The sequence below is a fragment of the Urocitellus parryii genome, chromosome Y, assembly GCF_045843805.1.
Source record: "Urocitellus parryii isolate mUroPar1 chromosome Y, mUroPar1.hap1, whole genome shotgun sequence".
Taxonomy (NCBI): Eukaryota; Metazoa; Chordata; class Mammalia; order Rodentia; family Sciuridae; genus Urocitellus; species Urocitellus parryii.
The window spans coordinates 867207-938666 of NC_135548.1; the positions used below are offsets into that span (position 1 = coordinate 867207).

The 71460-nt window shown below is 45.2% G+C and overlaps 2 protein-coding genes across 3 annotated transcripts; both read left to right on the plus strand.

Annotated features, from left to right (window-relative positions):
- Positions 1-19901: 19901 nt before the first annotated feature.
- LOC113177295 (uncharacterized) lies at positions 19902-34080 on the plus strand. Of its 2 annotated transcripts, XM_077794208.1 has the most exons (4): positions 19902-19957; positions 30598-30735; positions 32105-33168; positions 33253-34080. In XM_077794208.1, exons 1-4 carry the CDS (start codon positions 19910-19912, stop codon positions 33464-33466), a joined length of 1464 nt encoding a protein of 487 aa, XP_077650334.1. In that variant the 5' UTR covers positions 19902-19909; the 3' UTR covers positions 33467-34080. The 2 variants fall into 2 exon arrangements, with proteins under 2 accessions (XP_077650334.1, XP_077650333.1); XM_077794207.1 differs by lacking the exons at positions 19902-19957; positions 30598-30735 and having other exon boundaries at positions 31769-33168.
- Positions 34081-45413: 11333 nt separating this feature from the next.
- On the plus strand, positions 45414-51327 carry LOC113177293 (uncharacterized). The gene is made up of 4 exons (XM_077794193.1): positions 45414-45423; positions 48668-48829; positions 49768-50052; positions 50137-51327. Exons 1-4 carry the CDS (start codon positions 45414-45416, stop codon positions 51093-51095), a joined length of 1416 nt encoding a protein of 471 aa, XP_077650319.1. The 3' UTR covers positions 51096-51327.
- Positions 51328-71460: the final 20133 nt, after the last annotated feature.

Consider the following 71460-nt stretch of genomic DNA (forward strand, 5'->3'; position numbering starts at 1 on the left):
TGTTGAGGGGCTGGGGTTGTGGCTCAGTGGTAGAGTACTCACCTAGCATGTGTGAGGCCCTGGGTTTGCTCCTCGGTACCACATAAAGATAAATAAATAAATGGATTCTATCCATCTACAACTAAAAAATGTGATGAAAAAAATGAATGTTAATACATTTTAACTATGAAATGGTATGAAACAAAGGTATGAAACAAATTGAATAACTCTTGTAATGGTGTATACCCAATAGTTAAAGTTTCAATATTTTTGTGACTTCCACTGTATAAAAACTATCAGAATAAATTTTAATTGGCTCATTTGCAAAATCACTTAGAGGACAAGTGAGAGCTTGAAATTCTGCTTGTTGTGCAAAAGTATATAATGTTTATATTACCTCTGTATGAGAAGCACTATACAAAATATTTTACCTGAGCTTGATCCAACTATTGCCCCAACTATTGGTTGAGCATGCACAATTTTTGGAAAAAATAAATATAGTTACTATAGCAAATTATTCAATTTCATCATGAACATAATGACATTCTATCTGACAAGGAAAATTAGCAAAAGTTACTTGCCAAGTATTAGAAGTTTGGAAAAGCCAATCACTCTGATGAGTAGAATATGGGATGATAATAGTATAAGGTTCTGATCCAACCAGATGTAAACCTCGCATTCTGCATTTAATAACCCACCAAGCAAGAAAATCAGGAAAAGAAATTGATGCCTTTTGCAGAGAATGAGCTAACTGAAGCCATTCAAAGACCCCAATGACTGCCATTTCTCTCCTGTAGGGACATAAACAGTGGGAAATATAAATAAATATATAGGCTCTTGTGGGTAAATTCTGGGAAGATAAGCATTGTTTTTAATTTTTTTTCTTTTTAGTTCTAGTTCTTGTGGACACAATATATTTTATTTATTTATTGTTTTTATGTGGTGCTGAAGATCGAACCTAGTGCCTCACACATTCCAAGCAAGCACTCAACCACTGAGCTACAACCCCAGCCCAAAGCTGAGCATTTTTAATAGCAAATTCAACCTTCTTTAAGTCCATTCTCACTTCTGCTCTGAGCTGAGGAGCAGAAGTCAGAGGGGGAATTACCTGTAGGATTTGAAACAAAAGACTCAAATCTGCAGTAGTTAGTTTTAAAGATGGTCTCAGTCAATTAAAATAACCTAATAATTATTAAGACTTGTTAAGACTGTACCATCCCTTGATGTTTATTTGTAAAATTTGAGGACGATTTGTGCATCCTTCCTTATACTACCTAATATCGAAAAATAAATGTTGTGGGTTTTTTTTTTTTTGCAGTTTTTCAGGTGCTCTGCATAACCCTATTGAAGTAAGTGAATTTTCTAATTGAGCAAAGACTTTTAAAAGTACATCTGGACTAGCATGAGCCAAAAATATGTCATCCATAAAATAACTAATATATGCATCAGGGAATTTCTCCCTCCCAGGGGTGATAGTCTGCGCCACAAAATTCTGACAAAGAGTTGAACTATAACACATATCCAGAGGTAACGCCTTCCAGCAATATCTCTTAACTGGTTCTTTAAAATTTACTGTTCATACACTAAAGGCAAATATTTTATAGTCATCTGGATGCAAATTTATAGTGAAAAAACAATCTTTTAGATCAGTCACCATTGGATGGTAATCTAAAGGAATAACTGTAGAAGGAAGCCCTGCGTGGAAAGCTCCCATGGGCTCAATAATATGATTAATTGCCCTGAGATCTGGCACCAATCTCCATTTAGCAGGCATTTTCTTAATTTCAAAAATTGGTGTATTCCAGAACTAAGAGTAGGTTCTATATGACCAGCTTGACATTTTTCCTTAAAAAAACATATTGGCTATATTAACTTTCTCAACAGTTCAGGTCCACTGAAAACCCAAATTGGCTCTCCTGTGAGCCAGTTCATCTTTGCTGCTGTTTTGGGGGGCCAGGAAGAAAGTCAATGCCCCTGCCAAAAATTTTGACTGGGTGGATTAACTAGTCTTTGCTGGGAAGACTGGGTTATAGGTAAATACCTTTCCCATGGATTCCCTTCTAATTTCCTATGAGAAATAAATTTTTGGTTAAGTCCCTGAGGTGATACAAAGGAGTTTGGAGTCATTAATAACAAACCCAGGCTGCTTGGAATATCTCGACCCCATAAATTTATTGGCAAATTATGTAGGACCTGAGGTTTAAGATACCAGAGTTATCATTTTTATCCTTTCATTGAAGATACTGAGCACTCTGCAGTTTGGGAAAGTCGGCCAATCCCTCCTAAGCTAGCAGGTGCAGTGTGGAAAGGCCACATCTTTGTCCAGTCCCTGCTAGAAATATCTGCCTTATCTGCTCCCAAGCCAAGCACAGCTCTGAAATCTTTATGTTGATTTTCGGGCCCAGTAGAGGGCGCTCCTGGCTAACCAACTGAGCCCCATGCGCCCCTTCTGGGACCTGGGAGTTGGGATTGCACCCTGGCAGTCCGTGGAGTGACAAGGCAAGAATATCGACTGTGCTACACATCTCCTGGGGACAGCTGAACAGCGCAATGTGTTTGAACTGTAATCTTCGTCTCTCCTTCAAATTTGGATCAACAGCCCCTGGCAGCACTTGAAGTGCTCTCTGAGTTCAATGGCTTGTCCCAACACTAGATCTATGGTATTTGGCAGCAGCTGGCTGCGCCATGAACCCCAGGAGGGACAAGCTGTGGCCCATTTCAGGAGTTCAAATTAGTCCCATGGCTGCTCGGAGTCCCAAGCTCCAGGACGCTGGGTCACCTCTCCAATGGCGGCGCGTGAACCAGGCGTGTCCTGGCTGGCTACGCAGCCGCCCGCAGTCCCTAGCCACGTGCCCAGTCTCACCACAGTCAAACCCTGCCTCTGTCCCTCCCTCCCGGTCGGCCACCTGCTTCCTTTCCAGCCCATGCAAGTTGCTCAGAATTTTCGAAGTGTGCTTAATCAAAATCCACCCTCCAAATGCACAGGGAGTGCCCCCCCCCAAAGAATATTATTTGGGTGCCAATCTGCTGCCTCCGCCCAGCGTGGGCAACTGAACTAAAGTCACTTGTGTGGATTTGGGGTGATGCAAAATACCTGCAGACACGGAATATCTTTTCATAAGCTTCAGGAGGGCTTTGCCAGACTGGGGGCCTCAGGCTCCCAGTAAAGGGGGGAAAAGAAAGTCACAAAGGCTGATAAGAGAGAGAGAGAGGGAGGGATCACAGGCTTTGAAGTGGCCTTTTATTGGGGGGATGCTGTTTCTTAGAACTTTCTATCCAAAAAAGGGCAAAGGAGGTAGGATTACAAAGGAACCAGTGAGGGCTGGGGATGTGGCTCAAGCGGTAGCGTGCTTGCCTGGCATGCGTGCGGCCCGGGTTCGATCCTCAGCACCACATACCAACAAAGATGTTGTGTCCGCCGAGAACTAGAAAATAAATGTTGGAAAATTCTCTCTCTCTCTTTAAAAAAAAAAAAAAAAAAAAAAAAAAAAAAGGAACCAGTGAGTGTAACTCAACCCCATGGGTGTCACCTACTCCTGGAGCCACGCCTTATTATCTGAGCAGAGGTAAGGCCCAAGTTACTGGGGAGCCCAATAATCATTCAGAACCTCCTGCTTCAGGACTTAAGTGTGTTCATTCAGGGTGGCTCCCCACACTGTGGTACATTCATTATTTATAGCTCACATGTACACATTAATCCTATTCATATTTAATTATTAAGTAATGTAATGTAAAACAAAAATCATGTTAATTGTTCAGAGTAAATAAATCAGAGCAACATGAAAATGAGGTTTTTTTTTTTTCCCTAGATAATATATTTCTTTTTTTTTTTTTTTTTATTGGTCGTTCATAACATTACATAGTTGATAATATATTTCTTTTTTTCCACTCCAGGCCTTCACTTGGGAATTTTCTCTTCGCATCTCTTACAGTCTCTTTTCTCTTTATGACAGCTCAGTTGGGCACTTGAATATTTTGCTTTCATGCATTCTCCAAAATACATATAAAATGTGATGGTGACATTTCTCCTGGGTCTGACTCCTTTCCATATCTAGTCTTGGCATGAGATTTTCTGCTTTATATGTTTGTATTTTTTTCATCTGAAAGGTAGTCCCTCTGAATTATTAAGTCAGAAAGAATAGCAATTAGAAGCTTGTTGCAAATTTTCACATTTAGTAACTTAAATTAGTGCCTCATATTTCATCGGTAAACATACTAAAATTGTGAAAGACAGCTTGTGATGAAAGGTGGGATTTCATTTTGAGAGCTGCTTTATGGCCCAGGACTGAGAGTGACAAGTGCCTGGTCAGGAACACACGGGAGCAGAGTCATTGCCCAGGAAGGAGCTGCAGGACCACAGGCCCCTCTGCTTCCAACAGCTTGTAGAAACAAAGCTCATGTCCCCACAGAAAAGGGAAAACACAAGCCTGCTGCGCCCCTCCCCTGACTCAGGCCATGGCAAGGCCCTACTTAGGTGGATGGCGCAAGGCGTCCATCCTCTGGAGGAACACAGTATGTTTCTGGGAATGGGCTGGTTTGTTTTCGTAGTCCTTTAATAAGTCTAGTTGCGATTTCTCATATGACCATTAAGTATGAAGGAAAAAACATGACTTTCCCAATTAATGCAACTACTTCTAAAGCATAGATCTGTTTGCTCTAAATGCAATGATTCAGCTGTGGAGTGTAAATTGTTAATGTCTAATGAAAAACTCCCTGTATTCCTGTCAAGGAAGTTTTTGAGAAATTAAATTAAAATCTAGAGAAGAAAAATTAATGTTAAGAAGACAGATTAGTGCTTAGTACTGGGCAACTAGTTCTTGTTCCTGTGCACAATGGTTTGTGCTCTTACTTGCTGAGGGCCATTACCAAGTAGGAATGACGCATCGTATCCTTGCCAGTGTACCCCATGTTAAATGGACTTGCCTTGGAAATTTGCTGCGACCTTGCTTGTGTGTTTGAGAAAGGTGACCCTGCTCAATCACCAGGGTGGATCCAGGATTAGGGTGTATTCCTGCAGGAAGTATCTCCGTCCTTGGGTTTAGTGCGTGACAATAGGAGTTTTAGGGAAGTTGAGGTTGAAGATTATTGATGCTGGGATTAGGGTGTTCCGGCTGCTTGTTCCCGTTGAGTTCTCGTGAGATTCAAATGGGATTTGAAAAAAGCCTCGTGGAGTAGGATTTGGGATCGGACATATTGAGATTGCCCCTGAACGTGTGTGGAGGCTGGTGTGAGATCGGGAATAAAGAATTGCTGTTTGAACCTACAAAGCTGTGTGGTGGCTCGTGATTCTGTGCCAAGCCGAGACATTGGCACTTGGCTTCTGGCACTTACTCTTGTTTGATTAAAATTAATAACAAGTCAACCTCTTGTCATAACCATGGCACCGGTTCCAGTCAGTAAGTCAAGAAAGAATAGTCAAGGTATAGGCCAATAGTTTGGGACATTTCTAACTAGTATTAAAAGTTAACTAAGCAGAAACAGCTCAAAGCAAAACACGAACTGAAAGTACAAATGCTTGCTTATGCATAAGCCAAGATGCATTCTTCTATTCTAATTGTAGCTAGGTAATATTTTGTTTCTTTGAATAATGATTCCTGTTTTGTAACCACAAAGTACTGTGAGCCTGCCAAAATGAAAAGTATATATGATCAACTTCACAAGTAAAGATTGGGATCAGCACCTTCACTTTGGAGTCTGTGTTGTTTCTCCACCCCGCTTTCGCGGACTCCTCACCATCCATTTGTCTCCTGAAACCCCCTGTTGGAGCTGGTCTCCGACACAAGCCCTGTCATCAGGGCCCGTTCACCCTGCAAATGTGCTCGCTATTCGTGTTTGATGGAGAGCAGCTTGGTATTCACATGCTTTAGGCATGAAAATATGCTCTTAAAACAACAAGTCGCTGTAGTTACTAATTAAGGAAGCTCAAATGTATGCTAGGAGGTTATGTAGGCCTTAGTAGCAGAAAGGAAAATAGAGCAGGGAGGAAGGACAGAGGGACCACTGGGCAGAAGCACTGTGGAGGCCACTCCAAGGAGGTGCTACCGCAGCCCTCAGGCTCTGGAACATTCTGCACAGACTGAGGAGCAGGGTCAGCCCTGGAGGGAGCCTGCCTGGGTCATCAGGGCAGCAGCAGAGACAAGAGGGATCCAGAAGCTCAGGACCCTGGCAAGTGTGTAGGAAGGAGTGAGGACTCAGACTCTGTCTGGACCAGGGGAGAGGCCAGTGGGTGTGGCATGAGGCCAGGTCCCCTTCTGGAGCTCCCGCAGTGGGCTCAGGACGAGCAGAGAGCTGAGAGGAGGAGCCCAGGGCGGAGAGTGGACAATGAGTGGGCAGTGGGCAATGAGGACAGCTGAGGCTACCGTGTCTTTAGCAAAATAAGCCAAGCACGCTAGGGACCTTTCACGACTGGGCACATCAGCACAGCTGGGTGCTGTTTAGGGACAAGATGGGACCTACCGAATCTTCTGTCTAACCTCTGGCTCAGGGGCTGCGGCATAGTAGGCTCTCAGCAGATCTGCTGAGTAACTGGACCAAGCACTAGCTTCTGAAGGAAATTAGTACTGTGGATGTTGGTGGCAGCAGGCACCACAACCCTAAGTGCTAGATCTCTCCTCTGTGCCAGCATCCTCCCTGCAAACAGCTCCCTAAACTCCTAAATCACTAGGAGAGGGATTTCTAGGAAAAGCAGAATGTTGTGGCACACAACTAAACTAGTCACAGTCACTCCAGGTGAACTGGGCCCACATGAAATAATCACACAGAGACAGAGAAATACCATTTTCTTTGGGTTCTGTGATGGCTTTTCTGAAGTAGCTCCCAAGAAGGAGGCAAGAGAGAGAGAGAGAGAGCAGGCCTGGAGGAGAAGCCATTCAAATGAGGCAGAGGAGTGTGATGGCCCTCATTATAGGAAGTACATGTATGAAGACTTGAATTGGGTGTCAACATCCCTCATACACAAACACAGATATGAAAACTTGTGGTATATATGCGTATTAAGAATTGTAATGCAAAAAAGGTACATGTATAACGGCATAAATTGATGTGAACTACTTTATATACAGAGATATAAAAAACTGTGCTCTACATGTGTAATAAGGATTGTAATGCATTCCACTGTTGTCGTGTATTTAAAAAAAAATAATAAAATCAATAAAATAAAATGAGGCAAGGGGTCAGATTTCAGGGGATTGAGTCTAGGTTTCTGGATGTCTCCCTGTCAGCAGATTGATTGACACCTTGGAAGGCCACGCCCATCTCATGTGCTGTGTGGGGACCCAGGGCAGAGCAAGGGAAAGGGACGCACAAGGGGAGGTTCCATGGAACATTCTATCCCCAAAGGGCACAGAGTAGGATTCCAAAGGAACAGGTGGGTGTAACTCGACCCCACTGGGTGACGCCTACTCCTGGAGCCACACCTCACTATCTGAATGGGGGTGGGGCCCAATGTGTTGTGTGGCGCAGCAGCTGTTCCATACTCCCCTCCACAGGACTTAACGTGACTCCCAACAGCAGAATCCATAGCTCAGGGTGGACTCGGGGCCAGCTGCCCAGAGTGTGGGGGTCAGGGCACCCCAGGAGGCTGTCTCCTGCGCAGTCAGCACAATGCAATGGCTTCTCTTGGTAAAGCTGTGGGACGAACGGGAGGCAGGCAGTGTCCGGGTCCAGCGGTGCTCACGGGTCCCATTGTCCCATGGTCTACAGAAGCAAAAATTGCTCCTTCCCCCCTGTCCAAAATCCGGGGTGGGCCTGTCACAGGTTTAAGTGGGTGTTATTTGAAGTTGTCCCCCTCAGACTCAGAGTCTGAGCCATGACCTAATGGAGCACAGCTCCACGACCATGGTTTACATCATGAGTGGGAAATTGTGACGTTTTGGCAAAAATAATGGTGAAGGTGTTGTCACAGAAATTGTCTCATGTCTGTGTTCTCTTTAGCTTGATTTCATGGGAGGGTTTTTGCATATTTCATCTGACAAGGGAGCAATCTGGATGCTGGGTGGAGAGGGTGAGGGGCTCCCCAGGGCTGAGGACCCAGGATGCTCCTCTGAGCACATCCCTGCATCCTCCAGGGGAAGTTTGATACACAGGGTGCCTTTTGTCTGGGGTGTTTCTGGGTCACTTCCTCTCCACTGTCAGGAGAGGGTCCCGGGGTCAGGACTGTTGGGGCTCCCAGGAGTCTGGGTTTCCTGTTGGGAGTCAGAAGCCTGAGCAGTAACCTCCACACAGGGGCCAGGGGCTTAGGATCCTGTCCCCATTGCTCAAGTGAGGAGAAGGACACGTTTCCCGCCACAGGGTGGCTGAGGTCATGGCACAGCGCCAGGGTCCCCGAGTTCCTCTCCTGCAGGGATGCTGCTGCTGCAGTTCTGCTTTGGTTTACATTCCTCTCCTTTGCAAGTGGCACCTTGTATGGTCTGTGTTTGTGGAAATATTGAAATTTTTAACTTTTTATATAAGATTTGGGTATATTTTATAATAGTAAATAATAAAATGTCACAACACAGGCATGGATGTCATGCATACATGAAATCCTATTTTTTGTTAAAGATTTGAATATTTAGTCACGTTTTGTCTTTGAGTTTATCAAATTCTTGCAAATATCCAAACATGTTTCATTTACTGAACCAGATTTCTGTATGAGTTGCCCTTGTACTTCAACCCCGTGATGTCAAGGATCAGCAGCACATGGAGTTTCCTAAATCCTATCAGGTGGTTGTTTGGGATGTTCTTTGTGCCTCTGGGGTTTTGACAGGAGCTCAGGAATTTCTGACCCTGGAAGAAGCAAAGATGGAGCTTGGAAGGTGTGTGCCTTTCCTCTCTGGAATGAGGGAGCCACAGGGCTGGATAAGGATGAAGATGTCAGCTATGTTCCCTGGGTGCAGACCAGCTCTGCCCCTCTACATGGGACATTGACTTAACACAAAAGTGTCTCAGTTTTTTTTTCCTATAAATTGGTGATAATAATAATCATCACAGCAGAGCCTGCACACCACTGTTTCCAGGTTAGGTGAGTGTATAAACAAGTCCTCACTGTGCTGCTTTAAGCCTGGCTAGGAGCCCACACTGCAGCAGCCCTTGCCTCTTCTGCTGTTGACACCTCTCCTCAGGTGCCATAGAGATGGATGGGACCAATGGCAGCTCCCAGGGCCTCTTTATCCTCCTGGGATTCTCCAATTTCCCCAATGTGAAGAGGGTCCTCTTTGTGGTCCTCCTGGTAGCCCACCTGCTGATCCTGCTGGGCCACACTCCATCCTCCTGGTGTCGCAGCTGGACCCCACCTCCACACACCCATGTACTTCTCACCCCCTTCATCCTTCCTGGACTCAGCTTCACCCCCAGCTCCATCCCCAGCTGCTGCACAACCTAAGTGGCCATGACAAGACCATCAGCTCTGCAGGGGCACAGTCCAGCTCTTCCTGTCCCTGGGCCTGGGTGGAGTGGAGGGACTGCTGCTGGCTGTCACGGCCTACAACAGGTTAGTGGCTATCTGGAAGCCCCTGCCCTACACACTGATCATGATTTCTGGGCTGTAGGATAGACAATTCCTTGTTCATGTGCCAGTGACCCTGTGATCACACTGCTGTGGGCACAGGAAGGAACACTTTCTATTTGAGGTGCCAGCCCTGATCTGTGTGGCCTGTGTCAGCATGGTGGCCCTTGAAGGCAGTGCCTGCCTGTGGGCATTATGCTGTTTCCCATGGTCTTCTTCTTGGTCTCTTATGGCCACATCATCCGGGCTGTGTTCAGAATGCAGTCATACTCAGGAAGACACAGAATCAGAATCATCAACACCTTGATAAACCCAGCCTAATTTCCTCTTAAGATTGGAAGCCACCTCATCACAAAGGTAGGAAAAGCTAATTTCAGCTTTACTATAAATTACTGTGATTTCTAAACCTGCTTGGAAATGTCTGCCCTTGCCTTGAACTCACCCATGCCTGGCTTTCCCTGGCCAGACAATGTCCCTCTCTGAAACTCTAGTGGCGCCTCATAAATTCTGATGTTGGGATCTAAATTTACTCCCTAAGTGCTGGACCATTAACCTACTACCTGCCTTTGTGTTATGCTTGTCAAATCCTGTTATCTGTAAGATCTCAAGACATGCCCCCCCCCTTGAAACATTCTGTACTATAAAGCTGCACTCCTAGAAACTGTGGGGCTGTCTTCTGTTCCTACACGTTTTGGGAGAGGCAGCCCTGGCTGGTGGGAATTACCAGCTTGCTTTAGTTTGATTTAAATCAGAGTCAGTCGTCTTTTCTTTGCATCATGATTTAACACACCTGTGGCCCCCTCACCGTGGGCTCCCTGTCCTAGGGGAACATCATCTTCAAGTACATGCAGCCAGGAGCCGCTCCTCCCGGGACCAGGGCAAGGTCCTCATGCTCTTCTACAACCCGTCAGCCCCTCCTCAACCCCTCATCTCCACCCTCAGATACAGGGAGGTGAGAAGGCTGATGCTGGGGAACAGAAAAGGGGACAAGGAGGGAGGGCCCAGGGAGTGACCAGCACCCAGCCTCAGGGTCAGCTCCATAAGGGCCACTGCTGTCCTCTGAGCCATGGGGCAGATGAGGTGTCCGCCTGCAGCTCTCAGCACCCTTGCAGGGCTGGCCTCTGGGTGCCTGATTAAGGCCAGCGCTGTGGGTTTTATAACAGCACAGGGCCTGTCCCCCACACCCGGATGTGCAGCCCTGACCCTGCAGGCTGGTACCAGGGCCACAGCAGCCCCCGGGTCCTGCTTCTGTAGTCTGCTGAGTTCACAGTGGTGCTCTCAGCGTTTTAGCTGGAACCTCCCAGCTCTCTCAGGGCTCTTGGTGTGAAGCACTGTGTCTTCCTGGATGGCGTCAAAGCTGAGTTCAGCATGGCTCCATGTTGTCTTTTTCTGCCCTCTGTTAGGAGACAGATAAATGATGATAGTGGGAAACTTGGTTAAGTGAATACTTATATAATAGTGGCCCACTGTGCTGATGCTACATGCTTCATTTGCCCAAAAGCAATTTCTCTTCAGCCCTGCCTGGAGGAAGTGGACAGGGTCTGTTATTCCCCAGCAAACCACCTGTTATCTGCATGGAAATGCAGATAGGGATTAGCATGGATGACAGGAACCCAAGAGAATTTAAAGAGACTAACTTTTTGAGCCTTGAGCAAGACCAGATTCTGAAACATATGGTAATTCCTAACCATAAAACCTGGAAGAATGCACAGTTAAGAATCCAATTAGCACTGGTCAGCAAGCATGTCAGTGGGGACTTGAAAATCTGATGTCACCTTTTTCTCAGTCAAAAGCAAAGAGGTGGGCTGGGGATGTGGCTCAAGTGGTAGCGCACTTGCCTGGCATGCGTGCGGCCCGGGTTCGATCCTCAGCACCACATACAAACAAAGATGTTGTGTCCACCGAGAACTAAAAGATAAATATTAAAAAATTCTCTCTCTTTCTCTCTCTCACTCTCTCTTTAAAAAAAAAAAAAAAGTCCCAGAGAGAACAGTGTTGCCAATTTTTGACCCAAAGCCTGGGTCCTCTTTTCGTGTCTGAATTGTAGAAGCAGCAACAGCGCAACAGAGGGCCACTGCGCCTTTAGAAAGAGCTCTGAGGCTTGTTTTGAAAGGGCACATGGTTTGCTTTTCCTCTTCTCCCTCTCCCTATCTTTGCAGCAGAAAACAGGTTGACCTTGAGTTATCTGTGTCTCACAAAAGGAAGAAGTCTGCCAGCAGACCTAGGAAGTGAATAGCTCCCAAATTAAGAAGTGAATCCCCACACAGCCACAGGGCGCCCAGGGACCCCAGTCAGGGCTCTCCTGGAATCAGCCTTTGAATAGCTCCTTTAAAACCTCCCTGTTGCTCCTCCTGATGAATCCCAGCCTCTGGGACGGGAGTTCCTTGTGTTTCTCCTTTGCTAGCAAAGCAAGAGAACTCTTCCCCCCTTTTCTGCTCTCTGGATGTCACACTCTCAGGTCTCATTGAGGTGAATGTGTCTGTGCGGGATCTAATTGGAGGCCACCTTCTCTCTGCTCTGGAGAGGACAGAACAGCTTATGCCCACCCACACACGGGCCACCGCCCCTGGTGCTGTTCACCTCCTGAGGACACCTGGCTGAGTCCTGCTGTTGTCCTCAGTCATCTCTCTGTGATCCTGGTCCCTCCACAGGAGCAACTCTGTGGGACAGGCACTTCCTGACCCTGCTCTTCCAGCCAGAGGGCACCTGAGCCTGCCAAGTGGGCGGGGTCTGCCATGCCTTGGGGACAAGTGGTCCAGCTTGACCCGCCTTTGCTCCTTGACCTTTGCAGAGACCCCTGGGAGACCCGTGTCCTTACAACCAACTCAGAGCCCTGGTTCCACGAGGTGGTGGGCAGAGTCCAGCAGGCCATGGAGGAGCATCAGCGGTCCCTGAGCCCTTTCCCCAGCAGCTGGGCATCCTGCACAACCTGTGGAGGCTGTGGCTGCAGCCCTGCTGTGGCCCCTTCCCCCTGTGCTGGTGAGACACAGATGAACAAGGGCAGTGACCTTCTGTGTGGGTGTTATGCCAGATTCCTGGGACCCCAATAGACCTCCAGGAGCCGAATCCGATGCAATCACACAGGAGTCTTTACTGCAAGCTCCAGCCTGGACTCACAACCGTTCTCTATGCAGCGGTCCCAGGGAGTGAGTCCCAGTCCTTTGTTCAGTGAGATTTTATAGGTTTTGGGGAGATACTCTATGTGTCACAACATCACACAGCAAATCATTCCATACCGTGGGAAAATCAAACAACAACTCTTAACAATGAGTAGCACATTCACTGGCAGGAACAAGTTGGGTAGGGGGGATTGGTTAGTGCAAGAGGGGGATTTGTTTGAATGGATTGGATTAGGCCATGAGGGGTGTATGTGCTAAACTTCATGGCTTCCCAACTTGTTATCAACCACCATAAACTACTTGGGGTCATCTGGCATCCCAGGTATTTTCCCTGTCTCATTGGATGTTGCTAGGGGGGTTGCTATGGGTCCTCACCTACCCTAACTGAGTCAGGGACCCCTGGCACCTCAGACCTCTCATTTACAGACAAACACTCAGTAGAGTGGTGCTGCAGTCTTGGCTGGGCACAAGATCACGAGCCACTCAGCTTTGTAGATTCAAACAGCAATTCTTTATTCCCAAACTCACACTGGCCTCTACACAAACACGTTCTGGGGAAATCCCAGTTCTGCTGAGCATTCACGTCCCAAAATACTTTCTCAATTCCAGGAGAACTCAACAGGAACTCAGGCAGCAGGAACGCCCTATACCAAGCAGCAATAATCTTAAACCTGGAACTTCCCTAAACCCAGATTGTCTTAAACCGGAACGCCTTAAACTTGTCTTAAACCGGGAACGCCCTAAACCCAAGGAGCGGGATACTTCCTCAAACCTGCAGGATATACCTTAAACCTGGATCCACCCTGGTCCTTGAGCAGGGTCACCTTTCTCAAAGACACATACAATGTCCCTGCAAATTTCCATTTAACATGGGGTATGCTGGCAAGGAAATTTCGATGTGTCATTCCTACTTGGCAATGGCCCTCAGCAGAGTGGCATGTGCTTAGGAGTGCTCTGTAGGTTTTTCCAAGGACAAGGGTCACGCCCCCTTCCTTGGACAGGATTTGCTCTGAGGTAGAGGCTGGTTTCTCAAAAATGGAGTCACATCAGTTTCTCATGGGAAGAGCCAGAGCCTGGTCCAAACAGCTCCAGCTGCTCACTCTGACTTCAGGCATCCATTCCGAGGTCACAATTCCCCACATCAACACATGAAGTCACAATGCACAATCCAACTGAATGAAATGCACCCTCAGGGGCCACTCTGGGCACCTAGCAAAGAGCCCAGGACCTCCTGCAATTAGAAGCTGAGACAGAGGACCCAATCTAGCCCAGAGATGCTTCCAAATTCCCCAGATTGGCAGGTGCAGAGGGGGGAAGCCATGGGACAAATAAGACATGTCATGTGACAAGGGATCGAGTCTCAGCTTATGGCTTTCAGTAGCAATGAAGGCTCCACCCTCAGGGCCCCCTCTCCTCCCCAAAGCCCTTACTTCCTAACACCATCACCTTGGGGGGGAAAGATTTCTATATAAGACTTTTGGAGACATCCACACTCAGGTCATTGCACTGGTCAGAGGGCTGGTGGTCACTGTATTAGTCTCCCTGGGCTTTTATTATAAAACATCCCAGCCCGGGGGGCTTACAGACCACAGACCCTGAGTATTCATTGATGACCTCAGGCCACCACCTGAAGCCAACTCCACCTCTGCCTGATGGCCAAAGCCATCTCCAGCCCAGGGGATCTTGGGATAAGGAAAGAGATGGCAGCTGGTCAACCCTAGGAGCCCTGCTTCCTCCCCATCTCCCATGCTATGTAGAACAGAAACCCAGCACAATGGAACAGCTGTGTCCCTTGTCCTCTGAGATCTTCGGCATCCTCAAGGCTGGGTCATCCCCTCCAGGTCCAACCACATCCTTGACTCTGTTGTCTTTGTAGCCCAGGTCCCCACAGAGACTCCAAGTTCTTAACCCATAAGTGTCAAGCTTTCAATTCTGCAAATGTATCAACAAAATTATATTTATTATTATTATTATTACTATTATTATTATTATTATTACTACTACTACTACTACCAGGGATTGAACCCGGGGTGCTTTAGCACTGAGCTGCATACCCAACCTTTTTTTGACATTTTATATCCAGGCAGACGCTAAGTTGTTTAGGGTCTTGCTAAGTTGCTGAGGCTGACCCCCAAGTTGCAATCCTCTTTCCTCAGCCTCCGTGATATACCTAGCCTAGTTATCTCATTAGATTAGAAGCCAGCTTGTCACAAGTTATGAAGGATTCATTTCTGTTTTCTGTAAAAATATCAGGATGTCTGTATGGCCTGGCCATTAGTTGATGTTGTAAAGCTGATTGGAATGCCTGCCCCGTGCCCTGAACTCACCCAGGTCCGGTTTTCCCTGACCAGATAACAACCCTTTCCTAAACCTTAGTGACGCCTCATAAATTCTGGCCTTCCCTGGCCAGACAACGACCCTCTCTGAGTCTCTAAGATCTCCATAAATTCTGATGCCGGGGCCAGCAAAAATGTAAACTTGTGTTATGCTCCTCAGAGTGTTGTTATCTGTAACCCCCCCCCCCTTTTGTGTAACTTTTTGGGCTATAAAACTGGGCCACAAAGAAGCCTCGGGGCTGTCCTTGACTCCCACGATTTTGAGGGGCAAGGCAGCCCGGCCTGTCGAAATAATAAGCTTGCTTTAATTTGATTTTAATTGGAGTCAGTGGTTGTGGGAAGCCATTCTCACACGTGATCGGGTGCCTCCCGTTGAGGGTCTGAGGCACTTTGGCAAATGTCGAAGTTTTTCCCGTCCCTCTCCTGATGAGAGAGCCCATCCGTGTGGGGGTGTGCCTGACCACTGACCCCGGGGACCCAATCGCTGACCCTGACTTTGGAGTGCAGCCCCCCCTCAACCTTCATTGGATGGAATTCTCCCCTGAATCTCTGGTTCCCTAATAAAAGGCTACTCCCCGGCGTGCTCGCTCTCTCTCTCCTGCTAGCCCTAAGTAATCCTTGCTGCCCTGCTGGGCGGCTAGAGGAGCGAACCAGAGAGGGGAGCCGTCTCGGACCTAGCAATAGAATTAAGGTAATTGAGTCTTGTGTTTTTATTTCGATCTCGTCTAACTAACTTTATGCCTAGAACCTCATTAATGAAACCACTGCGCAGGCCGCGTGGTAGAAGTGGTCTTTTCTTGCGTCGTGGTCTAACATCCGGAGTCACTAGAATTATCAATGTGCACCACTACACCTGACTTCAACATGATTTTTGACATTGCGCATTAAAATAGGCTGGAAATCATAATGTAGAGCTTATGTTTTATTACTTTATGATTTTATTATATATAAACTGTTATTATATAATAATAATCTCTGTTATGTGCTGTATTGAACTTTCTCACCTTCTCCTATCTGAGCAACCTCCCTCAAATACCTCTCCAGCTCCCTCTGGCCCTAGAGCATTTGTAACCCAAGATTATGCTCAGTAAGTTTGATATCTGCCTAACAGCACCCAACATACTTACTTTCTGTGGTTCTTAGAGATCGCTGCTCTCAGAACGCAAGGTCTCCTCAATGAACATAGTCTTTTCTGCCCTGGTGGTGCACACCTGTAATCCCAGCTGCTTGGGAGGCTGAGGCAGGAGGGTTGCAATTTGGAGGCCTGTCTCAGCAACTTAGTGAGGCCCTGAGCAACTCAGCAAGATCTTTGTCTCTCTGTGAAATATAAAAAAAGGGCTGGGGATGTGGCTCAGTGGTTAAGTACACTAGGTTCAATCTCCAGTACCAAAAAACAAAAATAAAAATTAAGAGGAAACAATCCATAAAACCTTTTGGGCTGCTAATCTAGGATGTTCACAGGTGAGATCTGGCAAATGCATTCCTCATGTACTGTATTTGGGGATTTCTGGATATAACCCCATCTGTAAGTCTGGGCGCACATGAAAATGCAAATATTTTAAATTTGCAAATTAAAAACAAAGATCTTGGGCTGGGGTTGTGGCTCAGTGGTAGAGCACTCTCCTCAGCACCACATAAACATAAAATAAAGATACTGTGTCCAACTACAACTAAAACGTAAATAAATATATTTTAAAAAAAAGACCTTTTCTCCACCTCCAGCACCCTCTGCGGATTTCATTTCTGAATAGAGGGGGGTGAGCCTCCTGCCTCTCTTTTCAACAAACACCCCACGCACCCCAAGGATTTGGGGCAGCCCAGATCTTTCAGAGGCTCTGATTTGGTTTGGTAAAAATACAGAACCGATTTGGAAAAGTGAAAAAAGATTATCTGTCGGAGCGGAAGAAGCAGGGTCCGGCCAAGAGCACCATCAAGGAGGTACCCAGTAAGAAGACCCCTTGGTCAAGGTCCTGAGGGCAACCATGGAGCAGGGAGTCAGCACCCTACAGAGCCCAAACGCCAAGCCTGGTGGAGCTGAACTCGCACGGATCTTTGAGGGGGGTGGGGCTGTCCCAAGACCCTTGCTGAGAATAAGAAATGGGGTCCCTGCGCATCCCTGGCTGCCTGGGGGCTCACGGTGCTCAGGCCCCAACCGGATTAAACAGCTCCAGAAACCCCAGTTTCCCCAGGCGGCGGGGACCCAGGAGAACCAATTTCCCGTCCCCACCCCCCAGGCCCAGAGTTCCGAAATTAACCTGATTAAGCCCGGGGCCCAGGCGCGCGCCCAGGAGCCCGGGGGTGGGGTGGGGGCGGAGACGCCAGCGCGGCCGGGTCTGCGTCACGGTCCTGCCCTGGCGCAGGCGGGATCCACCAGGCAGAGAGGCGCTCCCGGCCCCTAGGGACGTGCCTCCGCCACCGCCAGGTGTGGGACTCCGTGGTGCGGAGCCACTCAGGTCCGGGGAGGGGACGAGACCCTGGGCAGGAGGAGGCGGTGCCGGGAGACGGCGCAACCCAGCCCCGGGCGCAGAGAGCAGCGCTGGGGTGGGGCGCAGAGGGAGGTGGGGGGCCGAGAAGGAGGAGGGGGTGCAGGCCGAGCACGAGGGGGGCCAGGGTCGAGCCGCGGAAACTGCGCCCGCGTCGCCTGCGGGGGCCGCTCCCGGATCGAGTGGGGTGACACGCCCCACCCCAGGGCCTCCGAGACTCGCCTCCCCACGCTGAGACCCTCGGACCTCCGAACCCCTCCAAGACCCGCACCCTGCCCACTCACGGCCTGAGTCCCCCCTCACCAGGTCGACACAAATGCGCTGGAGTGTCCCCCCACTAAGACCCGCTCTGCCCCTGCCATTTCGAGCCGGGACCCTTCCCCATGGCCAAGTCCCACAATCTCTATAAGGAACGCCACCCTAACAAGGCCGTGACCCCCCACACGCACATTTTTTAACACAGGAGCCCGATGCTCCTGTCTGCCCTATGATATTGAACCCCTCAGTGTCTCCCCAACCATGGGCTTGAGTCCCCTCCCTAAACTATGGCCTGTCACACTCAGTAATGTCACACACAACCCTGCCCCTCCCCCAACATGGCCCTAACCCCCCCCGCCCCCCCCCCCCGCTGAGACTCCTGTCTTGTCCCCTCTGCAGACAGCCCTCATGCCCACTCACTACCTGAAAACCACCCTGTCCCCACCAGGGCCCTGCTTAAGCGCCCCAGGTATGCCCTGTGCCCCCTCTCTGACCTTGCTGGTGAGTCCCCAGGAACAGCCTAAGCCACTGCTGTCTGGCTGCAGGGCCCTCTCCCCCCACACACACACACACACTCTCTCTGTTCCTCCAACATTAGGGCCTCAGCGCCGCCCCTTAGAGACCTAAGTCAAGCCACAGTCCATTGATGGGCCCATCTATCTACCTGGGGCCAGCTCCGTGGTGCCCAATACTGTTACCTTCCTGTGGGTAATTTAGGTTTACCTTGCTCTTCTTTCTCTGTTTTTTTGAAGCAGCAGTTTCAATGATTGCTTTTAGCTCCTTTTCAGAAATGTGCATTGGATGACTTAGATACCAATACTGCACCACTTCTAGTGTTCTCTATGAATTTCCCATGATGCTTCCTAGGCAGGATGCAGATGGGCTTGTGGCTTTTCTTGAAAATGTTGGTGCATCTGAAACCTTGACATGGAAGGAATACACTGGAGGGAGACTTCCTCCTGAGAGACAAAATGAGGTCAGTCTGTGCAGTAGAGGGACATGTGTCAAGGGGGCAAGTAAGTGTGAGCTCACAGACATGAGACCCACAGATGCCTGAAGCCTAAGTCCTACAGATAATACTAAATCCTACATACACTTTTCCCTTTCTTTACATGCCTATGATTGTCCTTCTATAAAACCTCAAAGTCCTTGTCAGCACCTGAAGACAGCATAAGGGCAGGGTTTCCTAGTCTTCCTGGTGTAGCTGCACTGGTCAAAGTTCCTTTCCTGCTTTGCATCATGACCTTTTCTGTTTGATATTGGGGCAAACATCTGACCAGACCTGTGGGATCCCCAGAGTCAGGTCTCTGCACAACACTTCCTAACAGTCGAAGTAGAACATGCTCACTAAGCACAAGGCACCCATTTTATTTCCACCGCACATTGCTGCCCTAGAGGATTGCCTTCCTTCCTCCCCCACCCTCTGTGCTGGGGATGGAACCCTGAGCATCAGAGCCAACCCCAATTGCTTCCTTTCATAGCTCAGGCTGCCTCCTCAAAGCCACAGAGACCAGGAGGTGATGAGAATTACTAAATTAGTTTTCAAATTGTTCTCATTTTTAGATATTATGTATGGGTCATACATATGATATCTTTAAATAGTGTTTCAGAAATTTGGAGACTGTGTCTTTCTAAGTTGCTTGAGGTCCCATCAGCTGAAAAAAGAAAAAAATATATATGTTATATAGTTCTTTCTTTTTCTTTGAGGTACTGGGGAATAAACCCAGTGGGGCTTGACCTGGACCTCTGAGCTACCACCCCACCCTTTTCCTTTTATTTTAAGAGAAGGTCTCACTGACCTTGGGCTCCTCCAGCCTCAGCCTCCCTGAGAAGCTATGGTTTGTTTTTGTGTTGAGGGTAAACCCAGGGCCTCGCCATGCTCGGAAAGCACTCTGTGGCTGTTGCACACATATAGCAGAGCCACATGTCACCTCTGAACCAGAGGCTAAGCCAAGGCTTTCCATCTGGATTAGTTCCCTGCACAGCGGGGAAGCTCCGCCTGAAAAGGGCTGGGGCCAAGAATCTGTCACTAACCCAATTTCAGGCAGTGATTGGATGATGTTAGCTGTCAGTCACGATGCAGAGGCGGGCCTGGAGGCCATCCATCAGGGTCACTGGGGGGAACTGTCCAATCAGTGCGCAGAGGGCTTTTCTTCCTCAGCGACTGGGCTACTCCCTCTCTGGCGCCTGAGTTCTCTCGTCAGGGAAACCGGTGACTCTCGTTCCCTGTGAACCCCGCGATCTTGGGTGATGGGCGGTTCCTCAGAGGACCCCGGTTCACCACGGAAGCCAAAAATGGTGAGTTTGCGACCAGGGCTGAAGGCGCGGGGTCAGCACCTGCCTCGGGGCCTGGCCCGCGGGTGAGCTGCAGAGGGTGGAGGAGTCCGCGCTGGCGGGTGGCCCTGGGCCCTGTCCCCTGGTTCCCTGGGTTTGGAAGGGTGGCTCAGGGCCCTGGTGTCCCCTTTGCTCCCTACTGGTGGCCCGACCCACTCTTCCCAACGTGGAGGAAGCAGGGCCACAAATGCACCTTCCTCCTCCCAGGGGAGCTCCTCCGGAGGCTGCTGTAGGTCCCCCAAATTGCAGGCGCCTCCTGCCTTCTAAACCCACCTTCCCTCCACCTCACAGCTCGGCCAGACGTTGGTTCTTCCCACTCGGTCCAAATGGACACCGCCCGCTAATTGTCACTTTTCATCTAGTGAAATATTGGACACAATCTTCCTCCCTCCCTCCATCCTTTCCTCCCTCTTTCCCTCCCTTCTTTCCTCCTTTCCTCCCTACCTCCCTCCCTTTCTCCCTCCCTCCGCAGCCTCAACTTGTGATCCTCCTGCTTCAGCCTCCCACGTATCTGGAATGACAGGCCTGTGCCACTGTCCCTGGCAAGAAGGACACTTTTGAAAGCATTTGTTTTCTCTTTGTGAATGTTATACTTGAGGGGAAAGAATAATCACTTAACATTTCCTTGTGTTTGGTCAAAATAACTGCTTTAAAGGGAATTAAGAAGTTGTTATAGATCCCAGGGATATGGAATCCTGGGCTCCATCAATAGAGGATAACTGCTCCCTTTTCTGATAGTCCATGATGTAGAGTCCCCCCAGTCGTGTAGTCACCTAAGTGCACAGGGAAATGATGATGTAGGGGAAAGAAGGCAAGGCACTGAAGATAACCAGAAAGAGTTTTATCTGGCTGCAGCCAGTCTCAGAGGGCACAGCTTTTGCTGTAATCAATCAATCCATCCCCTGAACCCTGAGTTCAGGTGGTTTTAGGATTTTATACTCATCATGTAAGAGGAGGGGCTCAGAAGTTCACATTGTAATACTGAGACCCTCAAATAAATCTCAGACCACACAGTCTCATTCCAGTTAAGCCTTTACTCCTGGCTCTTGGCAGACACTCTGCTCTCAAAAGAATGAGATCGTCAGAGTGGTGCCCCTGCCTTCAGTTGGCTCCATATTTAAGCACAAAAAACACAAAAGGGACATTTGGGGTTCAGGCAATGCAAGCAAGGCTGAAAGTTGCACTCAGTCTCTGGTTGGCACATAGATCATTCTGTGTTCTTGGGGGATTTTCATGAATAAAAGAATACAAACTGCCCCTGTCATTACTTTTTTGTGTGTCATGGCTAAGTTCACAAAGTGGAGTCACCATAGTCAAGTTGTCACATCACACACATAAAAGCAGCTTTTTCTTTCTCTGTTCTGACCAAGATAACCCTTCAAGGACTGCACCTGAGAAGGGGAGAGCTTCTTCTCCCCTTTCTTTCCTCCCCCACCAGCTGTTTCCATGAAGCCTAGTTGGTAAGTTCTCTGTGAAGCCCAGAGGCCTTGTTTGCACATTTCTACAAACTACTATACTGGATACAAGTGTGTAAAAAACTAGGAAGGGGAGTTCGAGTCCAGCACTTGGAGTGCTAATTTCTCTCAGACTAGTGGCCCAGTAAAATAGGGCAACACGAAAGTAGGAAGTTTGTCATTTTCTGTGAAAAAAGGGGATGCCACTACAATAATGTTGATTCATTTACTGTCCTTCATCCCCAGCTCTTTTCAATATGATTTTCAGAAAGGATCTGGGTATTTTTCCCAGCCTGGCCTGAAAGTTGTGATCCTCCTGCCTCAGCTTCCAAAGCTGTTTGGATTAAAGGCATTGACAACCCCAGCTACAGAAAATAGTTCATTTTAACCCAAATATTAATGACTATACTAAGGAACATGGATTCAAGATACCCTGAATGATGTGTGTGTCCCTCCCTGGAAGAGATTACATGATTACATCAATTCTTTCTTTCTTTCTTTCGTCCTTTCTTTCTTTCTTTCTTTCTTCTTTCTTTTTTTTTCTTCTTCTTTTTTTCTTTTTTTGTAATATACCAGGGATTGAACACAGGGACACTTAGACACTGAGCTACATCCCCAGCCCTTTTTATATTGTATTTTCACATATGATCTCACTAAGTTCCTTATGGTCTCACTAAGTTGCTGAGGCTGCCTTTGAATTTAGCAATCCTCCTACCTTAGCCTCTCAAGCTGCTGAGATTACAGTTGTGCGCCACTGTGTCTGGCCTACATGAACTTTTATAAAAGAAACTGTGTATCACTGCATTAACCAATTGCATTGGTAGGAACATCAGATTGTTGTGGTACAGGAAAAAAAAAAGAAAATTTTTTCTGTATGTCTGTTATTGCATTCTGAGCTTTGGTAGATTTTGGAGACGTCTGGTAAGGTTAGTGGTATTTTCTGAGAAATTTTGAGATTGTGGTCTGATACAGAAATTAAGATGATTGGCTATTGAAGGGCTTAAGATAGCCCAAGATAATTTTTGTTCTCCATACAGAACCCGGCCTTTCTACCCTCATGGTGTTCTAGTTAGCTAAAATCAAGTACTCTGAAGGTTCTTTGATGTAGATGCAACTGTATAGAGAACTTGAGTTCACAGCTGTAAAAATCTTGTGCTTCTCCTTTATCTTCCTTAGGTGTAGACACCATGTCAGATTTCTTGGGCAGAGTTTCCCTTTTGACGCCTCACAGGGTCCCATGTCCTCAGCCACTGTCCTCTCCTGGAGCTGCCACAAGGTGCCCACAGCTGCCCTGGTCCCTTCAGGGTGAACAGAACTTCAGGCCCTGGGTCAGCTCCTCCTAGAGGACAGCCTGAGGTGTGGGGTGCAGCCTCTCAGGGAAGCTGCTGGGGGCTCTGGGCTGAGGAATCTCCTGGAACAGCCCTCATCTAGACAGCTACTTCAGTCCCTGGGACAGTGATCCTGGATGCTTTCAGGGAGCAAGACCAGGAGGGAGTATGTTCCTGCTGTCAGGGACCTTCCCTGCCCCTTGAGCCTGACACATGTGTGCTCCCTCAGCACCAAAGCTTTCTGTGTATCACTTTGAAATGATCTGCTCACTTATCTGAGGCCCAGGTTTATTTATTCAGATTCAAATGGGATGGGCTATTATTAAATAGGCAAGAGAGAAGTGGATTTAAAAAAGTCTAGTTACATTCCCATTGTTACAAATCTCAATTTACACCCAGGTGCAGTGGTGCTCACCTGTAATCGTTGTCACTCCAGAGGCTGAGACAGGAGTGTTGCAAATTTGAGGGCAGCCTTAGCAACTTATCCAGGCCTTATGCAGCCTGGTGAGACTGAGTCTCAAAATAAAATATAAAAATGACTGGTGATGTAGATCAGTAGTAAAATATCTTTGTGTTTAATATCGGGGTTACCAATTGCCCCCCCCCAAAAAAAATACCTACTTAACCTAATTTACCTTTTGCTATTCCTGAGTATGTATAAAATGTCTGTAAGGTTCAATCTTGTCTTTTCAGTGATTTCAAATTGAAATCCAATCCTAGATTCCAAAATGCCATGTAAGATACAGACAAACTCTGTCTTGCAATATTGCTACAGAATTTGAGTCCAATTCTATAAAAATAGTGGTGGATAAATTTATGAATGTGATTTCAGGAAAACTAATGTCTGTCCTTCAGAAGGTGATGAATTTGACAAAGGATGACAGTTTTATCACTGTTGTTGTCTGGACTTGGCAGGTTCATGTTAACTGTGTGGTATTTTTGGTTATCAGGAATGGAACCCAGAGTTGCTTAACCACCAGCCCCTTTTACATTCTTTGTTTGAGAGTCTTGCTACATCGCCTAGGGCCTCAAAATCCTGAACTGCTGGGGTTACAGATGTGCACCATCACATCTGTCTTCATTGTAAATTTTAAGGACAATTTTGGCAATACCTGAAATATCCAACTATGATCACTTAATCACTGAATATCAGTGAAATAGTAAATGACACTTGTTTTCTGGAAAGGAGAAATACATGTGTCTAAATAAGGGTGCTGATCCCCTCAAGAGCACTCCCACTATGTCACCTGATTCCTGTTCCCTCCTAATTGCATCCTCTTGGGCCACCTCTTTGGGAGCTGGCCTTTTACCTTATGAAATTTGGGAGCAACATAAATGCTCTCTCTACTCTCTCTGTCCTGTACAACATTTTGGCTTGTCTTAGATACAGTCTACTATTTTTGATTTTTTGAAAAATACATTTTTTTGTTGCTGTATGCTGAGGGCCATTGCCAAGTAGGAATGACACATCAAAATTTCCTTGCCAGCGTACCCCATGTTAAATGGAAATTTGCTGTGACATTGCATGTGTCTTTGAGAAAGGTGACCCTGCTCAAGGACCAGGATGGATCCAGGTTTAAGGTGTATCCTGCAGGTTTTAGGAAGTATCGCGGTTTAAGACAATCTGGGTTTAGGGAAGTTCCGGGTTTAAGATTATTGCTGCTGGATATAGGGCGTTCCTGCTGCCTGAGTTCCCGTTGAGTTCTCGTGGAATTGAGAAAGTTTTTGGGACGTGAATTGTGCGGCGGGCAGAACTTGAATTTCCCCAGAACGTGTTTGTGTAGAGGCCGGTGTGAGTTTGGGAATAAAGAATTGCTGTTTGAATCTACAAAGCTGTGAGTGGCTTGTGATCTTGTGCCCAGCCAAGACTGCGGCAGCTGTACTTGGAAAAAATACCTATTTATTTATTTTTATGCAGTGCTGAGGATCAAACCTAGGGTCTCTCATGTGCTAGGCAAGCACTCTACTGCTGAGCCACAATCCCAACCCTCCTATTTACATTTTTAGATGTAGTTTTTCTTAAGTTCACCCTCAAAATACAGTTAACCATGCCCTAAATTGCACAGAATTTACTGAAAAGCTCAGTGTTTTTTTAGAGAGTGTAGATTATGGAAACATTCAATCTCCCTTGTGAGAAAGTGTGTTGTCTTTGCATTGATTTTATTGTATTTTATGCCTCTAATTGTGTACCTTTTGTATTATAATCATTTTTATCTATCATTACATGTATTTTAGGTTTTTTTTTTTTTTTTGTGGCCTGCTGCAGATTGATACGAGGGCCACATACATGTTGGCAAGTTTTCTACTACCAAGCTACTCTCCAGCCCAAGAGAATTAGTGTTGTAGACTGTTTTTTATTTATTTGCTTACTTATTGAGTGCTGGGGATTGATGCCATGGACTTGCTCATGCTTAGTTATCCTCCAGAAATGAATTTCAATTTGTGAGCAGCGTTCTGGCGGTGGGCAGGTGTTTTACTGGGGGATAAACCTACAGTCACTTGACCACTGAGCACATCCTCAGCCTTGTATTTATTATTATTTTTTCTTTTTTTATATTTTGTAGAGTTATGCATAGACAGAATACCTTTTTTTAAAATTTTCTGTGGTGCTGAGGATCATACCCAGTGCCTCACCCATGCTAGCAAGTGCTCTGTCACTCAGCTACAATCCCAGTGTCCTCTTTTAATTTTTAATGAAGACCAGTCTCACTAAATTTCTGAGTGTCTTGCTAAGTTGCTTAGACTGGCCTCCAACTTTCCATTTCCCTGCCTTGACCTCCCTATTGGTTGAAGTTACAGGTGCACACCACCACACCAGCAGTTGGAATGACTTGTCAGACCCTGCTGACAATCTGTAGTTCCTGATCAGGCGGTAACAGCAGAGATGCTGAAAGACACACACACACACACACACACACACACACACACACATACACACACACACACACACACACACACACACACACACATAGTAGGAATGAGCACCTCTTTATTTTTTTCCCTTCTTCTTTTATATAGTAAAAAAGAAACACATCCTCTTGGCAGCTTAATCTTTTCCAGCATGGATAAACATTCTCAGAATAACTTTGTTACTGGTCACAGTGCTCTACACTCCTTATTATACTACTTGTAGTTAGTTGTAGTTAGTTATTTCCTGACAAGCATACAAATATATATATTTAAACTTGCAGAACATTCTTTTATCTTCTTAAGATGGCAACAAGCACACAGTTCAAAGAGTTCATAGTTTCTCACAGAACCCCTTTGTTTTTGCTAAGCACAGTGAAACTTAACACTTTGTGTGCGTGAGCACACAATGACTTCTGAGGACTTATCATCCAATTTTTTTTTGAGATGGAAACAGTATTGAAAATCATTTTCCTTGCTTTTGTCCATAGTTTTGAAATTTGTTACTCTGACTCTTCCTCTTTGCTTTATTTTTGCATTATTTTGAAAATGGTATTTAGCATATAAAATTGTTTCTCATGTATATGTTTGTAAAACTTCAGGGCTTGGTAGTTTATTCACTTCTTTATGACATAAACTTTATTTTTTTCAGAGCAATTTTTCACTTACATAGTTTATTAGTCAGTGTTCTCTAGAGGAATAGCATCAAGAGGAAGTATGATTATGAAAGGGGACTTTTAGATTGGCCTACTTGACCCAAAGCTGGATGTCCACAGTGGCCATCTGCAGCTGGAAAGTTTTTGGAGTAGTTGCTCAGAGTCCAAGAGGCTGAAGTGTCAGAACAAGAGGGATCAATGGTACTTCCCTAATCCAGACCTAAGGTTTTAGAAACTCCCTGGAGAATCACTGGCAGAGTCCACTTTGGGAGACTGAGGAGGCAGAGTCTGATATCCTCAGGCCACTGCAGCAGCCATCAAGAACCCATTGAGAAGAAAGGAGCTTGCTCTGCTGCTGCTTCCTTCTTGTTCCAACTTTTGTTCACCCAAGTCACCGTCCTATTAGATGGTGCTGCCTAGCTTGAGGAGGTTCTCCAGTCTGGTTCACTGTTCCACATGCCAATAATTTGTAGACACACTGTTCCACATGCCAATCATTTATAGACACACCCATAAGGTTATTAATCATTGGCATCATTAATCCAATCAAGGTGACAATGAAATGTGACATTACTCATAGTATGGAATACCCCTTCTCTCCAGCTGATAGTCTCCACTGTTTTCAACGTATTGCATTGGTGTAGAGTGTTTGTTGGTTACTAAACCATTGTTGAACATTTGATAAGGAGAATGGATGAAGCAACATGTTATGATAAGCCAAAGTTCATTCTTTACCTTAGTGTTCCTCCTCTGTGTGATGTGGTTGTGTGTGTTACGTAGTTTACAAGATAATGTCATACAGAAGAGTTTCACTGCTCTGGGAATCCTGGGTTCCACGTGTTCATCACTCCTCCTCATTGCTCCCTCCCTCTCTGCTCCCTGAGTCCCTGGTACCTATCAGTTCTGCTAGTGCATCTATAATGTTGTCTTTTCCAGAATGTTTTTGACTTGGAATCTTACTGCACTCTGCCATTTCAAACTGGCTTCTCTCTCTTACCAGTCTGCCTTTAAGGGTGCTGTATCATTCCAGGCTGCAGAGCTCATTTTCTGGGTGATGTTCTTTGGTGTGGGTAAACTGCAGCTTGTCCATCCAGTATTGCAAGGTGCATCTTCCTTGTGTCTAGCTTTGGGCACTTCTGGATATGGCTGCTGTAGTCACTGCAGTGAGGGTTCCTGTGTCCATAATTTCCCCATCATTTGCATAGATCCCTGGAGTGTGATGACTTCATTGTTCAGTTTTTTACATTTATGATTATGAGCATCATTCATAGTTTTGTTTTCTATTTAACACTTTTCTTTATCTATTTAATTTGGATAATATGGTAACCTATAACTCAGAAAGAATTAGGAGGTGTTAACTCAGCTTCTATGTTCTGGAAAAAAAGGAGAAAATTGGTGGCAGTTCTTAAGTGTCTCATGGAAGCCTGTTTGAGATGAAAGAGCCTTGTCTTGCTTTTGGGTAGTAATTAGTTATTGAGTCTGTTTTTGTCAGTAGCCATGGGCTCATCTGTTTTGTGTATTTCCCCTTGTGTGTAAGTTATAGGAAATTGTCTCTCTCAAATAAATGGTCCAGTTTTTGCAAGTTGTCGAATTTGTACCAAGCATGTTTATGATAATCTTGAAGTCCCAATGCATTGTTGATGATGATACTTTTAAATGTGTTACTAGGTTTTCAGTCTTCTTTGCTTTTTTCTTTCGTGTTATTGTATATTTTACACTTTTTTCTTTTTATGTGTCAGTGAGGATTGAACCCAGTTTCTCCTAAGCAGTAGACAAGCACTCTTCCACTGAACCATAACCCCAGTCCCTGTTTTTTGTATTCTTAGCCTTATGTCAGTGTATCAGTGATGCTGATTGATGTTCATGAAGAACTTGATATTGTAGACTGCGGATTTCCAGGTTGTGGTTTCATCAACACCTTCTGTTACCTTCCTGTGGTTAATTTAGGTTTACCTTGCCCTTCTTTCTCTGTTTTTCTGAAGTGACAGTTTCAATGATTGTTTTTAGCTCTTGTTTTCTGAAATGTGCGTTGGATGACTTAGATACCAATACAGCACCACCTCTGGTGTTCTCTAAGAATTTCCTATGATGGACTTTTACATTTTTTTTTCTTCAAAATGGTCACCTTTTCTCTTGAGTCCCCTCTTTGTCCTGTGTCTGTTTAGAGTCTTGTGTTTCACGTCCCCTTCTCTGGAGGCTTTTCAGCTGCTTCTGATCTGATTTCTGCTCTAGCTCTCATGTTCTTTGAGCACACATGGGATTTCACTGGTGCTGCACTTGTAGGGGTGTGGTTTATGTCCTGTGGAGTGTTGCTGTGACCCTGAGACCTCAGTGTGCTTCCCATTTGCTTGAAGACCCATGAAGCCCTCCTGCCTGCATCATTGTCCTGACAGAGTTGAGCTGATGTCTCTGAGTGTAATTGTGGATTCTTCATTGTTTTGGGGTGCTTCTGTATGTTTTCAGTCCCTGAGTATGGTTCTGTGTCACTTGCAGGGACATTTTCTTTTTGCCTGTTCCATCACGGTGCAGACATCATAACATGCTTACAGATGTGAAAGGTGAACTTTTTCACACCCAGATTGTGTGGGGTAGTTCAGGATTCTGGGCTACAAACTTGTTACTTTACCACACTCTGCAAGAGCTGTTGCTTTATGTTTGTTTGCACCACCTTTGCTACAGGCACCATGAATCTCTTTCACAACAGACAACCATTGCATATGTGGCCCAACGTTGATGAAAATGTCCTTGAGCGGAGCATTGGTATGTGTCTCATGACTGTACATTATGGTAGTGAACTGGCTGCTGTTAAGAACACTTTGACAATCATTGGACATTTATTTTCACTATGAGACTTAGAAATGTAGTGCCTGCTGTTTATTAAGAAGATATTTTGAGAGAGATAAAACTTTGTAAGACTGTTTGGACAAGGTGACATTTTTGGGTCATTGAGTTGTTTCTTTTTTTTTTTTTATTGGTCGTTCATAACATTACATAGTTCTTAATACATCATATTACACGGTTTGATTCAAGTGGATTATGAACTCCCGCTTTTACCCCGTATACAGATTGCTGTATCACATCAGTTACCCTTCCATTGATTGACATATTGCCTTTCTAGTGTCTGATGTATTCTGCTGTCTTTCCTATTCTCTACTATCCCCCCTCCCCTCCCCTCCCCTCCCCTCCCCTTTTCACTCTCTACCCCTTCTACTGTAAATCATTTCTTCCATTTGTAGTATCTTGTCTTACCCCTCCTTTCCTCTTATATGTCATTATGTATAACCCTGAGGATCGCCTTCCATTTCCATGCAATTTCCCTTCTCACTCCCTTTCCCTCCCACCTCTCATCCCTGTTTAATGTAAATCTTCTTCTCAAGCTCTATTGAGTTGTTTCTAAGACACGTGCCATCTTTGCACCTACCTCATTCTGCTTTGACAGTAACCACAGGAAATTATCAAATTGTTGTGTTCATTAATAAATAAGTTAATCAAATAGAGAACTTATGTTTGTTTTTGTCACTTAATATTAAGCTAGTTGACAAAATTTGTTCTGGAGTAAAGCACCTGCAAACTTCTAACTGTTCTATGTATAATCACAGAGGATGAACTTAATCTCCAGTTACCACATTGTGACAACCTGTATGAAAGGTTGTCTAAATGTTGTCTATGAAAGAATCTCCTTATTGACCCCATTCCCAGAGGGTGTGGGTGTGGGGCTAGTTCTAGGCATTTCTTTAAGTATGGAACGATAGACTTTCAGAGGAAACAAGACATCAGTAAGTACCATGTTGTTTATATTAACCTTGTAGGTACAGGGAGCCAGTGTAGTTTGCAGAATCTCTCTCAAATGCTTAGTTTCATGATTCCTGCAATTTCCTACTCATCACCTTTCTTTTCTAAAGATAAGTACTATCCAAATTGCTTATATTAGCTCTGTACCACAAGGGACATTTCTGGGACATGTAATAGAGATGCAAACAATAAAGAAGTTAGGAGTGATCTGGGAGCCCGTCTCACTTCCTGTGAAATCACCAAAGGAAGGGTATAAAACACTAAAAAAGGATGTTAGCCTTCTGAGTAGCCAATTTCTAATATTGGCATGTCTGTAAGAAATTGAGTACAGTAAAGATTTGATGGATCAAATCATGGAATTCATCAAGAAACCAGGGAATCATGTGAACATCATGCATGTTGAGTATAGATTTCTCATGCTGTCAATCTCTCCTGGCCTCCACTATACATTTGGTGGGATATTTTAGATCTCAGTGACCTTGGAGGATGTGGCTGTGAACTTCACCCAGGAGGAGTGGGCTTTGCTGGATCTTTCCCAGAAGAACCTTTACAGAGATGTGATGCTGGAGGTCCTCAAAAACCTGGATTCAATAGGTAATAATGATGTTTCTAAAATTAATCAAATAGAGAACTCATGTTTATTTTGGTAATTTATGTAGACGGTGAAAAGGGAATCAGTTGGTGAATTATTGCAGCAAAAATGGAACCTCTGATTTGGCAAAGCATTTCTAGCTCCCAAATATTCATAAAGATTGTTTTGTTCTCTCATTTTAGAAAACAGGTGGGAAGACAAGACCACTGAATATCAGATTGAAAACTCTGGAAGCAATGTAAGGTAACTATACTCACAAGAGGAATTTGTGAGGGAATTTGAGAACTGTTATATAATTTTTAAAGCAAACCAACTGAAAAAGTATGCATAATAAGAAAAGTATTTATTCTTACAATATTTTTTACCAGAAATATATACCTAGGTGTAACAGATATTCAGTCTTTTCAAAGTATTTGACATGCAAAAAGTACTATAAAATTGCATATGTGAATATCACTATATGGATAATAGCCACAGAGAAGCTGTGTTGCAAAGGATTGTTTCCTTTCAATCTCTTTATTTTCAGGCAAGTTGAATAAGTCAGAAAACCTAGCCTTTACCTGATGTTGGCAGTAATGTAAGGATGTATAAATATGTAGAAAATTGTGAATGAATTAAGCATTGATTATGTGCTGGTCACTTCTTCAAAGAAGTCATGGTAAACTTCAAAGGCACAGAATAGTGTGGGGAAAACTTCAAATCAATTCCAATTCTTTATTGAACAAAGAAATATTTTAATATAGTAAATCCATGTGACTTCATTATGTGTGCAAAAGACTTCATATGACCTTCATTCCTTCAGGCAGATCACATCTCACTCTGGACACCAACACTACAAGCATGAGGAATGTGAAGAGAAGCTATGTGAATTGAAACAATATAGGAAATCTCTGGTTTCTCTCAAAAGCGTTCACACACAAATGTTAATACAAAGGGTAGATGGATCTTATGAAAGTACAGTATGTGGAAAAGTCATCAATTGTTTCAATGAAATTAAAAGACATGAAGAAACTCATAATGGGGGGCAACCCAATGAATGGCAACCATGTGGTGAAGCCTCTTCTTATCCCACCAGTGTTCAAAGACACATGATAACACACAGTGGAGGTAAACATTTTCAATGGGACACATGTCGGAAAGCCATTCATTTCTCCTCTTTATTTAGAAGACATGAAAGAACTCATTCTGGAGAGAAACTCTATGAATGTCAACAAGGTGTTCGGACCTGTATATCACACACAAGTCTTCAAAGGCACAGGATCACACACACAGGGGATGCACATTTCAAATGTAAGATATGTGGGAAAAACTTTGATTATCCCAGTTTACTTCAAATACATCAGAGAATGCATACTAGGGAGAAGCCCTATGCATGTAAGCAGTGTGGCAAAGCCTTTTCTAGATCCAGTCACCTTCACACACATGAAAAAACTCATACTGGACAGAAGCCTTATGATTGTAAGCAGTGTGGGAAAGCCTTTGCTACATCTGGTTACCTTCAGATTCATGAAAGAATGCACACTGGAGAGAAGCCCTATGAATGTAAGCAGTGTGGAAAAGCCTTCACTCAGTCCTCTAACCTTCACTCACATGAAAAAATTCATACTGGAGAGAAGCCCTATGAATGTAAGCAGTGTGGCAAAGCCTTTGCTTGTTCCAGTTACCTTCACAGACATGGAATAATACATACTGGGGAGAAGCCCTATGAATGTAAGCAGTGTGGCAAAGCCTTTTCTAGATCCAGGAACCTTCACTCACATGAAAAAACTCATACTGGAGAGAAGCCCTATGATTGTAAGCAGTGTGGCAAAGCCTTTGCTATGTCCAGTAACCTTCAGATTCATGCAAGAGTACATACTGGAAAGAAGACCTTTGAATGTAAGCAGTGTGGCAAAGCCTTTGCTAGATCTCGTGACCTTGAAACACATGGAAGAACACATACTGGAGAGAAACCCTATGAATGTAAGCAGTGTGGCAAAGCCTTTTCTACATCCAGTTACCTTCCGATTCATGAAAGAGTGCATACTGGAGAGAAGCCCTATGAATGTAAGCAGTGTGGAAAAGCCTTTTCTACATCCAGTTCCTTTCAGATTCATGGAAGAACACATACTGGAGAGAAGCCTTATGAATGTAAGCAGTGTGGCAAAGCCTTTACTACATCCAGTCATCTTCACTCACATGAACAAACTCATACTGGGGAGAAGCCCTATGTGTGTAAGCAGTGTGGGAAAGCCTTCACTCATTTCTCTGGCCTTCACACACATAAAAAAATTCATACTGGGGTGAAGCCTTATGCATGTAAGCAGTGTCGCAGAGCCTTTGCTCGTTCCTCTGACCTTCACTTACATGAAAGAATTCATACTGGAGAGAGGCCTTATGCATGTAAGCAGTGTGGCAAAGCCTTTGCTACATCCAGTAAGCTTCACAGACATAGAAGAACACATACATGGGGAGAAGCCCTATGAATGTAAGCAGTGTGGCAATTTCTTTGCTAGTTCCAGTTACCTTCCCAAACTTTAAAAACTCTTACTGGAGAAAAGCCCTATGAGTGTGAGCAATGTGGCAAAGCCTTTGCTAGTTCCAGTGACCTTCAAAGACATGGGAGAACACATATTGGAGAGAAGCTCTATGGTTGTAAACAATGTGGAAAAGCCTTTGTTACATCTGCTCAGCTTCACTTACATGAAGGAACCCATAGTGCAAAGAAATCGTACTCAGGAAAACAATTTGCAGTCTTCCTTTAATAATGTTTCACTCTTTAACATGTAGTAAGTTTTCTGTAGAAAAATTCTTTGAATGTGAAATGTGGTAAATCAATATTTCTTGTCAAATTCAAAGAGAAGAAAGTGCTCACATGTCCAAATCTATCTATCTATCTATCTATCTATCTATCTATCTATCATCTACCTACCTACCTACCTACCTACCTACTTACCTACCTACTGACCTACCTATAAATAGTACTGGGGATTTAGTCTGGGGGTCATCTATCACTGAGCCACAACTTTTTTCCTTTTTATTTTGAGACAGGGACTTTCAGAGTTCCTTAGGGCCTTGCTTAGGTGCTGAGTTTGGCTTCACATTTGTGATCCTTCTGCCTCAGACCCCGAGTCTCTGAGATTAAAGGCAAACACTACTAGATCCAACTGAATAAAGCTTTAAATGTGAAGAATTTGGAAAATCATTCCATTTTTCCTGTTTCCTTCAAAGTCATTTTAGTCACACTGAAAAACAAACCTCAGAATGAGGAAGATTGGGTACATTCTGTCAGCTTCCCATCCCAGCCCTGCTTTCCTTCTCATATATGACAATACAGAGAGAAGCCCTGAGAATGTGATTAATGTGGGAAGTCTTCTAATTTTCCGAGTTTTTTATAAGGTCTGGGAAGACTCTTCTTGAAAGATTCATGCCAAAATGAATAAATCATGTGCAAGTAAGTGTTCAAGTGTTTCAGTTTTGTTCCCTTGTATGAAAGGACTCATACTGTGGAAAATCCTGTGGAAAAGCCATGTGGGGCAGTACTCAGCTTTCATGGTTTCCTTCAAAGACATTAAGGGATTCACATCAGGGAAAACCCTTCTGTTCTTTAAACAATGTGACGACACTTTCACTTTTCCATGTTGTTTTTGAACATCATGGAAGCACTCACTCTGGAGAAAAGCCTTGTATATAAAAATGTGGTGAAACCTTCAGTCGTTTCAGATCCATTTAGACTTACATAGACTTGAGAATTTTTTATTTTAATTTCTTTTACTTTTTTTGGTACCAGGGATTCAACCCAGAGACACTTGATCACTGACCCACATCCTAATTCTTTTTAATTTTTTTTTCAAATATTTAGACATTGTCTCACTGAATGGCTTAGGTCCTCACTATGTTGCTGAGGTTGACCTTGAACTTGTAATCTCCTGCCTCAGCCTCCTTTTCCCGTGGAATTACAGTCATGACAAAATAAAAATTGTGAGAGCTTTCAAATATAATTACCAGGGTCATAGAATTGAGGGCAAGAGAAAATAAACATTATTATTGTAATTATCATCATCATCACCACCACCACCACCATCATCATCATATCTGAAGTGTATAAGCCCTGATCCCATCCCTACTCATTTTTATTGTTTTTTTTTTAATTTTGATTGAAGTGCTTTTTAAAATTTTCCCAAGGGCCTCATTATGTTGGTGAGCCTGGGTTTGAACTTGGGATCCTCATTCTATAGCCACTGCGATTACAGATGTGTTATCATGCCAGGCCTTTGGATGTTTCTTGAAACTTTGATGTAAATCAATATGTGCCTTCCTTCTGTAGAGTTCCAAGTCTTAATTGATTCAGAGGCAAGAATTAGTTTTTACTGTGTTTATGTATACTAATGCCCTTCAAGCTCTAAGATTCTAGCATGATTCTGAGCATCACAGGGACATTAATTCACACCTTATACTACAAATTTTTATATTTCCAGTTGGTCTAAACTGTTCACCAGAGCACCCAGTGAAACTACAAAAGCAAACACCTTGTGGGGTGAGTTGTGCCATCCACACATGCACACTCACACCCACGTGCACACACATGTACAGGATCAAGTAACCCTTTTTTCTACATACCCTCCCTAGTGCAGTTCTTTCATCCTCACTGTGTCATGCAACTATTGATTCCTTTGATTTTTCTCACAACATTGCTGCCCACTACTTTTTCTCAAAAAATAATTATTACTTTATGACTTCTCAATTTATGCTTTTGTGTTTTTCTAAAGTTTGATTACACATTGTGTATGTGAGTTGAGGCCTGCACACTCCAGCATTCTGTGCAGATTGGCTAAATGTCTCTTTGTTCCTCCTTTGCTCCTTTCTTTCCTTCAGATTTCACCCAGGAGTGCTCCACCACTGAACTTCCCCGTAGCCATTTTATTGTTATTTTTTGAGATGGGGTGACACTGTCCTCAAACTTATGGTCACCCGGCCTCAGCCTCCTAGAAGCTGGGACCATAGAGATGTGCCCATTTATGTCCTGCAGCTGGCCTCTTTCTTTTCCTTGCTGCCATCTTGCCCTGTTGATGACTGTGGGACCACCACTCTGTCATTTGTGTTTCTTCTAAGTCTCATGTGTTGTGTTGTGAGTAGGCACATTTAAGGACATTATAAAAGTTGTAATTTGTATGTATTGTTTGGAGAGGCATCTCCTCAAAATATACTTTGCCCTGTACTTAATTGAGTTGCTTTCTATTTCTTCTCTTTCCCTGGTGCCAGGGACCCAATCTTGCCTTGTGCCTGCTAGACAGGTGCCCTAGCACTGAGCCCTCCCCTTGCTCAGGTGGTGAGTTTGCTGCTGCTGTGTGTGTGGACCCACTGATGACCACGTCAGTAGATGCAGCGCTGCAGGTTTTCCTCCATGTTTTCATCTGGTCCCTTTCTTAAACATCTTTAGCAGGGAATTTTAACCACTGACATCCAATTCAGCTTTTCTCACCATGATTAATACTTAGGTGGAATATGCCGGAAAACCCAGGCTGGACTTCCCTCTGTGTTCAGGGAACCTCAGTAGCCCTGGGAACATCGTGTGATGATTTTCTTCATACACAGCCTGTGATCAAAACTAGGTAAGGAGGGCCCCAGTTGAATGTCCAGCCGCAGTCTTGGGATCCATGGAGTAGAGGGGTGCACGCCGACCCCAGTACATGGCCCTACTCAGGCCCGGGAGGGGACCAGCAATGGCGGGGGGGGAGGGGTGAAGCACAGGTGTTGGATGACCCAGAGTCACCAAAACCCAGCCCTGGGTGCCTTCCCTGTGTGGCCCTAAGAGCAGCTCTGGGGTGGGTTGCAGATGGAGGTGGGGGGCCTAGCAGGAGAAGGAGAACCTGAGCCTGCAGAGCTGGAGTTGCCGCTCCCTGGTCTAAAAGGGTGACAGGCGTCACCCCAGGGCCTCAGAGACTTGCCTCCTCATGCTGAGACGCTGGGTCAGCTTCTGGGGGTATGTTCTTTCTAGGGCTTGTGGGTTTCCTTGAAAATGTTGGTGCATCTGAAACCTTGACATGGAAACAATACACTGGAGGGGGACTTCCTCCTGAGAGACAAAATGAGGTCAGTCTGTGCAGTAGAGGGACATGTGTCAAGGGGGCAAGTGAGTGTGAGCTCACAGACATGAGACCCTCAGATGCCTGAAGCCTAAGTCCTACAGGTAATACTGAATCCTACATACACTTTTCCCTTTCTTTACATGCCTATGATTGTCCTTCTATAAAACCTCAAAGTCCTTGTCAGCACCTGAAGACAGCATAAGGGCAGGGTTTCCTTGTCTTCCTGGTGTAGCTGCACTGGTCAAAGTTCCTTTCCTGCTTTGCATCATGACCTTTTCTGTTTGATATTGGGGCATACACCTGACCAGACCTGTGGGATCCCCAGAGTCAGGTCTCTGCATAAGACTTCCTAACAGTCGAAGTAGAACATGCTCACTAAGCACAAGGCACCCATTTTATTTCCACCGCACATTGCTGCCCTAGAGGATTGCCTTCCTTCCTCCCCCACCCTCTGTGCTGGGGATGGAACCCTGAGCATCAGAGCCAACCCCAATTGCTTCCTTTCATAGCTCAGGCTGCCTCCTCAAAGCCACAAAGGCCGGAAGGTGATGAGAATTACTAAAATAGTTTTCAAATTGTTCTCATTTTTAGATATTATGTATGGGTCATACATATGATATCTTTAAATAGTGTTTCAAAAATGTGGAGACTGTGTCTTTCTAAGTTGCTTGAGGTCGCATCAGCTGAAAAAAACAATATATATGTTATATAGTTCTTTCTTTTTCTTTGAGTTACTGGGGAATAAACCCAGTGGGGCTTGACCTGGACCTCTGAGCTACATCCCACCCTTTTCCTTTTATTTTAAGAGAAGGTCTCACTGACCTTGGGCTCCTCCAGCCTCAGCCTCCCTGAGAAGCAAGGGTTTGTTTTTGTGTTGAGGTTAAACGTAGGGCCTCGCCATGCTCGGAAAGCACTCTATGGCTGTTGCACACATATAGCAGAGCCACATGGCGCCTCCATACTAGAGGCTAAGCCAAGGCTTCCCACCTGGATTAGTTCCCTGCACAGCGGGGAAGCTCCGCCTGAAAAGGGCTGGGGCCAAGAACCTGTCACTAACCCAATTTCAGCCAGTGATTGGATGATGGTAGCTGTCAGTCACGATGCAGAGGCGGGCCTGGAGGCCATCCATCAGGGTCGCTGGGGGGAACTGTCCAATCAGTGCGCAGAAAATGGGGAAGGGCGGGCTTCCGCAATCTCGCGGGCTTTTCTTCCTCTCCAACTGGGCTACTCCTTCCCCAAGACTCGAGTTCTCTGCTCCAGGGACTCAGGTGACTCTGCGCTGCCTGTGACCCCCCCACACCCCCATCTCGGGTGCCCGGAGGTTCCTCGAGAGGACGCTGGGTCACCACAGAAAACAAAAATGGTGAGTTTGCGACCAGGGCTGAAGGTGCGCGGTCAGCACCTGCCTTGGGGCCCTGCGCGCGGGTGAGCTGCAGAGCGCAGTGGAGTCCCCGCTGGCGGGTGGCCTTGGGCCCTGTCCACTGGGCTCGCGGGGTGAGCTGGGTTTTGGGTTTTTGAGGGGAGCTGCGGAGCGCCGCGGAGTCTCCGCTGTCAGGTGGCCCTGGGTCCTGTTCCCTGGGTTTGGAAGGGTGGCTCAGGTCCCTGGTGTCCCCTTTGCTCCCTACTGGTGGCCCGACCCACTCTTCCCAACGTGGAGGAAGCAGGGCCACAAATGCACCTTCCTCCTCCCAGGGGAGCTCCTCCGGAGGCTGCTGTAGGTCCCCCAAATTGCAGGCGCCTCCTGCCTTCTAAACCCACCTTCCCTCCACCTCACAGCTCGGCCAGACGTTGGTTCTTCCCACTCGGTCCAAATGGACACCGCCCGCTAATTGTCACTTTTCATCTAGTGAAATATTGGACAGAATAGTTCTTTTTAATCGGGGAGCTTTCTCAGCCACATCCCCAGCCTCCCCTTTTATTTAATTTTGAGCTGTCCTCCCAGTTGTTGTGGAAGCTGGCGTCCACCTTGTGATCCTCCTTCTTGAACTTCCCAAGACCCCTAACCACTGTCCCTGGCAAGAATACCACTTTTGAAAGAAGTGGATTAAAAAAGTCTAGTTACATTTCCGTTGTTAAAAATCCTAATTTACAGCCAGGTGCAGTGGTGCTCACCTGTGATCCTTGCCGCTCCAGAGGATGAGACAGGAAGATTGCAAATTTCAGGACAGCATTAGCAACTTAGCTGGGCCTTATGCAACTTGAGGAGACTGTGTCTCAAAATGCAATATAAAAATGGCTGGAAAATGGCTCAGTGATAAAATGACTCTGGGTTTATTCCCTGGTACCATAACAACAACAACAGCAACAACAACGACAAACTAATTTACCTTTTGCTACCCCTGTAGTTTTTCTTAACTTTACCCTGAGTATGTATAGAAAGTTTGTGAGATTCAATTTTGTCTGAAATCCAGGTCCTAGATTCCAAATGCCACTTAAGATAGAAACTTTCTTTTGCATTGTTGCTGCAGAATATGAACCGATTTCTTCAAAAATAGTGATGTATAAATTTATGAATGTTATTTCTTGAAAACATCAGTTTCTGTCTTTTACAAGGTGGAGAATTTGACAGGGGATGACTGTTTGTTGCTGTTGTTGTCTGGACTTGACAAGTTCCTGTTAACTGCGTGGTTTTTTTGGTATCAGGAATGCAATCCAGAGGTGCTTAACCACGGAGCCACATTCCCAGCCCCTTTCAGATTATTTGTTTGAAGCCAGGGTCTTACCACATTGCCTAGGGCCTCTGACCCCTGCACATCTGGGGTTACAGGTGTACACCATTGCACCCATCTTCATTGTAAATTTTAAGGACGATTTTGGCAATACCTAAAATACCCAACTGTGATCATTTAACCACTGAATAATTTATCAGTGAAATAGTAAATGACACCCATTTTCTGGGTAGGAGAGATACATGTGCCTAAATAAGGGTGCTGATCCCCTTCATGAGCACTCTCACCATGTCACCTGATTCTTGTTCACTGCCAACTGCCTCCTCCTAGGGCCACCCCTTTGGAAATTGGCCTTTTAGCTTAAGAAACTGGAAGTAAGATAAATGCGCTCTCTACTCACTCTGTTCTGTACCACATTTTGGCTGTTCTTAGATACAGTCTACTATTCCCATTTTTAGATGTAGTTTTTCTTAAGTTCACCCCAAAAACACAGGAAACCATGCCCTAAAGTTCACAGAATTTACTGAAATGTTCAGTGTTTTTTTCAGAGAGTGTAGATCATGGGAACATTCAGTCTCCTTTGTGAGAAAGTGTGTTGTCTTTCTATTGATTTTGTTGTATTTTATGCCTCTCATTGTATACCATTTTTATTGTAATCATTTTTTTTTTAAAGAAAGAAAGAGAGAGAGAGAGAGAGAGAGAGAGAGAGAGAGAGAAGAGAATTATTTAATATTTATTTTTCAGTTTTTTTTTTTGGCGGACACAACATGGTTGTATGTTGTATGTGGTGCTGAGGATCGAACCCGGGCCGCACGCATGCCAGGCGAGCGCGCTACCACTTGAGCCACATCCCCAGCCCTGTAATCATTTTTTTATCACTCATTACATGTATTTTAATTAGTTAGTTAGTTTGTTTTGTTTTGTTTTGTGTGTGAACTGCTGGGGATTGAACTGAGGGCCACATGCATGCTTGGCAAATTCTCTACTACCAAGCTACTCTCCAGACCAAGAAAATTAATATTATGGACTGTTGTTTATTTATTTGCTTACTTACTGATTACTGTGGATTGAAGCCATGAACTTGCTCATGCTTAGTTATCCTCCAAAAAAAAATTTCAACTTTGTGAACAGTATTTTGGAGGTGGGCAGGTGTTTTACTGGGGACTAAATCACTGAGAATATCCTCAGCCCTTCTTCTTATTTATTTATTTTTATTTTTTTATTTTATTTTTTATAGTTGTAGATGGACAGAATATCTTTATTTTGTTTATTTTTCTATGGTGCTGAGGATCATACCCAGTGCCTCACACATGCTAGAAAATGCTCTGCCACTCGGCTACAGTCCCAGTCCCTTCTTTTTATTTTTGACAAAGACCACAGTCTCACTAAATTTCTGAGTGTGTTTCTAAGTTGTTGAGACTGGCCTCAAACTTGCCATTTTTATGCCTTAACCTCCCTAGTGGCTGAAATTGCAGGTGCACATTGTTGCGGGGCGGGTCCCTCAGAAAACATATCAAGTCCCAGTTCTGTCTGAATTGAAGAGTCTTTATTTAGCTGGCCAGCAGGTGATGACTCCCCGCAGGACCCATAATTTTGTCTGCAAGGAACAGCTCCAAGCCTGAGCGTTTTAAGATATTTAAAGGTAAAAACTCCATCTGGGTTGACGCAACTATAAGTAAGCAGGTGCAGAAGCTGAATTGGGCATTTAGTGAGACAATGCAATGGGTACATTGGTATTTCCCACAGGACTTTCCAGGTTGGCGGAGCAGCAAGCCAGCAGAAGGGAAGTGGGTCAAAATGACCCTAGTTCACTACAAGTTAGACAGTGGTTATTAACATCTAGACAATCAATCTCTGACAAGGTATGTTGGAATAACTTTCCGTTTGCAGCTAGCAGCTAGCAGCTCTGAGCAGCTCTGAGTGCTTGAAGAATCTCCACTCGTTCAGGCCTGATAGGAAGGGCTGCAGGATGGGATGCTCTGCTCTAGTGAGCCGTTAGTGAAACCACATCCTTAGCTTTGTGGTTAGCATTGCCAAGCTGCCAGGCCAGGAAACTGATAACCAGGAGCTTGGACATGGAACTTCTTAGAAACCCCCTTCCCTAGGGACAAAGACCCTTCCTGATGATAGCCATATTTAGAGCACCCTCCTAGTGTGGTTACATTAGGCATAAGATGATTGGCTTATGGATACTATCTTGCTTGTGTACGATTGATGGGCACGCCCCACTCTATCCCCCCCACCCCACGACTAAGGTAGCTGAGAAACTAATTGACCACATCAGTAACCAGAATGACAGCAAAGGTACATTGCCCAAGAAAAATGGAAACCAAAGAGAACAATTTCACATTATATAAGAATTGCTACTTTGTGTTGCCAAGTATGTTATGCTAGGTAACTATTAGGGGGTACAGAGGAGGGGCTTTCCCACGGGAGAAGCATTTCTTACATGATATGGAGTCTCAGGGTAAAATGGAGTCTGTTTGGTCATTGTCCATACAGCCTCGCCCATAACAACACCACCACACCAGCACTTGGAATGCCTTTTAGACTTATTATCCCATTTCTCTCCAGATGGACACAGTATTGAAAATCAGTTTCCTTGCTTTTGTCTCAAGTTTTGAAATTTGAAACTATGACTCTTCCTTTTTCCTTTATTTTTACATTATTATGAAAAAGGTTTTCAGTATGTAATATTGTTTCTTGGGTATATATTTGTGAGACTCAATGGTAAGATATTTATCCACTTTTTTTTATTAAATAATCTTTGTTTTCCAGAGCAATTTCAGGCTTATTTAATTTATTAGTCAGTGTTCGCTAGAGGAACAGTATCAAGAGGAAGTGTGGTTATAAAAGGGGACGTATTAGATTGGCCTACTTGACCCGAAGCTGGATGTCCACAGTGGCCTTCTGCAGCTGGAGAGCTTGAGAAGTAGTAGCTGCAGAGTCCAAGAGGCTGAAGCCTCAGAACGAGAGGGATCAATGGTGCTGCCCTAGTCCAGACCAAAGGTTTTGGAACCTCCCTGGAGAATCACTGGCAGAGTCCACTTTGGGAGAGTGAAGAATGCAGAGTCTGATATCCTCAGGCCACTGCAGCAGCCATTGGAGAAGAAAGGGGCTTGCTCTGCTGCTGCTTCCTCCTTCTTCCAACTTTTGTTCCACCCAAGACACTGTCCTATTGGATGGGGCTGCCTAGCTGAAGGAGGTTTCCCCACCTCAGTTGGCTATCTCACATGCCAATCATTCCTAGACACACCCTCACAGACACACCCAGAAGCCCCTTCCTATCAGCATCTCTTAATCCAATCAAGTTGACAATTCAAATGAGCCATTCGTTACACATAGTATCAAACATCCCTATCTCCAATTTATACTCTCCCCTGTTTTCAACATCTTGCGTTGGCGTAGGATATCAGTTACTGAACCAGTGTTGGACATTTGATGAAGAGAGTGGATGGAGGAACACACTATGATAAGCCAAAGTTCATCCTTTACCTTACGGTTCCTCCTCTGTGTGATGTGATTTTGTGTGTCACGTAGTTTACAAGATAATGTCATACAGAAGAATTTCACTCCTCTGGGAATCCTGGGTTCCACCCGTTCATCACTCCTCCTCATTCCTCCCTCCCTCTCTGCTCCCTGAGTCCCTGGCACCCATCAGTTCTGCTAGTGCATCTAAAATGTTGTCTTTTCCAGAATGTTCTTGACTTGGAATCTTACTGCACTTGGCCATTGCAAACTGGCTTCTCCCACTTACCAGTCTGCCTTTAAGGGTGCTGTGTCTTTCCAGGCTGCAGAGCTCATTTACTGCATGACATTCTTTGGTGTGATTAAACCACAGTTTGTCCATTCAGTATTGAAAGTGACATCTTCCTTGTTTCTAGCTTTAGGCAGTTCTGGATATGGCTGCTATAGTCACAGCTGTGAGGTTTTCTGTGCACATCATTTTCATCTCATTTGGGTAGACACTTGGGAGTGTGGTGACTTAATTCTGGAGTGCACCATGTTTATTTGGTAAGAGATTGACTGTCTTCCAGAGAGGCTGTTATTCTTTCTGTTCATATGAGCAAGGGAAGAGTTCTTGCCGATCCATGTTTTCTCTGTCTTTCAGTGCTTTCAATGTTTGGCATTTGGCCACTCCAGTGGGTATCTGGTGGCACCTTATTGTTTAATTTAAAGTTTCCTAATTAAGTGCTGGTGAATATCTTCTCACACCTGTGTTAACAGTCTCTATTTCTTGGATAAGTGTCTTTCCAGGTTTTTTTGCCCACTTCCAACTTAGTTGCTTGCTTTCTTACTGAGTGTTCTTCCTGCATGTTGAATACCAACCCAGTGTCACTATGTGTCGTGACAACATTTTGTCCAGTTCTCCAGCATGTCTTCTCATTCTCTCAAAGGCATCTTTTGGAAAACACAAACTTCATTTTGATCAAGTTCGATTTACAAGTTTTTCACTCACAGATCATGTGTCTGATGTTGCATATGAAGCTGTCATGCCAGCCCAGATTTCTCTGTAAGTACTTCTGTGTCATTTTAGTGAAGTTCTGAAGTTTGCATTTTGTACTATGATGCATAGGCAATTTTTTTTTTGGTGCTGACAAGTGATCCCAGGGCCTGCTAAGTGCCAGGCCGGTGCTGTGCTAGAGCTGCAGCCCCAGCTCTGTGTCCTACCTTGAGTCTGAGCCTCCACTGGGAGCTGATTCTGTGACATTTGTGAAGTGAATGTGTTTTCTTTTTTTGCATATTAATGTCCAGCTGCCTTGGCAACTTTTTCCAGGAGAGTATATTTTCCATTGATTTTTCTTTGCTCCTTTTTTTAAAAAATCAGTGGAATATATTTATACTGTGCCAAATACCACAGTCTTGATGATTGTAGGTTTTTAGTAGTTCCTAACCTCGGGTGGTGTCCATCTTGAGAATTTAGTGTTCATGACTGTGTTGGTTGTTCTTGATCTTTTACTGAAAACATAACTTAAAGTAATTTTTATTGGGATCATATTGAATCCATAACTGAAATTGGTAAGAATTAATAATGACCCTGAGGCTTCTCATCTGTGAACATGAAATATCTGCATGTATTTGCCTTGTCTTTTACACTCTCATTAGAAGTTTGCAGTTTTTTTTTTTATAGATTCTTATCAGATTTACATATGAGTATTTCTCTTTTATTGGTGCTGTATAAGAGGTGTTTGTTTTTGGTGCTGGTTGTTGAACTCAGGGCTGCTCTACCATTGAGCTACATTCCCAATTCTATTATTATTATTATTATTATTATTATTATTATTATTATTATTATTATTTTAAACACAGACTTGCTAAATTGCACAGTCCGGACTCAAAGTGGTGACCATCCTGGTCAGCCCCCTGAGTGTTAGTGCTCAGGCCCCCGAGTGTTAGAGACCATGTGCATTGCCTCCATGCCCAGCTGGCTGATGTCAATCATATAATAATTGTCCTCTTATTTAGCATGACAACACTAATATCTTCTCGTTGCTTTTCATGATTCTTCATGATTCCACATAGAGAAAAGGATCATGCTGTCTCTCTATAAAGACATTGATGTTTTTCTGAGCTTGAGTGTGTTTTTCCATTATTCTTAACTTTTTTCTTTAACTATTGATGTAGTCATGATATTTATTATTTAGCTTTGTGTTGTGATGGGTAATGTTAACTGATTTTTCAGTTTTGAATCAGCCTCGCAGAGTTGTAATAATTCCCTCTTGGCTGCGGTATATAATTTTATTTTGGGTCTCAATTCAGTAATGTTTGATGAGGAATTTTGCATTGATGATCATGAGAGTCATTCATAATATCCTTTTTTATTTAATACTTTTCTTTATCTATTTGATTTGGATAATATGTTAACTTAAGTCTCAAAAGAATTAGGAAATTCAACTTGCCTTGTGTGTTGTAGGAAAAAAAGTAGAAAGTTGGTGGCAGTTCTTATGTGTCTCATGGAAGCCTGTTTGAGATGTCAGAGCCTTGCTTTGTCTTTTGGGGTAGTAATTAGTTATTGAGTCTGTTTTTTCGGTAACCATGGGCTCATCTCTTTTGTGTATTTACCCTGTGTGTAAGTTGTAGGAGATTGTCTCTCTCCGAGAAATGGTCCAATATCTCTAAGTTGTCTAATTTGTGTCAAGCACATATTCATGAAAATCTTTAATCTCAATGCATTTGTCATGATGATACTTTTAATTCTCTTAGTTTATCAGTTCTGTTGCTCTTTGCTTTAAAGTTATTGTATATTTTATTCCTTTATTTTATTTATTTTGTTTGCATGGTGGTGATGATTGAGCCCAGTTCCTCCCATATGCTAGGGAAGCACTCTTGCACTGAGCCACAAGCCCAATCCCTGTCCTCTGTATTCTTAGCCTTAAGTCAGTTTATCAGTGATGCTGATGTTCATGAAGGGCTTGATTTTGCAGACTGCGGATTTCCTGATTGTGGTTTCATCAACACCCACTCTGTTACCTTCCTGTGCTTGATTTAGGTTTACCTGCTCTTCTTTCTCTGGTCTCCTGAAGTGGACGTTTCAATGATTGCTTTAGCTCTTCTTTTTCTGAAACGTGCTTTCGATGACTTAGGTACCAATGAAGCATCCCCTGTGCTGTTTTCTACAGATTTCCTATGGTGGACTTTTACATGTTATTTCCTTTAGAATGGTCACCTTTGCTCTCGAGTCACCTCTTTCTCTTGATCTGTTTAGAGCCCTGTGCATCACCTCCATTTGTCTAAAGGCTTTCTGGATGCTTCTTATCTGATTTCTGCTTTACCCTCCATGTTCTTTGAGCATACATGGGATTTCTTTGGGGTTGCATGCTTGTAGAGGTGTGGTTTATGGCTCAGGATGTGCTTTGTCCTGGGGGTGTTGCTGTGACCCTGAGAACTCTGTGTGCTTCCCCTTTGGCTGAAGTCCAGTGGAGCCCTCCTGTCTGCCTTTCTGATCCAGCAGAGTCAGGCTGATGTCTCCAGTGTAAGTGTGCATTCTTCATTGTCCTAGACAGTTCTCTATGGCTCTACCCGGTGTATTTTTCACTTTGTTTCGGTTGCATGGATATTAATATTTAAGAGCGTTATTTTACAGTTTAGACCAGAAACAGAACAGGCATGTAATCCCATGTTATGGGCAGAAGGATTCCAAGTACAAAGACAGCCTCAGTATATGTTAGAGACGCCCTGAACAAATTAGATCCTATCTCAAAACAAAAGTAAATAAATAAAATTTAAAAGGGTGGGGATGTGGCTTAGTGGTTAAGCACCTCTGTGTTCCATTCCTGGTATAAAAAAACAAAACAAACAAACAAAAAAAAGAAATGAAAAGAAAAAACGGAAAGAAGAAAGAAACGAAGGAAGAAAATTTAACCTAGGGATTCTGAAGTCTGATCTTGCTCAGGGTTGGTCAATCTCAAGTCATGTATTTTCCTTTGCTGAGCCATGGCTTCCTGTTTTTCAGTATTCTTTGTACATTTTGTTGTTGAAAAGTGGATGGAAATGTGTTCTCCCCTTTCTCCTAGGGTGCTCTTCCTGTTTCTTGAAGGCTTCATGCATTTGCTTAGAAACTGCTTGGTCTGCGGTGTGTGTGGTGAACTGGCTTGTGTTCAGTCCATTTCTAGACTCCCCTGAGTGCCAGTGGGGTGGGACAGAAGGGAAGCAACAGACAAGACTCTGTCTTAAAACATCAAATGTGAGGGCTGGGGATATAGCTCAGTTGTTAGGGTGCTTGCCCTGCATGCACAAGGCCCTGGGTTCGATCCCCAGCACCAAAAAAAAAAAAAAAAAATGTGAGAGGGATGTGGCTGCATGATTTTTATCCCCTGGACTGGATTTGATTTCTGCTATGTTTTTAATCTGCCCCACCATAAATAAATAATTAAAACCATGTTTCCTTTAACTTTCTGAAAAGTGTTTTAGTCTTTCACATTTCAACGTGTAATACATGGACTTTTGTCTGCAGAATAGAGGGATGGAGTACCTTTTGCCACGTAGATTCCAGTTTGCCTGCACCATCACTGTGCTCAGACCACCATTGCACATGTGGCCCATTCTTGATCAAAGTGTCCTTGAGACACCACATTGGTGTGTGTCTCATAGTTGTCCATCATCTGAGTGAGACATCTGCTGTTCACAGGAATTTGACAATCATTGGACATTCATTGTTGACATGAGGTTTGGAAGAGCACTTTCTGCTGTCTGTTAAGAAGGCTGTTTTTCAGACTTATATAGCTTTGTAAGGCCGTTGTTTTTGACCAGGTGACATCTTGGGCACATTGAGTTGTTTCTGAGACACATGCCATCTTTCCACACACTCCGTTCTGCTTTGACATTAACCACCAGATATTGTCAAATTGTCATGTTAATCATGGTGCTTGGGGCTGGGGTTGTGGCTCACTGGTAGATTGCTTGCCTAGCATTTGTGAGGCACTGAGTTTGGTTCACAGCATTATATTAAAATAAAATGAATAAAGGTGTTAATCATTGTGTTTGATTACTAGTTGGCTTAGTTTTCTTCTGGAGTAAATCAATCACCTGCAAACTTCTATTTGTTCTTGTTATAATCACCCAAATTGAGCTCAGTCCCCAGTGAACACATTGTGACCAACTGTGTGAAATGTTGTCTAAATATTGCCTATGAGGGAAGATCCTTAGTGACCCATGCCCAGAGGTTGTGGGTGGTGCCTAATTCTAGGCCTTTATTTAAGGAGGGAACAATAAACTTTCAGAAGGAAACGGGAGATCAGTAATTTCCATGTTGTTGACATTAACTGTGGAGGCCCAGTGAGCCACTGTGGTTGGCAGAATCTGTCAGAAATGCTGTTTTGTGATTCCAGCAATTTTCTACTCAGCTTTCTTTTCTAAGTAATATTGGGAGTGTTAATATAAGCTCTCTACTGCACAGGATAATGTTAGGACCTGTAATAGTTAAAGCCAACAGAGAATTTAGGAGTGACCTGGAAGGCTTTCTTACTTCCTATGAACACACCAAAGGAAGGGTGTCTAACATTCTACTGTTTGCCTTTTGAGTGGCCCAATTCTACTGCTGGAATGGCCATGAACAATCAAGTTCAGTAAGGATTTCATGGACCAAATTGTGGAATTCATCGAGAGGTCAGGGAATCATGTGAATATCATGCATGTTGAGTGTAGATTTCTCATGCTGTCAATCTCTCCTGGTCATCACTATACATTTGTGGGATATTTTAGATCTCAGTGACCTTTGAGGATGTGGCTGTGAACTTCAACCAGGAGGAATGGGCTTTGCTGGATCCTTCCCAGAAGAACCTTTACAGAGATGTGATGCTGGAAGTCCTCAAAAACCTGGCTTCTATAGGTAATAATGATGTTTTTAAAATTAATCAAATGAAGAACTCATGTTTATTTTGGTCACTTATGTAGAAGGTGAAAAGAGAATCAGTTGTTGAATTATTGCAGCATAAATGGCACCTAGGATTTGGAAAAGCATTTCTAGCTCCTAAAAATTTATAAAGATTATTCTGGTTTTGCATTTTAGGAAACAAATGGGAAGACAAGACCATTGAAGATCAGATTGAACATTCTGGGAGCATTCTAAGGTAATTGTACTCACAAGAGGAATCCTGGAGGGAATCTGAGAATGTCATATAATATCTAAAACAAACCAACCAGAGAAATATGCACAATTTGAAATGTATTTATTCTTACAAGATTTTTTTTTGCAGAAAATATATACTTCACTGTAACAGATATTCAGTGTTTTCAAAGTTCTTGACATTCAAAAAGTACTATGAAATTGCATATGTGAATATCACTATTTGCATGATAGCCATAGGGAAGCTGTGTTGTAAACGATTGTTTCCTTTCAATCTGTTGATTTTCAGGCAATTTGAACAAGTCAGAAAACCTAGCCTTTACCTGTTATTCATAGTAACATAAGCTTATGACCTTTAAATAAATAGAACAATGTGAATGAATCCAGCATTGATAATGTGCTGGTCATTCTTCAAAGAAGCCATGTGGTAAACTTCAGAGGCCAAGAAGATAGTGTGGGGAAACTTTCAGTGAGATTCCAGTTCTTAACTGGACAAAGACAAATTTTAATACAGTAAATACATGTAAGTGTGTTATGTGTGCAAAAGACTACATGTCCTTCATTTTGTCGTAGGCACGTCACATGTCACTCTGGACATGAACCCTACAAGCATGAGGAATGTGCAGAGAAGCCATGTGAATTGAAACATTACAGGAAATCTGTGGTTACTCCCCAAAGTGTTCACACACAAATGTTAACACAAACTGGAGATGGACCCTATGAAAATAGAGTATGTGGGAAAGTCTCCATTTGTTCCAGTGACATTCAAAGTCATGAAGATACTCATACTGGGTGGCAACCCTATGAATATCAACAATGTGCTGAAGCCTCATCTTCTCCCACAGGTGTTCAAAGACACACGAGAACACACAGTGGAGGTAAACCTTTTCAATGTGAGGTATGTGGGAAAGCCTTTCATTTCTCCTCTTTATTTAGAAGACATGAAAGAACTCATTCTGGAGAGAAACTCTGTGAATGTAAAGAAGGTGGTCGGACCTGTACTTCACTCACAAGTCTTCAAAGGCACAGGATCACACACACTGAAAATGCACCTTTTAAATGTGAGGTATGTGGGAAAGACTGTGCTTACCCCAGTTTATTTAGAATACATCAGAGAACACATGCTGGGGAGAAGCCCTATGAATGTAAGCAGTGTGGGAAAGCTTTCGCTAAGCCCTCTGCCCTTGTGTCACATGAACGAACTCATACTGGAGAGAAACCTTATGAATGTCAACAATGTGAAAAGGCCTTTTCTACATCCTCTTATGTTCAGATACATAAACGAATTCATACTGGAGAAAAACCCTATGAATGTAAACAGTGTGGAAAAGCCTTTGTTACATCCTCTCAGCTCCATGTACACAAAAGAACACACACTGGAGAGAAGCCGTATGAATGTCAACAATGTGGAAAGGCCTTTGCTAGGTCCTGTCACCTTCAGATCCATGAAAGAACACACACTGGAGAGAAATTCTATGAATGTCAACAATGTGGAAAAGCCTTTGCTACATCCACTGAGCTTCACATACATGGGAGAACACATACTGGAGAGAAGCCCTATGCATGTAAGCAGTGTGGCAAAGCCTTTGCTAGATCCAGTAACCTTCAGATTCATGGAAGAACACATACTGGAGAGAAGCCCTATGAATGTCAACAATGTGGAAAAGCCTTTGCTACATTCTCTTCCGTTCAGGTACATGAACGGTTTCATACTGGAGAGAAGCCGTATGAATGCAAGCAGTGTAGAAAAGCTTTTGCTACATCTAGTGAGCTTCACATACATAGAAGAACACATACTGGAGAGAAGCCCTATGAGTGTAAGCAGTGTGGCAAAGCCTTTGCTAGGTCCAGTCACCTTCACAGACATGGAAGAACACATACTGGAGAGAAGCCCTATGAATGTCAACAATGTGGCAAAGGCTTTGCTAGATCCAGTCACCTTCAAAGACATGGAAGAACACATACTGGAGAGAAGCCCTATGAATGTCAACAATGTGATAAAGCCTTTGCTAGATCCACTTACCTTTGGAGACATGAACAAGCTCACATTGCAGAGAAATCACACTCTTGAATACAACTGGCTTAGTCTTCTGTTGTTACTATTCACTCATAAACATGTAGGAAGCTTACTGGAGAAATATCCTTTGAGTGTGAAATGTGGTAAATCACTATTCCTTCTCACCTTCAAATAGAAGAAAAGGCTCATATATATACACATGTATTGTACTGGGGATTTAGTCTGGTGGCGCTCACCACTGGGCCACATTCCCAATTCTTTTTATTTTGTATTTAGAGACAGTGACTTGCTGGGACCCCAGAATCATCTTAACATACACTTGTTTATATGTAGTAACAGTGGGGTGACACATGGCAATAGAGTCGTCATAGGCTATGGGTGCCAGGAGTAAGCCGTCAGAACTTGCCATGGTCATAAAGAAGAAGACTTGCTCACCAAAGTTCAGTCCGGAGATGCTTTTTTTGGCCAGAGAGAAAATTGAGGGCCACCTTGAGAACAGTGACATCGGGTCCCTAAGGGAGAGCGCTGAGGAGAATGTACATGGGGTGAGGAGCTGGGGATCCAAGAAGATGAGGCCAGTCGTTCCCGAGTTCCCCAAATGGGCAGGGACAGACACAAAGATGAGCAGGAGCAGCAGAAGAAGGCTGTTTTGTGGAAACAACCCCAAGCAAATAAAGTCATTTGAAGTTTGGTTTCATTTCTCTGTGAAAACCTACTACTACAAATTCCTTGAAAGAAAAATAGAAAAAATCGAGCATTCAACCTGGAATGAAACGCTAAAGGGAAACAAGAAGAAATTGCCTTTATTAGTTCTTGTTCAGAATTGTTTTTGCCTCAGCCTGTACCTCTTCTTGAGTTGACATCGAGAGATCCGTTGAATGTTCCTGCCCGAGTTCTTTCTGGTAACTATCTCAGCACGTCACACACACACACACACACGATCTTGGAATACAGAGTCAAGCACAACACCCAGCAGACACGATGCTGCCGCTGGAGGCAGCTGCCTTCCTGGAGACTCCTGGCAGGAGCATGTCTGAGAACTCTGCACCAGTCTCAGCACCTCAGGAAGCCAGGGTTCTGTTTTCCCAGACCCACTGAGCACTTGTGTTCACCACAGTCATAGCCTGGGTGGCTCCGAAGTTCCTTGGGTGCCTGAATCTGCATTAGTGACCCTGCCTTCTCCCCATCACTAGTTCCTGCTCTTCTCTCCCCACCAGCAGAACTGCAGCTCACCTTCTAAACACAAGCTTCTCTGCAGTTCCTGTAACTGGGTCACCCTGCAAACAGGGTTCTTGTCCTGTGAAGGTATAGTGTGTCCTATGAAATCCACCCTAATTATCATAGATATATTTGGATATTGTCTCCTCCCTAAAAAAGTTTAAATTCTATAATCTCAAATACATAATTTTTATACCGATTTGTCTTTCTTTGTGTAAGCAAATAACACATGAGAAAAAATGACATTAAGATAATGTGCAAGTCTTTTTCTATTTCCCACAGTAGCAAGCATAACTCATGTGATGATGGAAACACTCGGGTGCTTTTTCTGTGATTATATTGGAACCTTTGAGATGCCATCAGAGTAGGTATTGCGCCTGTGTGCCTCCTTCACATTTCCAATAATTTATTCACCGTTTGGTAAATTTTTTGCTGTTTGTGCAATAAAACATTCAATACACTTTTCTGAACTGTGACTGCCCTCCAAAAGACGACACTGAGTTTTGTATCTGAACACAGATCGAGGCATGTAGACCGTAGAGCGCATGTCCACTTCCTCTGTCTGAAAAAGGGCAAAAGGAATAGGATCACAAAGGAACAGGTGAGTGTAACTCATCCCCAGGGGTTAACGCCTACTCCTGGAGCCACGCCTTATTATTCCAGTGGAGGTAAGGCCCGAGTTACTGGGGAACACAATAATTGTTCAGAACCTCTTGCTTCAGGACTCAAAGGCATGTTCATTCAGTGTGCTTCCCCACACATCCCCGCTTCTTTCTTTGAAAAAGTAAGTGATGAGTTCCTCTCTCCAATTCCCAAATTCTTGCTTGGAAGGCACAACATACTATGATTACAATACAAGAGAGAATTAACAGCAAAGAGAACAGTCCAATAATATACTATGCATAATATTTTAGAATGTTTCCAGGGTAAAAACCCATTTAACTCTTGAAGTATTTGATTGGCTATAGAGGTAGGATCTGATAAATCAACCTTACATTTTTTGTATATCTTGCATATGATAATGTAACTCCAAAAGATTCAAGCTGTTACTATTCTTTGCCCAAATACCCAATAAATGGTTTTTAACCTTTTTCCAATTCCATTTGGAAGCAATGTATTTGGCAGCATTAACATGCACATATTTATAATCAGTGTGACATTTGAGCCTTTTCTAGAACTTTAAAGCTGAATGCTCATTATCAATATTTATGGCAGTACCTTCTAAGGCATTTAACTTAGTTTCAATCTTTTCATCAACGATTATCTGATTATGAAGACCTTTGGAAGGGTTCTGAGCCAAATTATTCAGAAAATTTGCAGGCTGGACATTTTGAGATATGACCACCAAAGCTGTGACCAAGGAAGCAATAAATGAAACTAAGGCAGCCACTTCAAGTAAAAGAGTCCAAGAGCTTGCTTAGGTCCAGTCAGCTGGCCATGTATTTGTTGTAAGAGTTGAAAACCAGCATCAGCATACCATGGCTCTGAAATATTAGCTGGAAATAAGACAAAAGAGGGCTGGTGAAGTATCACTCTTCCCTTCCCTCGACCATACTATGTTATACTATTAGTTAAATTGCATCTATTACAGGCTACAAGATATTAATCATCTTTCTTTTACCTTTCAGATCTCCAGTAATTAAAATGTAAGAATATTGAACACAGACTCTCAGGCCATCCAAGAATTTCTTTAAAATTCCGCCTACAAAGTCAGGTAAAGGCTTGTCAGTAAAATGTAAAAATTCTGAGGCAGCAATCAAACACCAAACATCTTTCTGAGTGCCACTTTGGCTAAAGGTCAAGATGTTCCTAAGAAATCGTCCAGGGGTCATGGCAGTACCCTTGCATAATTGAATCTTGTCAATCCTAGGAGACCAGTCTAAAATATACTCACTAGCTCTAGACACCCTAAACTGTACTGGCAAGGTATTTATTTATTTATTTATTTTGAAATTTTTAATATTAGGTTTTTAGTTCTCGGTGGACACAACATCTTTGTTTGTACGTGGTGCTGAGGATTGAACCCGGGCCACACACATGCCAGTTGAGCATGCTACCACTTGAGCCACATTCCCAGCCCCTGGCAAGGTATTTATACTATCCATCCACTTAGCAAAAGTGCCAATTTCTATTGTAGAATGGTTAGGACATTGAGTGGAAGTTCTCTTGAAATTACTTGCTTGTTATAAGGAAGTCTCATTTTAATAACTGTTCTAATATATGGCTTTGAGTCCCCAAGGGCAATATGATTAGCTGGTCTAGGCCCCCAAACTGCTGTCTTTTCCTCAAAGAACACTCTCAGTCAGCCAGCATGTTTATGGAGGGAGACCAGCACATAGGTACCTGAGCACTGAAGCCAGAATAATTAAGTCCAGTCAAGTGGACGGAGTAACATTGGTGTCTGTCAATCCTCCCATCATATATGAGTCATTAGCAAATACTGGGATGGATTCTGCAGTCCACACTGCTGAGGGTCCTAAAGATGGACCTGGAAAATGAGTCCAATAAGCTTCTCCCTGTGTCCCACTCACCTGGCAGCTCCACAGAACTAGCAGAACTAGCATTGCTACTAGCATCACAGCTGGAGGCTGAGTTGGTCTTGCTGCTGAATCATCAGATTCCTCAACTACTTCCATGAGGGTAGCTTCACCATTGGGTCTCTCTGGGCCATCTTTTTTTTTCCCCCTCTTCCTTTGAAGGTTCCTTTTCTTGCTGGGAGTCAGGGCTGACATCTCTGGATCAGTCCTCAGTTGTTTGAACCTTGGCTCTAGTTCTTCCATGTCTGATGGTGCATTCAGGTATCCAAAGAGGACAAAATGCACCTTCTGGGAAAAATACAAACATGACCTCTACTCCACATTATCACTAGATCTGGGCCTTTCCATTGACCTGTTTTTTAATCTTTCCGCCAAACTTGACCTAAAGGACCTGTTGCTGTGGAAGACGTATCACTCAGCTGCAGGGCGACCTTCTGAGTCACATGTATGGAAAATTAAAAAGAAACATGGCATGATTCAGGATATTTTGGAGAGTTCTACTTCCCCCTTCCTGTTTTTGTAATTGTAGCTTACTAGAAAAATGAGCTCATTCTACAATAGCTTGACCCTGAGAGTTGTAAGAAATATCTGTTTTATGGTCAATATGAAACTATTGGCAAAACTGCAGAAAAGGAGCTAGTATAAGCTGGTGCATTATCAGTTTTAATCTGCAAAGGTTATTGGAATATGGCAGTGGGAGCTAGGCAGTGAGAAATAATATGTTGAGTATTTTCTTTCATACAGGCTGTGTCAGAGACAAATCTAGAATAAGTGTCTACAATTACATGTACATAAAAGTGTTTGCCAAATTGAGAAATGTGAGTTACATCCATTTGACATAACTGACGTCGTCAGAACCCATGGGGATTTACCCCAGATGGTAAAAATGGGAAGTGTATAACACATTGGGGGCATTGACATACAACTTGATAGCTTGCTCTCTAGTAGTATTAAAATTTTTATGCAAACTAGAAGCATTTTGATGATGCAAAGAATGTAAAAATTATGCACAGTCATACAAAGACATTTGCTGACAGAGAGCAACGGGTTTATCAGTCTTATCATTACCTGATGTTAAAGGCCCTGGGAGATTACTGTGGGCCATATATGGCCTACAAAACACGAATGTTCATGCCTTTGGATTATCTTCTGCAAGGTATGAAACAAATTGATAGCTCTTGCAATGGTGTATACCCAATAATTGAAGATTCAATTTTTTTAAATAAATAAATACTAATTGGCTCATTTGCAAAATGACTTTAAGCACAAATGAGAGCTTGAAGTTCTTGTTGTGCAGAAGTACATGAGGTTTGTATTATGTATGAAAATCACTATAAATACCTGCTTTACTTGAGCTTGATCCATCAGTGAACACTGATAGTGCCCAAACTATTTGTTGAGCATGCACAGTTTTTGGAAAATTAAATGTAGTTACTAAAACAAATGGAAAAATTTTATCATGAGGATAATGACTTTCTATGTGACCAGGAAAATTAGCAAAAGCTACTTGCCAAGTATTAGAAGTTTGGAAAAGCCAATCACTGTATGGAGTAGAATATGGGATGATAATAGCATAAGGTTCTGATCCAACCAGCTGTAAAACTCACATTCTGCCTTTAATAACCCACTGAGCAAGAAATGTCAGGAAAAAGAGATGAATTTTGAGGAGAATGAGCTAAGTGGGCCATTCAAGGACTTATTTTATTTTATTTTTTTTAAGTCTTTTTTTAGAGGGAGAGAGAGAGAGATAGAATTTATTAACATTTATTTTTTAGTTCTCAGAGTACACAACATCTTTGTATGTGGTGCTGAGGATCGTACCCGGGTCACACGCATGCCAGGCAAGCGCACTACCACTTGAGCCACATCCCAGTCCATGCTGAGCATTTTAAATAGCAAGTTCGACCTTCTTTAAGGCCATTCTCTTTTCTGGTGTGAGATGAGGTGGAGAAGTCAGAGAGGGTCCTCTGTAAGATCTGAAACAAAGTAGTCGAGTTTGCAAAAGTTAGTTTTAAAGATGGTCTTAGCCAATTAATATCACCTAATAATTTTTGAAAATCATTAAGCATTTTTTGAAGCTTATATATTAGTTTTGAGGACAAATTGTGCATCACCATTATACTACCTAATTCCAAAAAGTAGATGTCTTTTTGCACCTTTTCAGGCACAGAGCCCAAACCCAGGGCAGTAAGTAAATTATGTAATTGAACAAAGAATTTTAAAAGTACATCTGGACTAGCACGAGCTAAAAGTATATTTATGGATACATAAAATGAATAATATATGCATCAGGAAATTTCTCCCTCACAGTCATGGTAAACTATGCCACAGAATTCTGACAAAGAGTTGAAGTATTACACTTATCCTGAGGTAACACCTTCCAGCAATATCTCTTAAGTGGTTCTTTAAAATGTAATGTTGTGGGACTGGGGATGTGGCTCAAATGGTAGCGCACTCGCCTGGCATGCGTGTGGCCCAGGTTCGATCCTCAGCACCACATACCAACAAAGATGTTGTATATGGCGGATGCCATATACTAAAAAAAATAAATATTAAAATTCTCAAAAAAATTAAATAAAATGTATTGTTGGAACATTAAAAGCAATTTTTTTACAGGCGTCTGGGTGCAAATGTATAGTGAAAAAAAACAGTCTTTTAGATCTATCACCATTGGATAATGGTCTGAAGGGAGCCCTGGGTGTAAAGCTCCTGTGGGCTCAATAACATAATTAATTGCCCTGAGATCTTGCACCAATCTCCATTTACCAGACTTTTTCTTAATTACAAAATTTGGTGTATTCCAGGGACTAAGAGTAGGTTCCATATGGCCAACCTAATGTTCCTAAACCAATATATTGGCTATTTAAATTTTTTCCCATTAATGGCCACTTACACGCCTAAATTGGCACTTCTGCTAGCTTTGGGGCTAGAAAGAAAGTCCGTGCCGCTGCCAGAAATTTTCACTGTGTGAATTAACCAATCACTGGGAAGCCTGGGTTATAGGTGAGTACCCTTCATTTAAATTCCCTTAAAAACTAAATTTTTGACTAAGTCCTTGAGTTGACAGAATGGAGTTTGGAGTCATTAATAACAAACCCAGGCTGCTTAGAATATCTGGACAACATAAATTTATTGGCAAAGTGTCTAGGACCTGAGGCTTAATGTTTCCAGAATTACTATCTTTACCCTCCCACAGAAGGGACACTGAGCACTCTGTGCAAGTAGGAGAGTTGGCCAATCCCTCCTAAGCTAGCAGGTGCGGTGTGGAAAGGCCACTTCTTTGTCCAGTCCCTGCTAGAAATATCTGCCTTATCTGCTCCCGAGCCAGGCACGGCTCTGAAATCTTCATGTTGATTTTAAGATCCAATAGAGGGCGCTCCTGGCTAACCAACAGAGCCCATTATGCCCATTCAGGGGACCCAGAAGTTGGCGTTTTACTCTGGTCATTTGTGGAGGGACAAGGCAAGAATATTGATTGTGCTAACACATCTCCTGGGGACAGCTGAACAGCACAATTTGTTTGAATTGTAATCTTCAACTCTCTTTCAAATTTGTATCAAAAATGCCTGGCGATACTTGAATTGCTCTCTGAGTTCAATGGCTTCATCCCATTTGTATTTGGCAGTAGTGGTCCATGAACCCCAGTAGGGACAAGCTGTGGGCCTATTTCAGGAGTTCAAATTAATCCCAAGGCTGGTCAGTGTCCCAAGTTCCAGGACGCTGGGGCAAAAACATCCCAGAAGGATAATAATGTGGGGCGGGGTTGGGGTGGTGAGGACAGAAGTGAAGTTGCAAATGGCGGCTGGCCACTTCACCATGCATGCTGGAGCCTCCCCATGTCATGTGGTCACCTCTCCAATGGTGGTGGCATGAACCAGCTGTATCCCCCCCAGGCTATTCTGCAGTCCCTAGCCACGTGTCCAGTTGTTCCACAGTCAAAACACTGCCTCTGTGAATGGCATCTCCTGGGTGGAGGCTGCAAAAGTTGCATGAAAACATCAGCGATGGGCTGGGGATGTGGCTCAAGTGGTAGCGCGCTCGCCTGGCATGCAAGGGTGCTGGGTTCAATCCTCAGCACCACATAAAATGAAGATGTTGTGTCCACCGAAAACTGAAAAATAAATATATATATATATATATATATAAAAGAAACATCAGTAATGGTCAAACATTCTAACTGCACCATATCCACATCAGAGCAAAGGCGAATAAATTCAGAAACACTTCCTTTTTTCCTATGGGGTTGAATTATTTCATGGCAAACTTCATTAAGATTTTCAAAAGGTAATCATTTGACCAAAGACTCAGAAGCATTTGAGTAACCAATGGTCCAATTAGCTGCCTGGTAAAGACTTGCCACAAATTCTGAGGATTTTTCTTCTGGTCACTGCTGAATCTGAGTAAAATCTAAAAATGTATTCACCTTTATTTGATAGTTCTCTCCAGGCCCTCGTGGCACACATACTAATTGGATCATCAATCCATAGATCATATTTTAACTGTTGTTCTAAATCTGCAGATGCCTGTGATTCTTCTCCCCTTGTTCAGTACAAAAATCTGCCCTGTTCGATCTCCATAATAAAACATCACCTCCAGACACACAAGGATTTGGCTAGCTAATCCAGTCATGGGGTGGTAATGGCCCACTACAGATTTATTTGTAATGCCAGATTCGTGGGACCCCAATAGACCTCCAGGAGCTGAATCTGGTGCAATCACACAGGAGTCTTTATTGCAAGCTTGAGCCTGGACTCATAACCATTCCCTATACAGTGGTCCCAGGGAGTGATCACCGGTCATTTGTCCGGTGAGATTTTATAGGTTTGGGGGGGATACTCTCTCACAACTTCCACTGGGAATCATTCCACACCGCGGGAAAAGCAAACAACAACTCTTAACCTTGATTAGCACATTCACTGGCGGGAACAAGTTGGGTAGGGGTGATTGGTTAGTACAAGAGGGGGATTCCTTTGAACTGATTGGTTTAGGCCATGTTGAACTACATGGTTTCCAAACATGTTATCAACCACCATAAACTACTTGGGGGTCATCTTGCATCCCAGGTATTTTCCCTGTCTCATGCTGATTGGTGGTTGCTAGGGGGTTGCTATGGGTCCCCACCCAGCCTGACTGAGTCAGGGTCACCTGGCTCTGCAGATCTCTTCTGTTATTTACAGACAAACAACTCAGCAGGGTGGGGTATGTGCCTAGGAGTGCTCTGTGGGTTTTTCCAAGGACAAGGGTCACTCCCCCTTCCTTAGGACAGGCTTTGCTCTGAGGTAGAAGCTGCTGTTATTTATTCATTTTCTAAAAGGGGGTCACATTAGTTTCTCAGAGGCAGAAGCTGTTTTCAAAAAAAGGAGTCACATCAGTGTCTCAGACTCAATCAAGCTTTGAACAAAAGTTGAATTGGGACCATAAGTGCAACAAGCATTTTTCAGCCCCTTTCATACTTTTAAAAGGAACCACAGCGTGAATGCCCACACGTGGGTTTTGCTCTCTACCTGCTCAAAAACTGGAAAAAGCTGGAAACCTGTAATGTCTTCCCCTTCCCCCAACCAGAGGCCACAGTGAGCCACGTTGGGGAGGAAGAGCCTGGTCCTCCCGCAGGGGAGCAGCCATATCCAAATGGGGGAAGCAGGGCTCCCCAAGTGCAGAGGACCCAAACCCGTTTCCAGCTGGCTTTCCGCATCGGACTGGGAATCCCCCACCTCCCTCTGCTCGGCGGGGATCTGCTGTAATTGGAGGAGTTTCAGGTCCCGCCCGAGGCTTTCTGTCTGAGGTTCGGGAGCCACAGACTGGGCGGGACTTGACTCTACCCTAGTCCAGTTCCAGGCAGGAAATTCATCTTGGAGCCGGGCAAGTCTGTCTGTCTTGCCTTGCTCAGGGGTCCTATTCGCGCATTCTGCAGCCCTTCCAACAATTTCTCCGAGGACCACTGGTCCCCCTCTTGGTCAGCAGAAAGACACATTGCTAAGGCAGTCCAGACGTTCTGAATGTTCTCTATTGTACTTCTGGGGAGTTTAGCCGAGAGACCACCTTTAAACAGCTCTCTACCTAGCCTCTCCCAAGTATACCAATTTCTGGATTCTTCCTCACAAAACCAGGGACAAGCATCCTTGACTATTTTTTTAGAAATTGAGCGAGCTGAGCTCTTTTGATCTGTTTTGCACTATGGTTCATTAAAGTCTCCAGGCTCATTAAGTCCACTTCTCTGAGAGGATGAGTGGCCCCTGTTGTTCTTGGCGTCCCTCCCTCTCCTTCTGCAATCTGTTTTCCTTCCCAGCCCAATCCAAGTCACTCAGAATTTGCTAAGTGCGCTTAACCAAAGTCAGTCCACCAAATGCACAAGGCACAGTGCCCCTCCTCGGGTGCCAGTCTGCTGTCCCCGTTCAGCAGGGAAAGTGAAATACAGTCACTGGTGGGAATTTGGGGTGATGCAAAATGCCACATAGACATGGAACAGCTTTTTATAAGCTTCTGAATGGCTTTCCCTGACACACGGGGGAGAAAAAGTCACCAGAGGCTGAAGGGGGGAGGGGAGAAGGAGAGAATATTGGGGGATGCTGTTTCTTAGAACATTCTATCCCCAAAAAAGGGCAAAAAAAAAAAAGTAGGATGACAAAGAAACAGGTGAGTGTAACTCAACCCCAGGGGGCAATGTCTGATTATCAGAGTGAAGGTAAAATCTAAATTACTGGGAAATGCAAAAATTGTTCAGAAGCTCTTGATTGGGTAAAACTGTGGGACAAACGTGAGGCAGTCAGTGTCCGGGTCCAGCAGTGCTCACGGGTCCCACTGTCCCATGGTCTACAGAAGAAAAATTGCTTCTTCTCCCCCTGTCCAAAATCCGGGGTGGGCACGTCACAGGTTTAAGTGGGTGTTATTTGAAGTTGTCCCCCTCAGACTCAGAGTCTGAGCCATGACCTAATGGAGCACAGCTCCACGACCATGGTTGACATCATGAGTGGGAAATTGTGACGTGTTTGGCAAAAATAATGGTGAAGGTGTTGTCACAGAAATTGTCTCATGTCTGTGTTCTCTTTAGCTTGATTTCATGGGAGGGTTTTTGCATATTTCATCTGACAAAGGGACAATCTGGATGCTGGGTGGAGAGGGTGAGGGGCTCCCTAGGGCTGAGGACCCAGGATGCTCCTCTGAGCACATCCCTGCATCCTCCAGGGGAAGTTTCATGGCAGGGTGCCTTTTGTCTGGGGTGTCTCTGGGTGACGTCCTCTCCACTGTCAGGAGAGGGTCCCGGGGTCAGGACTGTTGGGGCTCCCAGGAGCCTGGTTTCCTGTTGGGAGTCAGAAGCCTGAGCAGTGACCTCCGTGCAGGATTCGAAACCCTGGTAGTAGGTTAATGGTCCAGCACTTAGGGAGTAAATTTAGATCACAATGTTAGAATTTATAAGGCGCCAGTAAAGTTTCAGAGAGGGCTGCTATCTGGCCAGGGGAAGCCAGGCCTGGATGAGGAGGTCAAGGCATGGGCAGGCATTCCAAGCCAGTTTAGAAATCGCAGTAATTTATAGTAAGGCCCAAATTAACCTTCCATGCCTTTGTGATGAGAGGGCTCCCAATCTTAAAAGGGAATTAGGCTGGGTTTGTCATAACGTGGAAGCCTGCTGACGTTGCAGTTGGGTTTTGATTTTGTTTGTGAGAAACACCTGGTGTCGGGCAGGTTTCCACCTGGCGCCTCCAGTTTACCTCACCTTTGTGCTTGTGAGAAGCCTGTGTGCCTGGCACCCTTCCCATTGTATCTGCTTGGTGCCTGAGAACTGATGGTTACATCCTTCACTCAGGAGAAGAGAACCAGGATTTAGCCAGGGCACCGTCGGACTCCAATTCCCGAGGTTCCCACTGCACAGCCGACTTTCCATAGGAAAAAGCCCTCCAGCCTTTGAGAGGCAGAGACTCCCCAGGGCTCCTCCACCTACTGTGCACACAGATGCCCTGAGAGCTGGCAGGCACGCTCTGAGTCAGGGGTCCTGGGAGGGCCCATGGTCTGCATTCCCTCCTCCCCCAGGTATGGCCACCCCTGGGACTCAGGTCACATTTGGAGGACCGGGGTGCTGTCCCCTTTGTCCTGAGGGCAGACACCTTTAGGGAAAAGCCAAGAAAGCATCACAGACCAGGGAAAGGAGGTGTGGGAAGGTGGCCCAGGCTGCTCTGCCACCACAGCCCTTCCCAGCCCTGTGCTGTCCCAGACCTCCTTTGCCTAAACAAAGGAAGAAGTCTGCCACAGCATCTAGGAAGTAAATAGCCCCCAAATTAACAAGTGAATTCTAACACAGCAAGGGGGCGCCCTAGGACCCCCAGTCAGGGCTCTCCTTTGAAACCTCCCTGTTGCTCCTCCTGATGGGCAGAATCACAGCCTCTGGAACAGGAATTCCCTGTGTTTCTCCTTTGATAGCAAAGCCAGAAAACATTCCCCCCCCCCTTTCTCATAACTGTGTCCTCATTATGGAGTTGGCTCTGGGGACAAGAGCTGAGCGTTCAGTTGCAACAGAATCAAATGCCAATTGAAAAGCCAAGGAGAATTTTATTCTTGGCCAGGATCAGGAGGAGTAAAAGCTAGACTCCTAAGTGAACTTCCCACCCTTCAAATGGGGCAGCAATTAATGAAGGGGAAAAGGAATGAGGGGGAAGACTGGCTGCTGAGGGCAGGAATATTCAAGTGTGTCGTTGGAGTGGAGTCAGAGGTGGTCTGGCGGGGCACTCTGCCAGCATGTGAACTCCAGGTTCACCAGCCCCTGGAATTTAGGCAGCCTAGGGTGGGGTGCAAGTTCAGTGGGACCACCCAGGTTGGCCAGGACCAGGCAGGTAACAAATGTGATTTGCTTTACTCTCAGTATTCCAGCGCTGGGACCATCAGGGAAATTGGGACTCTGGGAAACTCTGATTTTTGTCATCAAGTGTGAAGGACTTCAGACAGGGCGCTCAGAGTAGGAGGCATGATTTTTTTTTTATAAAGTAATGTGGCCTTTTTTATTATTTTATTTATTTATATGTGGTACTGAGAATCGAACTCAGTGCTTCACACATGCTGGGCAAGTGCTCTGCCACTGAGCCACGGCCCTGACCCGAGGCATGATTTTTATTAGAAGAGATGGGAAAGGAAAAAGGGACAGTCTTAAGGGAGAGAGAGGGTCCTCCCAGAAAGGACAGGCAAGCCCCTCCTGGTCTCCAGTTCTGTTGGGGTCCCAGGGAAGTTTTCAGAGAGTACCCCCCAGGTCCCCCCTCCGACTTAGGTCTGACAGCGTGGGAAGTGCAGGGACCTCCTCCAAGACATGGGAGGTGCTTTCTCAGGACATAGAGTCCCTGAATTTGCCCCCAATTCATACCTCCTTAATTGATTTTTTTGCAATTTGAATAGCCCTCAGGGAGCTCCCTTTTTGTCCTGGGGACATTGAGGAGAACATGATTACAGACAACTCTTGGACACTAGCCATTAGCATCAGGTCTGCCATTTTAATTGGACATGCATTTTTATCTAGGGATTCCCAGGTTTCCAATGAAGAGTCATTGAATCTGCAGACCCTGCGGCTATGCTGCTAAGCCTCCCTTAAGAACTTGTGCCACCCCAGCCCATGACAGAACCCCTAAGCATGCTGGTGACATTCCTCTTGCAGGCTATAAAGCTGCCCTGTGAGTGCCCACAGGCTGCTGCTCTCCTTGGAAGAACCGCCTTGTCAGTTTGCTTCATGGTCTGGCAATAAATCTCTCCAGTGGGATTCAGGTGCATTGTGTGGTCCTTGGACATTGTGTGAGTGTCCTTTCACTAGTAGGGACAGAGGGATGCCAAGATGTAAGGCCAAGGCAGGTAGCAGTGAAGCCAGAATTAGACAGAAGTCAGGGTAGATAGGTAAATTGAGTCAGGTGGCATCAAGGAGGCCAATTTGAGTGTGTCCGGAAAGTTGGAGGCTGTCCCCTGAGGGATGGCAATGCCTTCAGAGCCCTTCCCCCACCCTATCAAGATAACACAGGAAGGAGGGATGAGGGCGAGAGAGCGGGAGCACAGAGCAAGCCTAAGCCCTGCAAAACAGCACAACACCCTCCTTCTTGAGACACCAGGATTCCAGCTCTGGCCCCCTTCGCCCTCCTGGTGATACATACCGCTGTTTCCTGAGATGCGTTCTGCTTCCTCCTGTGTCCAAGTAGAACATCAGAGAAGCTCGCCAAGGCAAGCAGGTAAAGCAGGGTTTATTTTAAAAGGGGGAACATTTAGGCTTGTCCCGGGAGGGAGAAGGGGCCCTAACTGCTGCCTGGGAATCCCAACAAGCAGCAGCTCTGCCTTCTTTTAGAGGTCTCAGGCCTGCTTTGTTCCCCTGCTCTACCAGCTCTCGCTCTCTCCTTCTTTTGTGCATGACTAGGCCCAGGAGATGCTCCCTGGGGTGGCCGAGATGGGGGGAGCAGATGGACAGGGAAGGGCAGGAGAGAGCAGCCCTGGACACATTAATTTGCAATCCTGCAGCTCCCTGCAGGGAGGGGCAATCCTGGGACAGGTTACCTTCCCAACAGGTGGGAGCAGGGGCAGGTTATCTTGGTGAGGCTGGAGGAAGGGCTCTCTCCAACTTCCCAGACTCACTCCAATTGGCCTCGTTGATCCGACCTGACTCGATTTCCCTGTCTATACCAACTTCTCTTTCTGGCTTCCCTGGGAGCAGTCTGTGTTCCTTACTGGGGAGACTACCTAATGGATGTCAGCTCCACAAACCATTGTCCTCGGGGCCACCGAGGCCCTCTAGAGTCAAGTAGGGAAAGAAAAACTCAAGGGACCCCTTTCTCTTTCTCTCCCAGTGTCTCTGCTGCTGCATGGCACAGGAGAGACACTCACACTCACCTGCCTCAGGCTGAGCCTGTTCTGGAGACAAGAGTGAGAGACAAATGGCCAGCAGAAATTCCAGAGCAGAGTTCTTTGCTGGAGGTAGGCCACCCATCTTCCTGCTTCTACAACCAGCAAACTACAGCAGCTTCCTTGGCAACATGACCTGCCACCAAGAAGGGTGAGCAAGGTGTGTACTTGACCTTTCTTTTGATACTTCACTTATTATTCTGAGGATTAGCATGGCAACAAACAGCCTTCCTTGAATGATCCACAGTGCGTGGTGATGCAAAAGAAAGATAAGCTTTGTTTATTGATTTTTATTTGCTCTTATATTTTTCAATTAAAAAAAAAATGAAGAGATCGTGACAAGTCCATCCAAGTGTGAGATCTCAGCTGCTTGGCACAGAAGAGCTGAAAACAGTCACCCAGGAGTGTGTTCCCTATGTGATCTTCTAATGCCGGATTCTTGGGACCCCAATAGGCCTCCAGGAGCTGAATCTGATGCAATCACACAAGAGTCTTTATTGCAAGCTTGAGCCTGGACTCACAACCATTTCCAAGACAGCAGTCCCAGGGAAAGAGTCCCGGTCCTTTGTCGAGTGAGATTTTATAGGTTTTGGGGGGGATACTCTATGCCTCACAACATCACACAGCAAATCATTCCACACCACGGGAAAATCAAACAACAACTCTTAACACTGATTGGCATATTCACTGGCAGGGGTGAATTGGGTAGGGGTGATTGGTTAGTAAAAGAGGGCGATTCCTTTGAACTGATTGTATTAAGCCACGAGGGGTGTGCATGCTAAATTACATGGTTTCCCAACATGTTATCAACCACCATAAACTACTGGGGGGTCCTCTGGCATCCCAGGTATTTCCCTGTCTCATGCTGATTGGTGGTTGCTAGGGGGTTGCTATGGGTCCCACCTAGCCTGACTGAGTCAGGGGCACCTGGTGCTGCAGATCTCTCCTGTTATTGGCAGACAAACAACTCAGCAGGGTGGGGTATGTGCCTAGGAGTGCTCTGTGGGTCTTTCCAAGGACAAGGGTCACGCCCCCTTCCTTAGGACAGGCTTTGCTCTGAGGTAGAGGCTGGTTTCTCAAAAGTGGAGTCACATCCGTTTCTCAGTGTCTTTCTGTCACCTACCAGTAACAGGGTTTTCTGCAGTCTTGGAGAGTAGAACAGAATGAAAGCAGTGTTCCGGAGGAAGATAGGCCTGTAGGCAGCCCTGATTATGATCAGCTTCCAGACAGCATTCAGTGCCTGCACCCCACTGATGCCATTGACTCTGACCACCAGGAGAGCACTGTATATCTTCTGAGATCCCTAGCAAATTTCAGAGTGGCCTTTACTGTCCCCACCATTTCAGAAACCAAATAAGCATCGAACTGCCAGTGGTACAATCATAAACACGCTGAAAGTGTTGAGTGACTTCTGCCTTGCAGAGTACGGCTGCCTTCCCCTTGATGTCTATTTCAGGAAGAGGTCCTCAGGAAATGCATGTTTGAAAGTGGGGATTGATTTCCTTATCCATTCAGACCAATGCACAGTGATGATGTAGTCGCATGTGGAAAGCCAGCAGTCCTATTCCACAATCAGAAAAGATGGATGTCGGGGCTGGGGCTGGGGCTCAGTGGCAGAGTGCTCGCCTAGCATGTGCGAGGCACTGGGCTCGATCCTCAGCATCACACAAAAATTAATAAATAAAATAAACGTATTGTGTCCACCTACAACTAAAAGAAAGATGAATGTCCCTTGTAATTTGGTGAAGGGGTTGGGGGAGATATTTACTCCACATGGGGAAGGTGGACAGGACAAGGCTCAGGTGCCACCTGCCCCTGCATGGGATCCCAGCAGGAGTCCCACTTCCCAGCAGGGTGACGGAGAATATTCCCTGGAATTCAGCATTGGAAAGTAAAATAATCACAGACATTTATGAGTTTAGAACAAAATTTAACACATGAAGGATGAGCCAGTTTTTCTGGAGGTGAAGGGTGCTCCCACAGTTCCCTGCAGGCAGCAAGACAGGACAGCCCCATCAATGAACTTGGCACCTGCAAACCTGTGGAAAAGGGAGAGGGGGATCCCAAGCTACTTGAGACTGGTGGCAAGCTGCTGATGGAAACACTGAGCCTCGCGCTGAGGATTCCCAGGACTGAGGACACCCTTGGTTGGTGGCAGCCATGCAGGTGTGCGGGAAGAGAACAGAAAGTAGTCAGACCCCTGCGTCTGAATAATGCACATCGAGGTGGGATTGAGGCCTGCACAGAGGTTGGGGTGGTCTCTATAACGTCTTTGCTGAGCATCTGGAGGACCATCTTCAGTGACAGCCTCCATTTTAAGGAAAGAGTTTCTTTTTCCCATCCGAGGGCCTTTCTGAGAAAGGCTCACCAGTCCCTCATACCAACCCCACCCCTGCCCACCCTCAGTGGGACTGCCCAGCTCTGATTTCTCAGCCTCCCCCATAAAAGTCTCAGAACTCCAGCCTGTTTGGCCTCTGTCTCCTACAGAGAGATGGCCCTTTATGGATCAGCTCTGACAACACACTCTCGTGTGAATCTCAGCCTGGGCTCTGTCCGTCTTCCATTTCTCGCTTACTCCTTTCCTGGTTCTTGGCTTTCCCTTCATTTTCATGCCAAAACCTGGGATCGGGTTCCCCGGGTGCACCCACTCCAGCCTTCGAGGGTCACGGAGCATCCCTGGGCCCCGACCTGGATTCCACCATGGGACCAGGTCCTCCATTCTGCCAAGCGCCCTCCTCACACCCACCGTTGGACATTCCAGGTAAGACCCCTGTCTCCAGTGGAGACTTGGGGTCCTGGGAAGGGAACATCCGGCACTCCCAGGGTTCCCATGTGGTCGTGGTACCCCAGACTCAGCTTTCACAGTGCCGGCTGGTCCCTACTGTCGACCTAGAGGTGGTTCTTTATTTGGGTCCTCTGTTTCGAGAAAAATCACCAAGGGTGATTGGGAGTTGTTCTTGGGAGACCTCTTGGCCTTGGGTTCATCTTTACAGGCTTCTGTCCCTTCTAATCCAGGCTGGGGGCCCAAGTGCCTCTATGGGCTTCGGCCCTGCTCCTCATCCATTCCCTCCCATAGCCCCCCAGGCTGCCCCCTGGCTAACCTAGAGTCTCTCACCCTGGACCTCAACACCCCAAACCTTCTCCACTGGTGCAATCAGATCTGGCTCTAAATGGCTGCTTAATGGTACTCAAGATACCAATATTATCATGGATCTTTCCAACTATTTTGAGCATTTGAAAAATGAAAAGATAGGGCTGGGGATGTGGCTCAAGCGGTAGCGCACTCGCCTGGCATGCGTGCGGCCCGGGTTTGATCCTCAGCACCACATACCAACAAAGATGTTGTGTCCGCCGATAACTAAAAAATAAGTATTAAAAATTCTCTCTCTCTCTCTCTCTTTCTCTCTCTCTCTGTCTCTCTTTAAAAAAAAAGAAAAATGAAAAGATATATTATACATTCAGGCCTTCTCCTGTCTATGTTCTAAGCCCTCTCTCTGCAACTCTTGCTCTCCCACACAAGTCCTCTTAGCTCGCACCTCCCCTGCGCCTGCTTCCAAGGGGCAGAAGACCTACCCAGGACTCCTTCTCCTTCAACCCAGTGGATGAGCCATGCCACAACTCTCTTTCTAATGAAGCTGCCACAGCAACTGGCCCTGCTGTCCTTCTCTCCTGCTGCCGTGTGCTCACAGGGCTGCCACTGCCCAACCCACAACTCTGCATCCTCTACACGAGATGGCTGCGGTAGCCAGTATAATCGGGGCTCATGCACCTTTCTCTTTGTGAGACCTTGCACAGATAGAAAAGCAGCTTGGGTCGTATATATCAAGGAGTTTCAACATCTGACTCAGTCATATAATTTGCCCTTCCACGATGTCCATATGACCTTGTCAACACCCTCCTGTCTGAGGAGCATGGGGGAGTTTGAGAGCAAGTTAGGAATTATGCTGATCAGGTACATCAGACCTCCCCTGCCCACCTGATTGGCACTGAAGCAGTCCCTGATCGGGACGCCAATTGGGATTATAATTTGTCTGGAGGAGTGACTAACAGAAACCAATTCATTACGTGCCTCATGGCAGGACTTAGAAAGGCAGCCCATAGGCTATCAATTATGAAAGGCTCCAGGAACTCCTCCGAGACAGGAATGAAAACCCTTCGCATTTTCAGACGCCCTGACCAAGGCTTTATTACAATACACTAACCTAGACCTGGAGACTCCAGGTGGGAGACCACTACTAATGACCTACTTTTTCTCCCAGAGTTTCCCCGATATTGAGGCCAAACTAAGGTGCCTCGAGAGGGGGCCCCTAAGTCCCCAAGCTGAGGTTCTGAGAGTGGCCTTTAAGGTGTGTAATGGGAGAGGGGAGAAGGTCCGAAAGCCAACATACCAGATGCTCGCTCAAGCCATGCATCCTGCCTCAGCCCCTGTCCCTGGTTCCGCTGGCCCTGGGAAGGGTCCCCCAGGGCAGGCTGAACCCTGCTTTAAATGTGGTCAGACGCGTCACTGGGCCTTGCAAGCCTCCAGACCCTTGTTCTAAATGCCATCAGATGGGACACTGGGCCATTGACCGTCCCCGAGCTCACAGCAGCTCACAGCCATCTGGCCCTTCCCGTTCCCCTTTCCAACTCTTAGGACTGGCTGCAGGTGACTGATGAGGCCCGGCTCCCGGTCCCCCGACCACTACCATCGCTCCCTGGGAACCCAGGGTAACTCTGTGAATTTCAGGTGGCCTGTCTCCTTCCCCCTAGACACAGGGGCCACATATTCAGTCCTCAAGGAGTTCTGGGGGCGCGCTACTGATTCTATGACCTCTATTGTGGGGTAGAGGTAAACCTACCAACCCTTGCAGACACGCAGCCTTGTTTGCACTTTTGGCTCTCTAATTCTTACCTACTCCTTTTGGCCACAGTGCCCTGTTCCCCTTATGGGAAGGGACATCCTCCCAAAGTTGGGGGCCTGGCTTTCCTTCTCCCCTCTTGTACGCATCCCTCTGACTGGCCGGCCTTTCCCCTGATCCTCTCCCTGACCTTAGGGCCATCCCCCTTCCGCCAGCCAGTGCCTTCCCATTAGCCCTGCCCGGGTGGCCCCTGCTGTCCGGGATGTTTCAAGTCCTGCGATGGCCTCACTCCACCAGTGCCCTTTCACATCCATCTGCCATTTTCTGGCCCAATCACAATACGCGCTCCCCCTACACACCATCTCCATCCGCACCAGCCTCATTGGGGTAGGTGACTGCTCCCTTCCCCTCCCCTCCTTCTCACAAGTCGGCTCCCTGGGGATGGCAGGGACAAATCTCTAGTTCACTAGAGTTCACTTAGACCTTGGCCCAGCACCAAGACTCCGACCTTCCCATCCCTACCCCTTGGCCACTTCCCCCTCGGGTCTTGGTTCTCAGCTCCTCAGCAGAGCACGCGAAAGCCCTGGCCTGCCACCATGACTCTGGATGGCAAAGCCTGGGACTATGGAAGCAGCGGATGACGACCCCCTTCTTCAGTCCCCAAAAGGCTTCAGCCCCAGGGCCAGTGAATCCGGTGGTGTGGACCCCCTTTGGCTCCTGTGTCCTCTACTCTGGCTTGGCCTCGTCCTGGGGACACCTGCCTCTAGCCACTCCAGCACGCCAACTCACCACGGGGACACTAAAGCCCACCTCCCGTCTCCGCCCACCTCCCGTCTCCGCCCACCTGCCGTCTCCGCCCACCTGCCGTCTCCGCCCACCTCCCGTCTCCGCCCACCTGCCGTCTCCGCCCACCTGCCGTCTCCGCCCACCTCCCGTCTCCGCCCACCTGCCGTCTCCGCCCACCTCCCGTCT

What these genes read in the sequence shown, in the direction of transcription:
- LOC113177293 (XM_077794193.1), top strand. An exon ending in TAATCAAATGAAGAACTCAT is followed by an intron (nt 48,830 to 49,767) that starts GTTTATTTTGGT and finishes TATGTGGGAAAG; the next exon opens with TCTCCATTTGTTCCAGTGAC. An exon ending in CACAAGTCTTCAAAGGCACA is followed by an intron (nt 50,053 to 50,136) that starts GGATCACACACA and finishes TTAGAATACATC; the next exon opens with AGAGAACACATGCTGGGGAG.
- LOC113177295 (XM_077794207.1), top strand. Translation starts at nt 31,811, where the DNA reads ATGATAACACACAGTGGAGGTAAACATTTTCAATGGGACACATGTCGG. An exon ending in AGACATAGAAGAACACATAC is followed by an intron (nt 33,169 to 33,252) that starts ATGGGGAGAAGC and finishes AAAAACTCTTAC; the next exon opens with TGGAGAAAAGCCCTATGAGT.